Source organism: Melanostigma gelatinosum (assembly GCF_949748355.1).
Source record: "Melanostigma gelatinosum genome assembly, chromosome: 17".
Lineage (NCBI taxonomy): Eukaryota > Metazoa > Chordata > Actinopteri > Perciformes > Zoarcidae > Melanostigma > Melanostigma gelatinosum.
Window position 1 is genome coordinate 14,320,997 of NC_136650.1, and position 54,567 is coordinate 14,375,563.

Below are 54,567 nucleotides of genomic sequence, written 5' to 3' on the forward strand. Positions count from 1 at the left end.
GGGCTGATGCAGAGATGTACTGTGTGTCACAGGGAGCCAACCTGGTGTCAATCCACAGTCTGAAGGAAGATCATTTTGTCAAATCCCTGATCAAGAACTTTGACTCTGCTAAGGGAGTGACCTGGTTCGGACTGAGTGACATCCACAAAGAAGGAACATGGATGTGGTCTGATGGATCTGCTGTCAACTTTGTCTATTGGAGCAAGGGAATGCCAGACAACGACAACGGAAACGAACACTGTCTCCACACCAACTATCTTAGACCGCTGAAATGGAACGACGGCATATGTTCACGTACTTTTCCCTTTGTTTGTGCATCTCGCACAAACTGTCCTTCGTAACTGAGATGTTGCGTGTGTCTGATTGAACCTGGTCACTGCTCTCTTGTTGCTCTGCTGACATGCAGTTTGGCCTCTACAATAAAGACACAAATGTTCACTTACATGTGTGTTTGGGGAGACTTTGTTTCACAAACTTTCATTTTGATGTTGGATATTCACACATGTAACTCCTGTGGTGTTCCAATGAAACGTTAGGAGTCAAAATAAAAGGACTTGGTCCAAAGAGCGAACTTAATCTTTCTTTCGAGTTATTGCTTGTCTTCGTTTTTCTTGTTTTTATTTTAGATTCCTGATTCATTTTTTATCAAAACACTCCTCACACATCTTTCTCATTGGACTTTGTTATTGTTACAACAGATAATTTTACTGTAAATAATACAGACACATTCACTCTTCAGAGGTGAATGTTACATGATGACCCTGCAGCATATAGACTGTAGAGTTGTGATAAAGACTCAATTCTAAACAATAACCGTCTCATGAGCAGCTGTGTCCTCGTCTCTGCATTAAAACACTTAAACAGACTCTTATCTCTTGTCACCAATACTTCCCTGAATCTAAATGTAGCCAGTTTTAAGAACCCGGTTAAGGCAACCCATGCTGATAACTTACTTGGGCCATCTAAGTCATTTATATGAAATGAGTGTAAGTTCTGAAGACGACAGAAGTCACTTTATTGTACGGTAAATGTGTTTTGCAGCTATACATGTTGGTGTTGAGAGTTTTGCTTCTCAAGAGTTATTTTTGCTCACAGTATTAGACAAACCATCTCAGATTATAAGAGTAGTATTCATAAATTCTGTGTATTGTATTTTGAGGTGACACAACTTAATATGAGGTTCAACAATGTGTCAGTTCATTCTTGAGAAGACAAGTTTGTGGTTTGAAGCTGGAATGTAAAAGTACTTGTAGTTCTGTTTTGTGGCCACTTGAGAGCAGCAGAAGAGCAAGTGGGTGAGATTTATTTTTATTTTATTTATTTATTTATTTTTCAGGGACAATGCACACTAATCAACAGTTACACTGTAAGTGAGCCAGAGTTAGCCAGAGAGGCTAATTTCCATCTGCTGTCCCCGGCCAGATGTTTCAAGGCAGCCTAAAATAACAAAATCTCAAATTGAAACGGAGTTAAAATTCATAGAGAAACAGACAGCAACACATAGACAAAACCGAAACACAGCAAAAGAAAAGTGTACGACATTAAAGCAGAGCAGACATAACAGGTTTCAGCATGCGTCACGCAGAACAGACCCACCTTCAGGACAAGCACACATAACACTGAAGCACTGAACATACACATCAAAAAAATGGAAAGTAGCAACACTGATCAAGACAAATGCACATATAGGCAAAACAAGCAGGCAGGACAGACAGTACATCAATGCTGGCACACCTGATTGGCAACAAGCCATTTCTTGAAGTGATGCTTGAATGTTTGGTACGTGTTTTGTGTGCGTATGTGTGGTGGCACAGCATTCCACGAGTGAGCTGCCTTCACAGAGAATGGAGATTTACTGAACGAGCTTGACCTTTGTGGAATGATACAATCACCTCTTGAAGCAGATCTAGTGAGTCTGCTGCGTTGAGTGCTTTGTTTAATAAAATCACTAAGTGGAGGTGGGGCCATACCATGTAAAATTTAAAAAACCAGACACACATCAGTGAATTTAATGATGTTCTCCCAACTCAGGATATGATGTTTGGTGAGAATATTGCAGTGATGGTGACTTTTGTTTTTTTTTAGGGCTTGTTTATGGAGAATATGAATGGATTTTAATGTTGTGCTGCTGGCTTGTGCCCAGCTGGTTAAGCAGTTGGTCAGATGGGGGATAATCATTGCATTAAAATACAATTTTGCAGCTTGCATGGTTACAGTGTCTGATATATCTAAAATTCATGAGATTACATTTTAAGACATTTGTCACATGTTTTACCTGTTTTTTAAAAGAGAGATTAGAATCAATAAAAATTCCTAAATATTTAAAATCTGACACTACCTGTAGCCTCTCACCAGCAACATAAACATCTGGCTCATCTGGTTATTATTTATCAGTTGTAAATGAATAATTGGTCAGTCACAAAGCACTACGTGTCCCCTCGTGTCCCCTCAACCTTCTGACAGCTGAAGCCACATGTCTTTTCTAAAGCAGCGTTTTGCTATGTCAACATTTGACTGAAATTAATAAATGAAACAAAACAAAACAAAACAAAAAAATTAAATAAAACAACGGGCTCATATTTTCTTGATAATATTAATTAATCTAAGATATTGAAATTCTACTTGATGACACTCACTTTTTGAGTTATTTTGCAGAATATATCCACGAGATCCAACCGTATATTTTCTTTTTTCTTTTCTTTGAAGTTAAATATTTCAATAAGTACCAGACATGCTGATCCACACTCCATACCGGTTGGTGGCGGTAATGCAGCAATTCATTGTTTGCCAACCGCCAATAAACCTGAAAAAAGAAAGAAAGAAAGTGATTGTCTGCCCCGCCCCTGATTGAATCCTCCTGTGTCTAATCACCTGCACCTCCCTCGTGTATTTAAACCCCGTGTGTCCCTTGTGTCGGTGTCAGTTCCTCTGTTGTGTGACCTGCTCTGCTGAGGTATTTAATGGTTTGTTCCCTGTGTTTACATGTATGTATCCCTCTTGTTTGTCTTTTAATTATCTTATCATGTTTTATGTTTTGCCTGTTCCTTGGATTTTTTTTATTGTTAAACATTTTTGGACTCCTGCTCTGCAAGTTTTATTTTGGACAATTTTTGTGTTTTATTAAAGTCAGTCAAATATTATTCTAATCCCGTGTATCTCTGCGTTTGGGTCTGTCTCCTGATACTCTTCTTAACTAAACCCTGCCTGTTGGAGTGGGTCTTGAGGAAATTAAAAACAAAAACTTAGAGAAATGATTTAAATTAATTATAGCTTCAATGTGACATCTCCAGCTGAGCTTTTGGTCGTATTTTGGCTTATGTTCAGATAATGTGTGTTTGCTGAAAGTGTTCGAAGTTCAGCTGACCAATAATAATCTCGTGCCAACAGTGAAAACGCCCTCTCTGAAGCCTCTCTAAGAAAGCAGCCTGTCTCAATCAACTCCAACCAACACGACAACCCTCATCCTGCTCCTGTGACAGAGACACCAACATGCTGCTGTTCCTCTTCTTCTTTGGTCTGGCTCTGGGTGCTGCGTCTCCTTCTGATGACCATCAAGCGCCGCTACAGGATGGAAACTGTCCCGCGTTCTGGTACAGTTTCAGCAACCGCTGCTACAAGTACGTCGCCACAGACATGACCTGGGTTGATGCAGAGATCTACTGTGTGTCACAGGGAGCCAACCTGGTGTCAATCCACAGTCTGAAGGAACAGAATTTTGTCAAATTCCTGATCAAGAACTTTGACCTTGCTGAGGCGCAGACCTGGATCGGACTGAGTGATATCCACAAAGAAGGAGCATGGCTGTGGTCTGATGGGTCTGCAGCCAAATTTGTCTATTGGAGCAAAAGAATGCCAAACAACGGCAGAGGAAACGAACACTGTGTCCTGACCAACTATCCTAAAGGGCTGAAATGGAACGATGCAGAGTGTTCACGTACTTTTCCCTTTGTTTGTGGATCTCGTAACTGAGATGTTTCATATGTCGGCGTGAACCTGGTCACTGCTCTCTTGTTGCTCTGCTGACATGCATTTTGGCCTCTACAATAAAGACGCAAATGTTCACTCAAGTGTGTTTGGGTAGACTCTGTTACACTAACCTTAATTTTGCTGTTTGACAGTCACACATGTAACTCTGTGGTTGATCAAACAAGAATATTTCCACCTTTTTGATAATCTCCTAATTATAATAAAGCCACATATCAACTCTCTATGCATCACCAACCACTACAAGTTTTTAAAGTATTATTGTTAAGGTCCAGTCAGTTCTTACCTAACTGCCATCTAATGACGGCACCTCAGACTCATCTACGCTGCATTTCCTCACACGAATGTGTATTTCATTGGCTCCATGAAAAACCTAACTTACTGTAGTAATTTAGGGGTATTTCAATGAAACACTTGGTGCCAAAATAAAAGGACTTGGTAAAGAGTTATTTGAGTTATTGCTTGTCTTTTCAGTTTGGATTCCTGATGAATTTATCAAACTCCTCACACCTTTCGTTTGACTTTGTTTTTGTTACTAATAAATAATATAGACATTCACTCTCCAGAGGCGACTGTTACATGATGACCCTGCAGCATATAGACTGTAGAATTGTGATAAAGACCCAATTCTAAACAATAACCGTCTCATGAGCAGCTGTGTCCTCGATTCGGCATTAAAACACTTAAACAGACTTATCGCTTGTCACCAATACTTCCCTGAATTGAAATGTAGCCAGTCTTAACCCGGTTAAGGCAACCCATGCTGATAACTTACTTGAGCCATCTAAGTCATTTATATGAAATGAGTGTAAGTTCTGAAGACAAGTCACTTTATTGTACGGTAAATGTATTTTGCAGCTGTACATGTTAGTGTTGAGATCTTTGCTTCTCAAGAGTTATTTTTGTTCACAGTATTAGACAAACCATCCAATATTATAAGAGTAGTATTCATAAATTCTGTGTATTGTATTTTGAGGTGACACAACTTAATATGAGGTTCAACAAAGTGTCAGTTCATTCTTGAGAAGACAAGTTTGTGGTTTGAAGCTGGAATGTAAAAGTACTTGTAGTTCTGTTTTGTGGCCACTTGAGAGCAGCAGAAGAGCAAGTGGGTGAGATGACGCTCTTCTCTTTCCTCTGGAGTCAGATGCTGTAGGACAGGAAACCAACAGGAAGGTGTATTTAGTGTTTTATCGGCCGTAGTCATGACTGTGAAGTTACTTTTTTTTAAAAGCAATGTTGTTTAAAACCAGTTTGCAGGTTAATTAAAAAACAAACAAACACAAAATTCACAATGCAAGATAGAACACATTGAAGGCTTTGTACTATTGTAACATTGTTGATGTGTATATATATGCCCATGTTTGGTATGTTGTTATTAATTATCAGTTGCAAATGAAAAATTGGTCAGTCACAAAGCAATACGTGTCCCCTCGTGTCCCCTCAACCTTCTGACAGCTGAAGCCACATGTTTTTTCTAAAGCAGCGTATTACTATGTCAACATTTGACTGAAATTCATAAATGAAACGAAACAAAACAAAACAAAAAAATAAAATAAAACAATGGGCTCATATTTTCATATTCATTTATAATTAGTATTATCTCATATTTGGGATAATACTAATTATTCTAAGATATTGAAATAATACTTGATGACACTCACTTTTTGAGTTATTTTGCAGAATATATCCACGAGATCCAACCGTATATTTTCTTTTTTCTTTGAAGTTAAATATTTCAATAAGTACCAGACATGCTGATCCACACTCCATACCGGTTGGTGGCGGTAATGCAGCAATTCATTGTTTGCCAACCGCCAATAAACCTGAAAAAAGAAAGAAAGAAAGTGATTGTCTGCCCCGCCCCTGATTGAATCCTCCTGTGTCTAATCACCTGCACCTCCCTCGTGTATTTAAACCCCGTGTGTCCCTTGTGTCAGTGTCGGTTCCTCTGTTGTGTGACCTGCTCTGCTGAGGTATTTAATGGTTTGTTCCCTGGTTGGCTCTGCAATTGTTTTCATGTGTGTATCCCTCTCGTTTGTTTTTTCATTATCTTATCCTGTTATATGTTTTCCTTGGATTTTTTTTTTTTGTTGTTTAAACTTTTGGACTCCTGCTCTGCAAGTTTTATTTTGGACAATTTGTTGTATTAAATTCACAGTCAAATATTATTCTAATCCCGTGTCTCTCTGCGTTTGGGTCTGTCTCCTGCTACTCTTCTTAACTAAACCCTGACTGTTGGAGGCGGTCTTGAGGAAATTCAAAACAAAAACTTAGAGAAATGATTTATATTACTTATAGCTTCAATGTAACATCTCCAGCTGAGCTTTTGGTCGTATTTCGGCTTATGTTGAGATACTGTGTTTGCTGAAAGTGTTCGCCAAGTTCAGCGACTAATAATAATCTTGTGCCAACAGTGAAAACACCCTCTCTGAAGCCTCTATAAGAAAGCAGCCTGCCTCAATCAACTCCAAGTCAACATGACCACCCTCATCCTGCTCCTGTGACAGAGACACCAACATGCTGCTGTTCCTCTTCTTCTTTGGTCTGGCTCTGGGTGCTGTGCCTCTTTCTGATGACCATGAAATGACTCTACAGAGGGCCAACTGTCCCATGTTCTGGTACAGCTTCAATGGCCGCTGCTACAAGTACGTCGCCACAGAGTTGACCTGGGCTGATGCAGAGATGCACTGTGTCGGAGAGGGAGCCAACCTGGTGTCAATCCACAGTCAGGAGGAACAGAATTTAGTCAAATTTCTGATCAAGAACTTTGACCCTGCTGAGGGAGTGACCTGGATCGGACTGAGTGACATCCACAAAGAAGGGACATGGATGTGGTCTGATGGGTCTTCAGCCAACTTTTTCTTTTGGCATGAAGGAGAACCAAGCAACGTTGAAGGACGTGAGCACTGTGTTCACACAAACTTTGGCCCAAAATTGAGATGGCATGATATACCATGTTCTCATGAATTACATTTTGTTTGTGCATCTCGCACAATTAGTCCTTGGTAACTAAAAAGGTTCTGTCTGCTTGAACTCTGACTTTCCACCTGTTGTTGTGCATTAAGCCTGAACAATAAAGATACAAAAGTGTGCGCAGAAGTAATTTCATTAATCTTAATTTTCGTGAATGTTTGACACGAACACGGGTCAATTAAACTGTGGGTAAAAGGAAATATTTATAAACATTTTGAATACTTTTTTTCCTTATTTAGCCAAAGAAAATATATAGATTCAGCAAAATAAGAATCTTAACTAATAATATGGCTAGAAAAGTTCCTTATAGCTCCAATCATGAATAAAGGGATTGTTTGGTGGTATCAAGAGATCTTAGCGCTTTTCTCCGAAGTAAATCTCAGGGCTAAAATAAAAGAGCCAGACTGCTTCATGGATCTATGCTCACTCACTTGCCTGTTGAGCTAAGTGTCTGTGTCATGGCGGGATAGTCTATATAAAGTGTCTTATCTCCGGCCCATTGTTCAATCGGATAATCTTCATCAGCATTTGTTATCCCATAAATCTATATAAATACAAACTGCTCTCCTGAAGGTGCAGAGTTCAACAACTATTGAGTGACTGTTTATTGCTTGTCTTTTATTTCCTGTTTTTCATTTTAGAGTTCAGGTTCATATTTATCCAAACACCACTCATGCATTTCTCATTGGACTTTATTTTTGTTTGACTAGATGATGATTCTACATCATTCAACAAACATTTATAAAGTGCAAGGTCTGATCATTGCACTTGATGCTGAGAAGCTCTTTGATCAGTAGTACTGATGGTCTTGGGAGAGTTTTATTTGCTGGATTAAGCTGATATTTTATCAACCCAAGGCCAGCGTACTCGTTAATGGCATATGTGGACAGGTGTTAATTAGCATTTCGCTACAAACACTAAACACAGTGCATCTGGTCCTTGTGCATAAATGGATGTTACAATTCTAATGCCCCTGTGATGTCCAGATCAGAAAAATATGATCATCACAGTTCTTGTTGGGGAGATCAACCCGTCAGTGAGACGCTGGATCCCTTCTGCCCATTTCATGGATGGGTGGAAAAATGTATAAAATTGAATGTATTACCCAGACAGGTCTGTCCAACGTATGTGATATACATCTCAAAGAAAACATAAAGAAATAGTGGAAATAGTTCTGACAGTTCATATGATAAATAAATCCTCTTCTAAATGAGACAAGTTCATGCTTCATATCTCTTTCAAGGTCAGGCAGAATATGACTGACGTCACAGGGTACTTTGTCATATAACTCGATCAATGATTAGTAGGGATTGCTTGATGATAATAATGTTTAATGTGTTTTTGTTGGCTTATGTTCAGATCGTAAGTGAATTTGACCAATGGTATCACACCAACATTGCAGACACCCTCTCTGAAGCATATAAAAGAAAGTGGCCTTTCAACTGTCTCTGCAAGATTCTTGATAACGCGCAACAGTTCACATCACGTTATAGACGGAGACTCTGACACCAACATGCTGCTGTTCCTCTTCTTCTTTGGTCTGGCTCTGGGTGCTGTGTCTCCTTCTGATGACCATCAAGTGAAGCTACAGAGGGGCAACTGTCCAGCGTTCTGGTACAGCTTCAATGACCGCTGCTACAAGTACGTTGCCACCGACATGACCTGGGCTGATGCAGAGATCTACTGTGTGTCACAGGGAGCCAACCTGGTGTCAATCCACAGTCTGGAGGAAGAGAAGTTTGTCAAATCCCTGATCAAGAACTTTGACCCTGCTGAGGGATATACCTGGATCGGACTCAGTGACCTCCACAAAGAAGGAACATGGATGTGGTCTGATGGGTCTGCTGCCAACTTTGTCTATTGGAGCATTGGAATGCCAGACAACGGCAGGGGAGTCGAACACTGTGTCCACACCAACTTTCCTAAAGACCTGAAATGGAACGACATCCTATGTTCAAGTACTGTTCACTTTGTTTGTGCATCTCGCTACTGAGATGTTACATATGTCTGATTGAACCTGGTCACTGCTCTCTTGTTGCTCTGCTGACATGCATTTTGGCCTCTACAATAAAGACATAAATGTTCACTTATGTGTGTTTGTGTAGACTTTCTTTCACTGACCTTCATTTTGATAAATGTTGGACATTCACACATGTAACTCCTGTGGTTGATCAAACGGAATATTTCCACACCTTTCTGATAATCTCCTAATTATAATTAAAAAGCAAAGCCACATACAGTAAAAATGACATCTTAATCCACATATTTCAACTCTCTATGCATCACCAACCACGACAGTTTTGAAGTATTAATTGTTAAGGTCCAGTCAGTTCTGACCTAACTTCCATCTAATGACGGCACCTCAGACTCTCATGAATCTACGCTGCATTTCTTCACAAGAAAATGTGAATTATTTCACTGGATCCATGAAAAACTTAACTCACTGTAGTAATAAGAGTACTTTAAGGGTTTTCAAATGAAACGTGAGCTGCCAAAATAATAGGACTTGGTAAAGAGCAAACTTAATCTTTTGAGTTGTTGCTTGTCTTTTCATTTTGGATTCCTGAATCATTTTTTATCAAATCATTTCTCACACATCTTTCACATTTGACTTTGTTTTTCTTACAATAGATAATTTTACTGTAAGTAATCTAGACACATGCACTCTTCAGAGGTGAATGTTACATGATGACCCTGCAGCATATAGACTGTAGAGTTTCTACAGTACATGCCAAGCAAGCCCGCCAAGTACGGCCTAAAGATCTTCTGGGTTTGTGATGCACGCATCCCCGATGCAATAGATGGTATAGTTTACACGGGGAACCAGGGGAAGAAGTTCAGAAGAATCTGGGGGAAAACATTGTCCAGCAGTTGTGTAGTAGATTTAGAAACACAGGTCGCAACATCACCATGGATAACTTTTTCACCAGTGTGCCTCTTGCGCAGCATCTCCTGGAGAAGGATCTCACTATTGTGGGGACTCTACGTCAGAACAAGCCAGACATCCCTCCTCTGATGAAGCCTTCCAAGTCCAGGGAGGTTCACAGCACAGAGTTTGGATTCAACGACAGCCTTACCATGGTCAGCTATGTCAGAAAGAAAGGAAAAGCTGTCGACAAAGTAGTGGATGAAAATAGCAGAAAGAAAAAAACAGAAGTGATCACATTTTACAACAAGACGAAAGGAGGTGTAGACACCACTGACCAGATGGTTGGCACCTACACCTGCAAGCGACAAACACAGAGGTGCCCCATGGTGCTGTGGTACAACATAATTGACATCGCCACCCTGAATGCCGACACCTTTTTCACAGCTCAGCACCCAGAATTCAAGAGCTGCATCACCAATGCACGACGGCTCTTCCTCAAAGAGCTGTCAAAGGAGCTTGTCACACCACACATGAGGAGTCGATTGGAAGGCTGCCCCCGACTGCAAACCCCGATTATTGAAGCAATGGAAAGGTGTGGGGTGACAAAAGCCACAACCCAGCCACAGGAAAGAAGCAGACGGGTCCAACCAAAGAGAAAGAGGTGTCAGATCTGCCCAAGTAACAAAGATCGCAAAGTCAACAATAGGTGTGGGAAATGCAATGTACCTGTGTGCAATGATCACCCAGAAACAGGTAGTTTGTCTGAACTGCATACAGTGATGAGACAAGAAGGCAAAACAGGGAAAAGAGAGAGGAACTGTCAATGACTGGACAGTTACACACATACATACACACAAACAGACAGACAGACACACACACACACACACACACACACACACACAATGGATGTTCACATTTTTATATTGCTGTTCTGGGTAATTTTCTTTTTCAAAAATGTTAAAAAGTGAAAAATAAAGATATTTCAAACATGAAATCATTCTTGTGTGGTCCTAAATATAATACTAAATATTATACAAGTGATTATTCTTAACCAAAATAACAAAAATGGCATAAAAACACATTGATTCTAGTATGGGTCATTTTTGACCCACTTATGGAAGAGTGTAGGGTCGTCACTCGTGCATCTAAGGGTTAAAACCTGTTTCCTCCAGGTGAGCTTGTCATCTTATTTCGGCTTATCTTCAGAGAGTTGCTGAAAGTGTTCGGCAACTTCAGCTCAACAATAATATTGAGCCAACAGTGAGAACACCCTCTCTGAAGCCTCTATAAGAAAGCAGCCTGTCACCTGTCTCCATCTCATCCAACGGTGCAGATCAACTCCACCAACGCAACAACCCTCATCCTGCTCCTGTGACAGAGAGACGCCAACATGCTGCTGTTCCTCTTCTTCTTTGGTCTGGCTCTGGGTGCTGCGTCTCCTTCTGATGACCATCAAGTGAAGCTACAGAGGGGCAACTGTCCCGCGTTCTGGTACAGCTTCAACAACCGCTACAGTACAGCTCTAGTGTTTCATTAATTATGTTTGTTGCATCATAACAATGCTTATCAACAGTATCAAAACAAATAGGCCTGAGCTGTAACAGAGAGGCGGAAGAACAAATATTATACACTGTCCCTCGTTCACTATGTTATGATACAGGCAACTCCACTTCTGCTATGTATTAGAAAGAAATGCCGGGGACCTTCTGATACAATGCGCCCTTCTTCCTTTCACTAGATACTGAACATGAGACAAAAAAGACCACAAGCTCACCTGGAGATGTCGAAACATCCTCTGTCTTTTGGCAACTGTGAGGTTTATATCATTAATCTGGGTCGTTTCCTTTGTCATATGAAATTAGAGAAATATTTTCCAATATGTTTTACTGTCTTCTTTGAGATGTATATAACATATGCATTGGACCGAGTTCACAGGGTAATCCATTCATTTTGATAATTATATTTTTCAATCCATCCATGAATTGGGCAAACACATGTATCTTTCTTGACAACTTTAAATACTGTGTTCAACTGTTGCCTGATTAGGTTTATGTTTTTTTATATACTTAACGGAACAATGTGAAACAAAAACACAAAAAGTTGACACCAGCTCAACTTTAATTTGTAGTGTAAGTGTACACTGGCAATCGGTTTAATAATATGTAAACTCGTTAAATCATTCTAATAAAACCTTCCCTGTTACAATCAGTAATTGGTGGATAAAACACAGATACAGACTCAGAGTGTAGAGTAAATATTGCAGGGACAAAGTGCAATGAGGATAGTAAGCGGTTGAGGAGTTCAGTAACGACACACACAAACAGAGAGAGACCAACAGGGGACACGGCAGGAGAAGGACAGAGAAACACAAGGAAACCAAACTGAGGCACTCCCCAAGATCAGAATGATACTAAACAAGTACTCTATTTCATCAAAGAGCTTCTCAGCATCAAGCGCAATGATCAGACCTTGTGCTTTATAAGTTGAATGCCACCCAAGTTTCTCTGTGAGGGATCTGATCTGCTACACATGATCATAGACCAGACGTCAGGGCTAATTTAGGGACATTCAATTCTGTGGTAAGAATATAAAATACAGTGATCCCTAAACAAACCACTGATCTATGCTGCAGGACTCAATGAGACATTTCTTACTGAGAAATATATAGAATCATATTTACAGTACAATGTAGAATTATTATCAGCTAGTCGAACAAAAACTAAAGTCCAATTAGAAATGCATGAGTGGTGTTTGGATAAATATGAACCTGAACTCCAAAATGAAAAACAGGAAATAAAAGACAAGCAATAAACAGTCACTCAATAGTTGTTGAACTCTGCACCTTCAGGAGAGCAGTTTGTATTTATATAGATTTATGGGATCATAACAAAATGCTTATAAAGATTATCCTAGTATCAAACAATGGGCCGGAGCTAAAACAGAAACTTTATAGACTATCCCTCCATGACACCGGCACTCAGCTCAACGGGCAAGTGATTGATCATAGATCCATGAAGCAGTCGTCATTCCCTTTTATTTTAGCCCTGAGATTTACTTTGGGAAAAAGCTCGAAACTCTCTTGATACCACCAATACGTTCACCATCAAACAATCCCTTTATTCATGATTAGAGCTATAAGGAACTTTTCTATCCATATTGTTAACAGATTCTTATTTTGTTAAATCTTTCTTCAAATATTTCTTTGGCTAAATGAGGATAAAAAAAAAGTATTGAAAATGTTTATAAACATTTCCTTTGACTCAGCATTTAATTGACCTGTGTTAGTGTCTTAGTGTGTTAGTGGCTCCCTCTGACACACAGTGGATCTCTGCATCAGCCCAGGTCATACGTGTGGAAACGTACTTGTAATTATTGACTCTGTGCAATAGTTAATATTGGAAAAGCAGCTGTTGCAACACAAGAGCACTGCCTGTCCAGCATGAGGATATCTGATGATGTAGACACAACTGATCATTTACTTCAAACTCACGTAAAGAAATCACACGATTGTGAGTTTAAGCAGCATAAAGTTTATATTTAGTGTGTGTGTGTGTAACAGGCAGCAGGCAGGACTGGAGCAGTAAACACTCAAACACTCAAGCATTAAAATATTGTCCCACTGAGACACAGTAAATTGCAATAAAGTAATATTTGTCCCACAAGCATTCATCACCATTTCAACACTAAGCTAAGATCACACTGAATCAAATGAACGGGAGAACTGTGATTTTAGACCATCATTGATTCATTACAAGACAGAAGTCAAAGAGGATTTTGAGGATTTAAACCAAACCAAACTGTTATGAGCAGCTGAGTCCTTGTCTTTGTATTAAAAAGTATTTTTCAAAGACGGACTCTCATCACTTATCACCAACACGAAGAAACCTTCTTCTGGCTCGCTCTGGCAAAGCTTGGAGAAGGTTTTATTAAAACCCTTAATTTAGTCTGACTTTAAAAACACAGCTTTTTACCTCAGATGGTCTTCATCTGTGAGGAAATGAAAACAATAAAATTATGCTTTAGAATAAATTACGGGATTCCTGCATCATCTCTGTGTGAGCCGGTGGTCTTTGGAGCCGAATGTTTACTGTGTGATCGTTGACTGAAAGTGTTCGCCAAGTTCAGCTGACCAATAATATTGAGCCAACAGTGAGAACACCCTCTCTGAAGCCTCTATAAGAAAGCAGCCTGTCACCTGTCTCCATCTCATCCAACGGTGCAGATCAACTCCACCAACGCAACAACCCTCATCCTGCTCCTGTGACAGAGAGACGCCAACATGCTGCTGTTCCTCTTCTTCTTTGGTCTGGCTCTGGGTGCTGCGTCTCCTTCTGATGACCCTCAAGTGCCGCTACAGCAAGGCAGCAGTACCGCGTTGTGGTCCAAATTCAACGACCGCTTCCACAGGTACGTTGCCACACATATGACCTGGGCTGATGCAGAGATGTACTGTGTGTCACAGGGAGCCAACCTGGTGTCAATCCACAGTCTGGAGGAAGATAATCTTGTCAAATCCCTGATCAAGAACTTTGACCCTGCTGAGGGGCAGACCTGGATCGGACTCAGTGACATCCACAAAGAAGGAACATGGATGTGGTCTGATGGGTCGAGAGCCAACTTTGTCTTTTGGAGCAATGGACAGCCAGACAACAGCAACGGAGTCGAACACTGTGTCCAGACCAACTATCCTACAGACAAGAAATGGAACGACGACCCATGTTCACGTACTTTTCCCTTTGTTTGTGCATCTCGCTACTGAGATGTTGCATGTGTCTGATTGAACCTGGTCACTGCTCTCTTGTTGCTCTGCTGAAATGCATTTTGGCCTCTACAATAAAGACACAAATGTTCACTAATGTATGTTTGTGTAGACTTTGTTTCACAAACCTTCATTTTGATAAATGTTGGACATTCACACATGTAACTCCTGTGGTTGATCAAACGGAATATTTCCACACCTTTCTGATAATCTCCTAGTTATAATTAAAAAGCAAAGCCAGATACAGTAAAAATTACATCTTAATTCACATATTTCAACTCTCTATGCATCACCAACCACTACAATTTTAAAGCAATAATTAAGGTCCAGTCAGTTCTGACCTAACTTCCATCTAATGACGGCACCTCAGACTCTCATGAATCTACGCTGCATTTCTTTACAATAAAATGTGAATTATTTCACTGTATCCATGAACAACTCAACACACTGTAGTAATAAGAGTAATTTAAGGGTTTTCAAATGAAACGTGAGGTGCCAAAATAAGAGGACTTGGTAAAGAGTAAACTTAATCTTTTGAGTTGTTGCTTGTCTTTTCATTTTGGATTCCTGAATCATTTTTTATCAAATCATTTCTCACACATCTTTCACATTTGACTTTGTTAGATAATTTTACTGTAAGTAATCTAGACACATGCACTCTTCAGAGGCGAATCTTACATGAGTTGTGATGAAGACCAAATTTTAAACAATAACCATCTCATGAGCAGCTGTGTCCTCGTCTCTGCATTAAAACACTTAAACAGACTCTTATCTCTTGTCACCAATACTTCCCTGAATCTAAATGTAGCCAGTCTTAAGAACCCGGTTAAGGCAACCCATGCTGATAACGTACTTGAGCCAGCTAAGTCATTTATATGAAATGAGTGTAAGTTCTGAAGACTATAGAAGTCACTTTATTGTACGGTAAATGTGTTTTGCAGCTGTACATGTTAGTGTTGAGAGTTTTGCTTCTCAAGAGTTATTTTTGTTCACAGTATTAGACAAACCGTCCCAGATTATAAGAGTAGTATTCATAAATTCTGTGTATTGTATTTTGAGGTGACACAACTTAATATGAGGTTCAACAATGTGTCAGTTCATTCTTGAGAAGACAAGTTTGTGGTTTGAAGCTGGAATGTAAAAGTACTTGTAGTTCTGTTTTGTGGCCACTTGAGAGCAGCAGAAGAGCAAGTGGGTGAGATGACGCTCTTCTCTTTCCTCTGGAGTCAGATGCTGTAGGACAGGAAACCAACAGGAAGGTGTATTTAGTGTTTTAAAGCAATGTTGTTTAAAACCTGTTTGCAGGTTAAAACTAAAAACACAAAGTGCACAATGCAAGATAGGACACATTGAAGGCTTTGTACTATTGTAATATTGTTGATGTGTAAATATATGCCCATGTTTGGTATGTTATTATTTATCAGTTGTAAATGAATAATTGGTCAGTCACAAAGCAATACGTGTCCCCTCGTGTCCCCTCAACCTTCTGACAGCTGAAGCCACATGTCTTTTCTAAAGCAGCGTTTTACTATGTCAACATTTGACTGAAATTAATAAATGATAGGTTTTATGTGACATCTCTGGATGAGCTTGTTGTCTTTCTTTGGCGTATGTTCAGATACTGTGTAGATGTGTACAAGGGAAAGTGTTGACCAAGTGCATGTGACCACTGATATCACACCAACAGTGCAGACATCCTCTGAAGTTTATAAAATAAGGTTGCCTTCAACATACAAACATTCATAAAGCACATGGTCTCATCATATCACTTGATGCCAGTGGTGTATAAAGTACTCAAAAGCCATACTTGAGTAAAAGTAAAGATACCTTACTGGAAAACTACTCCAGTAAAAGTAAAAAGTCACCTATTAGAATACTACTTGAGTAAAAGTCTTAAAGTATCTGATATTTATTGTACTTAAGTACAAAAATGCAGCAATTCATTGTTTGCCAACCGCCAATAAACCTCAGAAAAGAAAGAAAGAAAGTGATTGTCTGCCCCGCCCCTGATTGAATCCTCCTGTGTCTAATCACCTGCACCTCCCTCGTGTATTTAAACCCCGTGTGTCCCTTGTGTCAGTGTCGGTTCCTCTGTTGTGTGACCTGCTCTGCTGAGGTATTTAATGGTTTGTTCCCTGTGTTTACATGTATGTATCCCTCTTGTTTGTTTTTTAATTATCTTATCCTGTTTTATGTTTTACCTGTTCCTTGTTTTCCTTGGATTTTTATTTTTATTTTTTATTGTTAAACATTTTTGGACTCTCCTGCTCTGCAAGTTTTTTTATTTTGGACAATTTTTGTTTTATTAAAATCAGTTAAATATTATTCTAATCCCGTGTCTCTCTGCGTTTGGGTTCATCCCCTGCTACTCTTCTTAACTAAACCCTGACTGTTGGAGTGGGTCTTGAGGAAATTAAAAACAACAACTTAGAGAAATGATTTATATTAATTATAGCTTCAATGTGACATCTCCAGGTGAGATTTTGGTCTTATTTCGGCTTATGCTCAGATAGTGTGTGTGTGTGCCAAGTTCAGCGACTAATAATAATCTCGTGCCAACAGTGAAAACGCCCTCTCTGAAGCCTCTCTAAGAAAGCAGCCTGTCTCAATCAACTCCAACCAACACGACCGCCCTCATCCTGCTCCTGTGACAGAGACGCCAACATGCTGCTGTTCCTCTTCTTCTTTGGTCTGGCTCTGGGTGCTGCGTCTCCTTCTGATGACCATCAAGCGCCGCTACAGGATGGCAACTGTCCCGCGTTCTGGTACAGTTTCAGCAACCGCTGCTACAAGTACGTCGCTACAGACATGACCTGGGCTGATGCAGAGATGTACTGTGTGTCACAGGGAGCCAACCTGGTGTCAATCCACAGTCTGGAGGAAGAGAAGTTTGTCAAATCCCTGATCAAGAACTTTGACCTTGCTGAGAGATATACCTGGATCGGACTCAGTGACCTCCACAAAGAAGAAACATGGATGTGGTCTGATGGGTCTGCTGCCAACTTTGTCTATTGGAGCAATGGACAGCCAGACAACCACAAAGGAGTCGAACACTGTGTCCACACCAACTTTCCTGGAGACAAGAAATGGAACGACATCCTATGTTCATTTACTGTTCCCTTTGTTTGTGCATCTCGCAACTGAGATGTTACACGTGTCTGCTTGAACCTGGTCACTGCTCACTTGTTGCTCTGCTGACATGCATTTTGGCCTCTACAATAAAGACGCAAATGTTCACGAATGTATGTTTGGGTAGACTGTGTTACACTAACCTTAATTTTGCTGTTTGACATTCACACATGTAACTCCTGTGGTTGATCAAACAGGATATTGCCACCTTTTTGATAATCTCCTAATTATAATAACAAAGCCACATATTTCAACTCTCTATGCACAAACCACTACAATTTTTAAAGTATTAATTGTTAAGGTCCAGTCAGTTCTTACCTTACTGTCATCTAATGATGGCACCTCAGACTCATAAATCTACGCTGCTTCACTTTATTATGCAAATAAAATGTTTTGAGAGCAAAGGTTTTTGAGTTGCTGCCGAAGATTCTAGTTTCATAAGTAAAACTCCCAAATAATTTATTCTCAGTTTATATATTTTTACTGTCAAACTTTTTGATTGCAATGTGAGAAATTAGCTCTCAAAATTTTGTTTCCGTAATGACACAAATATACCGTAAGTGTAATTTAGGGGTGTTCCAATGAAAAGCTAGGAGCCAAAATAAAAAGGACTTGGTCCAGAGAGCGATCTAAATCTTTCGAGTTATTGCTAGTCTTTGCTTCCATTTCAGATTCCAGATTTTTTTTCTCAACATTTCTCACACCTTTCTCGTTTGACTTTGTTTTTGTTTTTACAATAAATCATTTTACTGTAAATAATAGACATGCACGAACCATCTTCTGAGCAGCTGTGTCCTCGTCTCTGCATTAAAACACTTAAAACAGACTTATCTCTTGTCACCAATACTTCCCTGAATTTAAATTTTGCCAGTTAACCCGGTTAAGGCAACACATGCTGATAACTTACTTGAGCCATCTAAGTCATTTATATGAAATGAGTGTAAGTTCTGAAGACAAGTCACTTTATTGTACGGTAAATGTATTTTGCAGCTATACATGTTAGTGTTGAGATCTTTGCTTCTCAAGAGTTATTTTTGTTCACAGTATTAGACAAACCATCCAATATTATAAGAGTAGTATTCATAAATTCTGTGTATTGTATTTTGAGGTGACACAACTTAATATGAGGTTCAACAATGTGTCAGTTCATTCTTGAGAAGACAAGTTTGTGGTTTGAAGCTGGAATGTAAAAGTACTTGTTGTTCTGTTTTGTGGCCACTTGAGAGCAGCAGAAGAGCAAGTGGGTGAGATGACGCTCTTCTCTTTCCTCTGGAGTCAGATGCTGTAGGACAGGAAACCAACAGGAAGGTGTATTTAGTGTGTTAAAGCAATGTTGTTTAAAACCTGTTTGCAGGTTAAAACTAAAAACACAAAGTTCACAATGCAAGATAGAACACATTGAAGGCTTTGTACTATTGTAATATTGTTGATGTGTATATATATGCCAATGTTTGGTATGTTATTATTTATCAGTTGTAAATGAATAATTGGTCAGTCACAAAGCACTACGTGTCCCCTCGTGTCCCCTCAACCCTCTGACAGCTGAAGCCACATGTCTTTTCTAAAGCAGCGTTTTACTATGTCAACATTTGACTGAAATTAATAAATGATAGGTTTTATGTGACATCTCTGGATCCTTCTGATGACCATCAAGTGAAGCTACAGAGGGGCAACTGTCCCATGTTCTGGTACAGCTTCAACGGCCGCTGCTACAAGTACATCGCTACAGACAAGACCTGGGCTGATGCAGAGATGTACTGTGTGTCACAGGGAGCCAACCTGGTGTCAATCCACAGTCAGGGGGAACAGAAGTTTGTCAAATAGATCAAGAACTTTGACTCTGCTGAGGGAGTGACCTGGTTTGGTACTTTTCCCTTTGTCTGTGAATCTCGCACAAACTGTCCTTAGTAACTGAGATGTCACATATGTCTGATTAAACCTAACTGTTCACTTTAAAGACACAAATGTACACTTGTGCGTGTACAGAAGTCATTTTAATGACCTTTATTATCACGAGTGTTGGAAATTCACACATATAACTCCGGTGGTTGATCAAAGGGAATATTTTCACTACTTTTTAATACTCTCAAAATCAATAATATGATCATAAAATATACCAGATACCGAATTGTTTTTAATTGTTTTTGATGTTTTGCATGTTTGCTCCAGCTGTCCATCATCCACTGTGTGTGTGTGTGTGTGTGTGTGTGTGTTAAATCTGGGAACAACACAGGTTTAACGGTTCGACATAATTATAACTACTTCATCCATTTTATATGCACATCTCAAAAATGTATAAAAGAGTAATCAGTTCTGATAAACCTTAAATATCAACAGTATGAAAACTGAAGAGGAAATGCTTTAAAATATCTCTATTGTTACTTTCTGAACATACGGTATCACGGTCACATGGCACTGACTCAACTCATGTGAATGAGTGAATGAGTCTAAAAGTGGGAGCATGAAGCCTGGTTCCAGACCTCTTAATCCCTGCGCACATCACATCTCCGACTTGTTCAGCATTTCATGAAAGGTTAATGATTATTTGCTTTCGATGCAAGAGGGACCAAAATTACTTCCCCCAAAAGTATAACTAAAACACAAAGTTGAACACATTTTAAAAAAGGTGAACAACCACTTACGCCTTGACAGTTTTATTTCACTGAAGCGTTATTGGGAATTAACTCGATGGATGTAAAGTGCACATAATCTTTCCCTGTACTGTTGGCTCATGCAAACAGATCAAACGCAACAGTATTAAACGTTTAAATTGTATATCCCTGAAATGACCCAAAACAGGAGGATCGTTATAGTGGGAGAGGGACATAACAAGAGTCGAGCAGCGAGAGGAAATGAGAGAAGGAGGAAGAGATGGAGAGGAGACCATTTCAATTTGAAAGATTAATTGTGGACTTTAAGCTAAAGAGTTTATAGTTGCAGTGGAGGGAAAGGCAGAACAGTTTTGCAATGTGTAAACAGCTGCCTCTGTCTCATCTCTGCTGAATGCAGCTGGCATGAACTGTGATTAGAAGTGGTAAGCACTCCCTGCCATGTGCTGTGTGTGTGTGTGTGTGTGTGTGTGGAGGGGAGGTCTGGTTAGCGTTGGTTTGGACCCGGGGTGTAGCAATATGGTTTCCTGACGCTGCTAACCACTATTATTTTGCAGTCATCCTGATGTGTATTTTACCCAGCAGGCTTCTGACAACTAAACAACAGTCATGAAAGTAGTAATGAAGGAGGTGAGACAAACAGAATACATAGGCGGTGATGCAGGTGGTGTGTGATTGTCAATCTGGCAGAGTGCCCTTGGAAATTAAAACAATTGACAGTAAGTATTTGGGTCATAGCCAGGCTTTAAAAAAAGAACCAGGTCATCAAGGCTCCCTTCCCCTGGTTTCGGCTATATATTGTCTGTAGGCTATATTTTCATTTTTTGAATTGACGGTATGCTCTCAAAGCCCTCTGCATACTGCTAGGAGTACAATTGTGCTTGGAAAATATTGAGCCTAAAGTTTTTGGGCTAAAAGTTACAGCCAGCAGTCTTCTATCCTATCTTAGCTTAAAGACTGGGGAAACAGCTAGCCTGGCTCTGTCCAACGATGCCAGACAACTGGTGAAGACTCCTGTAGGTTACTGAGCCTGTCCAAATACAAAATATGGCACCCATGGTTCCAGGAAACTTGAGTCCATCAAAAACTAATGTTTTAACTTTCACCAGCAGAAAATCCTCTCAAAAGATGAGGCAATGCCTGAAAGTCAGTGTAGAAAAAATATTGAGATATTTTACAAAATAAATAGTGATAGGCCTATACAATGTGCAAATACGCCAATACAAGTAATTATACATACAAGTATGTTTCAGCAATGTATTTGAACTATCATAAGAAAAAATATGAATGAAGCAGCAGAATAACCATCAGTGTTTACTGTTATCTTATGTAATCGGCACTGTCAGGTCACCATGGGCTCTGACAAATTGTGATTTGCATTTTGTTTCTAATATTTTAACATACATAGACCACACTATTAGTTCATAAAATCATTGACAGATGAATTGACCATGAAACTAATTGCTAATTGCAGCTCGAACTAAATACTGGCTAAATCAACACAATTTCTTTTAGAAACTAATGTAAAATCTTTCCCTACAAAGTAACTTTAACTGTAAACTCTACATACATGCAATGGAGTAAAACAGATAATGTGTTTGCCTCTGAAATGGTGTAGATAATAACAGCATAAATGGAAATAAAGTACATAAAAGTACAAGTAGCCTACCTCAAAATTGATGGTGAAAATATACAGAGTGAGATTTCACCACTGCTAAAAGTCTGTTTATGTTTATTTTATGTGTCCTTTTAAGATACCAACAGACCAAACGGGGAAATTCACTGTAGTTTTCTATAATACACACACACACACACACACACACACACACACTCACTCACACACACACTCACTCACACGCACACACACTCACTCACACACACACACACACACACACACACACACACACACACACACGCACACACGCACACACACACACACACACACACACGCACGTTACTAGCCCTTTCTATGGTAGGGGCAGATTACCACGCCCATTAGCCTTTTTCGCGCGAACGGTGGACTGTACCATTGTCAATCTGGGGGGGGACTGTGAAGAGAGACTACTTCTAAACATGGGAAGAAACCTCTTAATTGACAAATGTAAGGTAGCCGAGGCTTTATATTATCGGTTAACTGTTGGTGGAGCCTCCAAATTACAAGTGTTGGACATAACTACTAGCTAATATATAAGCCCAACGACATCTAAACCCCTACTTTTGGAATGACCACTATTCTCCAGTGGTTCGTTTTTAAACCCACCGCTAAGCTTTCGTGCAGCGAGACAAAAGTTTCTGTTGAACGGAAATTTGCCGATAAACGGAGATAAAAATGACCCTCTTGTCGAAGGTAAGACAGCAGAGCAGTACGTTTAAATGTAGCTCTACTATGGTGGTTCTTGTGTTGGAAGAAAAGTCACAATGAATGCCATTCTGTCTACACTTCTCAGGTCTTTGTTTTGACCTGGTTTGCACAGCTAGCTTACACGTGAGCTGCTTCACATCAACGTTCAGGTGATCCATTACATTTTGGCCAGATGCCTGAACTGTAAAACTGATGCTCAATGTAAAAGAGTGCAATGTTCAGTGTTCTGTCAACGGGTCAGAGGTCAACACTCCTGGTTCTGCAGACATCAACAAATGGATCAGACACAGCATGACTCTGTTTCACCCAATAAAAACTACATATGTGCAAATATGTGTCAAAGACTCCAGGCTTAAAAAAAGCATAATAATATGTTAATACTTAACCCTGATGTTGTCCTGTGATGATTTTGAGCTGATGACATGCTCATGAAGCCTCCCAAAGAAAACATGTTCTGGTCCTTAGACCGCTGCTGTGATGGTGTGGACAGTATCTTAATTAGATATTTATATATTCATGCATTGCCCATATAATAGAAAACAGAAAATACTTCCGTATTTTGTGAAATAACTATGTGATGTGATTATATATTTCTGTATTTGATTACCTTCTTTTTAATGTGCCCCAAATAGTGGATGCGTTACCACTTTGAAACCCTTATACATATTTGGTTTTAATAAGGTCGGAATGAAAGAGGAAGAAAGTGACAAATGGTTTAATTATTTTTAATTATGTATTCATTACACACGCAGCATTGAGGTCTTTGGGAACCTAAACTTTGGAAGTAAAGCCAATGTCAACAAAGTACAAGGTTTAAGTGTATATTCAATGTTCCCACAGCATTCACTCAGTGAAGTCAATGGTGTGTCCACTGATGGGATGGTCCTCCCTCTGGTGTAAAGTGTGAAAATGGTTCATTATTGTCCTGTGGGGTTTTCTGGTTAAAGTCAGTGTTACTCACTGAAAATGCATTGTGTTATCCTTGAGCTCTAACACGTTGAGTGCTCTTCTTCCCCATTGAACTTTTGCTAAGCTGATTATATATATATTTTTAGCCAGTATTGTTTCCATCCGTGTTTTCTAGCTTGCGGTCTTCTCTCTTGTCTTTGCTGGTGAATTGCAGCATATATTGGCTTGTTTACCATGACCTGTTGATTAGTGGAATAGCTCGACACCAGCGGCAGGACTGTGTACCGTGTCAGCAGAGGGCATGTGCACGAGAAAAACTAAACGGGGACCCACTCGTAAAAAAAAAAAACCGAGTCAAAAATGCCCCGTCATGTATTCCACCAAACCTAGTTTAATATGATTGTTAATATGTCTGCCAACAGGCGCCGTGTTTCAAATCCAAGTTCATCACAGCTGAGCTGGCTCATCTGTTCAGCCAGTCGGACAGCGAGGAGGAGTTTGAAGGTTTCAGTGAGGATGAGGAAGAAGAGGACAAGCCATCTTTTAACAAACAGCAAAAGAAAAAGGTATGAAATGATTATTGTTGGTTGTATTACTTGATGAACATGTGTGCGACATACCGCAGCCGAATAAGTGCAATGTTCAGTGTTCTGTCAACGGGTCAGAGGTCAACACTACTGGTTCTGCAGACATCAACAAATGGATCAGACACAGCATGACTGTTTCACCCAATAAAAACTACAGTTTCACGTGCAAATATGTGTCACAGACTCCAGGCTTAAAAAATATGATAATATAATAATATGTTAATACTTAACCCTGATGTTGACCTGTGATGATTTTGAGCTGATGACATGCTCATGAAGCCTCCCAAAGAAAACATGTTCTGGTCCTTAGACCGCTGCTGTGATGGTGTGGACAGTATCTTAATTAGATATTTATATATTCATGCATTGCCCATATAATAGAAACCAGAAAATACTTCCGTATTTTGTGAAATAACTATGTGATGTGATTATATATTTCTGTATTTGATTACCTTCTTTTTAATGTGCCCCAAATAGTGGATGCGTTACCACTTTGAAACCCTTATACATATTTGGTTTTAATAAGGTCGGAATGAAAGAGGAAGAAAGTGACAAATGGTTTAATTATTTTTAATTATGTATTCATTACACACGCAGCATTGAGGTCTTTGGGAACCTAAACTATGTGGAAGTAAAGCCAATGTCAACAAAGTACAAGGTTTAAGTGTATATTCAATGTTCCCACAGCATTCACTCAGTGAAGTCAATGGTGTGTCCACTGATGAGATGGTGCTCCCTCTGGTGTAAAGTGTGAAAATGGTTCATTATTGTCCTGTGGGGTTTTCTGGTTAAAGTCAGTGTTACTCACTGAAAATGCATTGTGTTATCCTTGAGCTCTAACACGTTGAGTGCTCTTCTTCCCCATGGAACTTTTGCTAAGCTGATTATATATATATTTTTAGCCAGTATTGTTTCCATCCGTGTTTTCTAGCTTGCGGTCTTCTCTCTTGTCTTTGCTGGTGCATTGCAGCATATATTGGCTTGTTTACCATGACCTGTTGATTAGTGGAATAGCTCGACACCAGCGGCAGGACTGTGTACCGTGTCAGCAGAGGGCATGTGCACGAGAAAAACTAAACGGGGACCCACTCGTAAAAAAAAAACCGAGTCAAAAATGCCCCGTCATGTATTCCACCAAACCTAGTTTAATATGATTGTTAATATGTCTGCCAACAGGCGCCGTGTTTCAAATCCAAGTTCATCACAGCTGAGCTGGCTCGTCTGTTCAGCCAGTCGGACAGCGAGGAGGAGTTTGAAGGTTTCAGTGAGGATGAGGAAGAAGAGGACAAGCCATCTTTTAACAAACGGCAGAAGAAAAAGGTATGAAATGATTGTTGTTTGTTGTATTACTTGATGAACATGTGTGCGACATACCGCAGCCAAATAAGCTCCAGACTAAATGCTTTTAATTCTCTTTGGTTTTCTCCAGCTGGTGGCATCAGAGGAAGACAGCGACGTGGACACGGGCTTCTACTCGGATGGCGAGGATGCCCCCCCGCCAAAGAGGAAGAGTCTTTTAGTTGCCCTGAGGTCTGTGTGTGTGTGTGTGTGTGTGTGTGTGTGTGTGTGTGTGTGTGTGTGTGTGTGTGTGTGTGTGTGTGTGTGTGTCAATTGGTAAATAAGCAAGCGGATAGTTTTTTAGCGAAGAGATGATCGCCGTATCTCAGTATGTTGGAACACCTACATCCATGTGTCAAAGTCTGCTCTGTTTGTTTATGTATAATATCCTTAAATGCTGTTAGGATACACGAAGAATCTGATGTTATTGCACTACAAACATATACCTACACGATGTGTCTTTAACAGAAGGCAACCTCCGGTTCTGAAAAGTGAAGCCAATGCTACTGGCCACCTGTTATTTATGAGAAAATTATTCGACTTGGTCTTGAACAGGCAAAGTTGATGAGTGAGCGGAGCCTCTTATTGCGGGTCCCGCTGTAACTACTCATGAGGTTAATTATTCGTGTCACATTTGACGGCTCAAATCCGAATCAGGAAGAAAAGGTTAATTGGGCGCAGATTCCGTCTATTGCCCAGCCATACAAGGGACCTGGTCAGAAACACAGACCTGTTTTATGATAAATGTCTTCATTCTTATTTTAATCTTGTTCCTCAGGTTTCCCGTCAAAAGACTGTCTACCCCCAAACAGGAACTGAAAGGGAAAAATGTCAAAGAATCTCCTCCTTCACGGAGAGCCAGAGGAAGCCAAAGGATGAAGCAGCAGCAGCAGGATGAAGAAGAAGAGGAGGAGGAGGAGGAGGTCCTGTCTCAGAGCCTCCGGAAACGAGACAAGAACATTCAGGAAAACAAGGCCATGGTAATGAACCCTTACAACCTTTTTGTGTTTCCTCCTCATTCTGACAAACTGTGTGATCGGTGTTCTAAAATGATATCCCTCCTTCCTTTTTGTTACGCGTCCTTTACTCTTCTCTGCTGTTGTCTTCCAGCTGGCTAAGCTGTTTGCTGGTCTAAGCACCATGGGTGACCTGAATCTGCCCACCACCCCTCAAGTGAGTATACGCACGAGCACCACTTTCTCACAACCATAGACTTAGGCTAGACTGTGGCTGACTGTTTTGTCCAAAGCGATTTAGAGTAAGTTCATTCAAACTCCATTGCAACAAAAGTGAGATGTCTTCCAAAATTGTAAAACTATAATCTAATACTGCTGTTAATGTGTGTGTCGATGTTCACGAAAGACCACATGTTTACTTTGCTTTATTTTACGCAGAAGGAGAAGAAAGCGACCACACGGAAACGCAGGTTTGAACCCGAGGTGGGGTCCGAGAGGAGGAACCCGTCTCGTAAGGCTCGTCCTCCTGAGAACTTTGGAGTGGAGGAGAAGAGCGAGCCGCTCACCATCAGAAAACCCAGGACTGTCGACATCGGGAGACTGGTGGAGGTACGATGAGCAACGCACACTGCACACTTCACCGCGTGCCCACGGATCTCCCTAGAGGGGGAAATGATGTACATTTTAAAGTTAAATGCATCAATCTGGTGCAAAATGAAGGTAGCTAGATCTACGAAGAACGGTGTGCTTTTGGTAGTGGAATGTGCTTTACTCAAGTACAATTTTGAGGTACTTGTGCATTACTTGAGTATTTCCATTTTATGTAACTATATACTTCTAGTCTACTACATCTCAGAGGGAAATGTTTTTTTTACTGTGTTTATTTGACAATATTAGTTACAAGCTACATTGGAGATTCAGATTCTAAATCCAAAATATAAATCAACAAATATACTATGATGTATTATTAAGTAGTCTGTCATCAAGTATACAATGTTGTATTAGCTCCACCTTTACCAGCTTCAACATTAAAGTGATGAACACATTAATCCCACGTTAATCCCAGCAGGCATTCTACAAATACAAAAACAATTATACTTATAATTAAGTACATTATTCATCTGCAATCTGTCGGTTGTGATTGGGCAGGTGGACGAGAATGTTTGTGAGAAAAAGAAAAAGAGGAGGAGCCCCAGGAGGAGCCAGTCTGAGGTGAGGTCAGTTGACGACATCACCCAAGAAGAACTGGACAACGTAGCGTACTGCAGCAAAGACAAGATCTGGGACAAAGACAATGTGAGTCACATCAGGCTTTTACCCATTCCACGGTCTTGGTTCTGTATTGTACTGTCAGGTTTTCTGTCTTTCATTCATTCATTCATTCATTCATTCTTCCAGGGCAGCTCGTGTCACCAGTGCAGACAGAAGACTCTGGACACCAAGACGGTGTGTCGCAGCGGTTTCTGTGTGGGGGGAAAAGGCCAGTTCTGCGGCCCGTGCCTGAAGAACCGCTACGGAGAAGACGTATGCGATGTGCTGCTCGACCCGGTCAGTGCGACTACACACTTTGGACTGAACTTTTTTTTGCCTTGCTCTTCAGACTTTTTAAATAATGTGTTTTTACAGCGAGAATCTGAAAGGCTTTCAGATAAATACCTTTTCAGTTATGCCGATTGATATCTCGTTGTTGAAAACTTTTTATATATTTTTTTCAAACACCGTGTTTGTTTTGAGAAAAAGCCGAACGGAGTATTCAACAGAAGAGGTGTGAACCAACATGGCTGATCAAAGCAAAGAGCACCACCTACAGAAACGTCCAAGTCAGTGACCACGCATCATCCAATATCCTGTCGAAAGAACAATCTCAAACACACTGAATATTCATCAGTGTGTGGCTTATTGTGAATGCTTGCCTGTTTGTGCAAAGTTTAGTACGACAAAATCACAAGTGCATGTTAAGTATTCAGTCCCACAAGTAGCAAAAGCAGGTGATTTGAAAATGCTTAAGACTTGAGGGTTGAAGGAAATAAGAGTCGTTACTCCGTTTCAAAAGGGGCCAACTGAGGATGTTCGGGCATCTGATCACGATCCTCTTTAGAGGTTCTCCGTGCACGTGCAGCTGGTAAGAGCCTCTGGCCTGGGAAGGCCTCGGGGTTCCCCTTGCAGCGCTGGAAAACGTTGCTGGGGAGAGGGGCGTCTGCAATACCCTCCTACGCCTCCTGCCACGGTGACCTGGTCCCGGATAAACGGAAAGAAAATGGATCGGTGGAAGGGACATAAAACCTCAACAGGGATTCACTTGTGCAGTCGGGTAACAACACGGTTGTTAAATGTGGACATTTTCTCCGTAGACGTGGTCGTGCCCCATCTGCCGAGATATGTGTAACTGCAGCCTGTGTCGTAAGAAGGAAGGCCGCTGCGCTACCGGCATCCTGGTGGGATTGGCTCGCTACAGCGGCCACGACAACGTCCACAAGTATCTGGAGAGGTACGTCGCTGCATTCTCACGGCGACAGGCCTGTAAGGGATTCCCCTAAAACTGCCACGATGTGAACATTTTAGGAATTTAATCAAGAAAATATGCGCAGTCACTGTGAAATAACTGTTGGGAAATGTCTGTGCTACTGCATTGAGCATGGAATTAGGAAAATATAAACATACTAAATTAAGCCAATTCTCCATACGACTTTCGATATCTGTGTCAAGTGATGGATTGTTTTTTGAATGCACAGTTTCTAAAAAGGCCTCACGAGACGTTTGTTAAATATTGCAATATCTTTTGGGTTTTTGGAGCGTAAATATACAATTTGAAGACGTTACCTTGAGCTCTGAGAAATTATGTTTTTTTTTCTGATATTTAAGACAACAATGTTTAGTTGCAGCCACACACAGAACGATTGTGACTGCAGCTCATGTTTGCTTTTGTCTCCACTGCAGCATTCGGAGGGATCTGCATTAAAGTCCAGAGCGAAGACCAGGGAGGAGAACCTGCTCGTACGGCAAAAACCTGGAGCAGGCTCTCGTGCTGCACAGTACCGTAGAACTCATTCTAACGCACATTTGTAGGTTTAGATCAACCTTTCTATCTAACGAGAGATACGAAAGTTTGTTTAATCGTACCTTAACACAAGGCACATACACTGTTATGTTTTTTTATATCTTGGTTCAAGGGTTCATGATATACAGGGATGTTTTTGTTGTTTTTAAGTCAGTACCCAGATTTGAGTTGTATATTTTCCGTTGAATATTTCTTGATGTTAACTTGAACAAATGTAAGGTATGGATGCAAAATGAGCCCTTTTTATATACCAACTACCTTTCTTAAAGTGACTAACTTTACAGTATTGTTCTCAGTCCACTGTAAATTCTAATAAAGAATGGCATTGTGTAAATGATTTGCCATGCTGACATTATTGTACATTTAGGGGAGGTGCTTCTACCTTTTTAAGCTGCACCAAAGTTTTCTAAAAGGTTGCTGCTTGTGTGTGCACGGCTGCTGTGTACCTGTTTCTCCAGGTGAGAGGGGTCAGGTACAGGTGAACTGCTGTAATGAGCAGGTAGCGTTGCTGCAGGGCAGGGGTCAGAGGTCAACCTGAGGTCCCATGGAGGATCTTCATTGTGTGTGCACACTGTGGTGACACAGATCTGCAGACGGGTCCTGGAAAAGGTTTCGCGCCGGTGTAATCAAAACATCAAAACCTGTTACTAGTGAACCTTTTGAGAGGTCACTACAGTAAACGTCTTTTTTTTTACCTTCACAGATCCACAAAATGGCCTGAGGGTGCAGAGAGAGGTTGTAGATTTGGGTGTTTTTTTTTTGTTTTTTTTTAAGTGCTTCAAAGGAACGACGTGTCAAAGGTTTGCGTGAGCTGCCTACTACTTGAGTCTTTTTGTATACTTGTAGTCAAGAGTGACCTGCTGGTGAACTCCCAGAAGCCACTTTGATCGTAGCGGAGTTACACTCGGGGTGTTCTCGTTCGTGTTTTCTGAAGTAGATGGTTTATTGGCTCATTATCCGTCTACACAAACAAAAATGTACTCATCATAACTCAATTAGTTCAAAGCAGCTGTGTGTTCTTGAGTGGTCACAGGTTCGATTCTCACAGCCTCAATTTGGAGTCCATCAACGGCAGAAACAGTGATTGTTCCCAAACGTTATAGAGCGGCAGACGTTATAGAGACTGTGTGTGTGTGTTAAAGTCAGTGTACCATGTGTAGATATTGTGAGGGCTCCACCGTGTTTTCTATTGGTCACACAAATACCAGAGCATCAGCGTGGAATTTAAGACCGTTTCAATCACTTTATTGCCGAGTGTTATGCAGGCAAAGCATCTTTTCTGCTTGAAATTTTCCTTTTTTTTTTATTGACATAACACGTTTGTACAAACCAGTTTTAAAAATATCAATAAACTGGGGCCTTTGAGGCTAACCTGGCAAAAACCCATTATCAAATGTTATGGAGACGAACAAACATCTTTTTAGAAAAAGATTTACAAATGAGATGTCACTACAAAATATCAAAGAAAAGAAAAGTTGGTTGTCACACAATATTACCAAAAACATAAAAATTCGTTTGGTATCAACCTTTTCGACTTTAAAGAACAGTAACTTTTTTGCTTTCTTCTTTTGTTATTTATTTTCCTCCAAAAAACACGTTATGGCGCAAAGAGAAGAAGAAGAAATGAACAGCAATGGTCAGATGTAGAAAAAGCAAACAGAAGCACACAGATTAAAGGAGAGAAGCAGCGCTACGGCAAAAAACTCAAACATGCTGTACACAACCTCAGAACCAACGCACACGAACACGAGTCCAGCAAAAGGCAAACAGTACAACTCAAGGATAAATAATAAATTAGCCGTACACAGTGGGGTCCTGTGTGTCAACTTACTGTGAGGGATTCTATCAAATTAAAGTATCTTTTAATTTCAAAAGAATGTACGCACTGAACTAACACACAGAGCAACACCACCAGAAAACGTCTCATAATATCCACATAGCTAAGTAGCCCGACCCTCTCCCACCCACAGCTCTCGTCACTCTGTGGCTCTTTACCTCTCTGTGCTGTGCTCTCAGTGTCGCCTCCTCGTAATGCAGGACCGCTCCCCTCTTTCTCCGTCCCGCTAACTCCGAGGTTCCCTCCGTACGACAGCTTGTGTTAAGGCAATTGTGGCACATCGGTCACGTGGCGGGGTTGGAGGTGCAGAGGGGCCGTCGCCAGAGCACAGAGAGCCAAAAAAAGTGACGGTGCCGCTGTCCGACAAAACTGTCGTCTCATCTGCCAGGTACCATCTGATGGAAATCTAAATGTATAAAAAGTACAAACTGGCGTTGGATGGACTGCAGCCGCGATGTTAAAGCCACCCTGTGGTATCTGCAAAGCAACAGGATTTGTTCGGACGACAGCACTGCTTTCACATATTCTCACTATTCTGGCTTGTTTTAGCAACAGAGAAAACTTCCCCCGACAATGTAAACATGGTTTCACTAGGATTGTCATTAAAGTATTGCTTTCACTACACAAACAAGGTTGTAGAAAGCTAGATTGTTTTTCTCTATAGAAACAGTTTTGTCTAATGGCCACTGTGCCTCAATAGGAATGCATTATTTATAAATCTTTTTATATGTGCTTTTTTCTACTCTTTTTATTTTTAATTCCCCTCTCTTCTTCAATAACAGTTTATCCGTTGACTGGTCTCGGAGGAATCAACACCTGAATCTGATCTGAGGACTAAACCTGAACCATGAATAAAACTCAAATTAGGTAGATCCTCTTGGTGACAGCGTGGGAATTCAGACACACACACTCGTTCACACAGGTCAAACATGCACTCACACGCCGTCCCAGACTGCCCCCTGCTCTATCGCTGCTCTGCAACAGTCCTGTACCATGATTGACTCTCAGCGCAGTCCGACAGGTGTGAAACAGGAACACAACTTTGTGCATAGAGTTTTGATTCTGTTCCAATTCAGACAACGTCCCTCCATGTTGGATGGTTTTAGATTCAGCAGGCTAATCTTGTCCTAATCTAGACACGACTTACATTCCTTTCCCCACTGCGATTGGAATTGTTATAGATTCATTTTATAAATGCCAAACTAATCTTTCATATGTTTCGGCAAAACTTTTGTTATTATATGCGTTAGTTATTTTTAGATTGTGACGTTTATATTTTTCTTTTTCTGTTCATCGCATGATCCCGTCTCTTTTGAGTCCCTTTGTCACGAGAGAACAACATTTTTAAAATGTCAAATTAAAAGTTTAAAAAGAAAAGAAAAACTAGCCACCCCCTACAGTCCCTGCAAAGACTCCCAAAAAAACAGGAAGTCAGCCTTCAGCAAAGAAACGGGAGTCAGTTGCCTATTGAAACTCCCCCCCTTCCTCCTCCTCCTCCTCTTCCTCCTCCTCCTCTTCCTCCTCCTCTTCCTCCATGTGATTGGATGTGGTGGGTGTAGCGGGGTCAGAGTCACGTGAGAGGGTTGCCACAGCGACAATCTGAGGGGAGGCGTCCATGCCCTCGGGGGCGTCTTCCTCCATGTCATCGGTGGTGATGATAGCCACCGCAGCGCCGGCTTTCTTGTTCTGGTGGGTCTTGATGTGCTTGGAGAGGTGGTCGCTGCGCATGAAGCGCTTGGAGCATTCGGGGCACTCAAAACGCTTTTCTCCTAGAGGGCAGAGGACAAAGAATTAGATCAAAATAAACCAGGAAAGGACCCCCCCCGGCTTTGGTTGGTGCCTTCTCGGAGATGTTTTCTCTTATGTTTACAACTAAATACACGTGTAGCTGTTGGGCAAGAAGTAGAATCACATGGAAAAGTGGAATTGTATCGTTAATAAGGGAATTAGAGCTGAAGCAACTAGTCAGTCCACAGAAAAATACTTAGTTTCTATCACCCCCGAGGCCTTCCGACGGGACCAGGGTGAGCCACATCTCCAGCCTACATCCCTGTACGCGTTCGTCCTACCTGTGTGCGTTCTCCGGTGTCTCTGCAGCTCGTCGCTCCTGGTGAACCTCTTGCCACAGAAGATCCAGTTACAGACAAACGGCCTCTCGCCGGTGTGCCAGCGCAGGTGAGCCCTCAGGTGAGACGTCTTGCCGTAAACCTTCCCACAGCCCTCCATGTGGCAGATGTGCTGCTTCTTCTTTGTGGGGTCACCGCTATTCCTACAACACACACACACACATTCGAGTTAGGCGTGAGCTGCAGGTGGTGTGTGTGTGTGTGTGTTTCATAAAAGCTTTCAGGACTTGAAACAAATGGGAACACAGCTAGTCTAGAAGTCGCGGAAGTAATCTCCACAGCTAAAGCTAAGATTAAACTTCTCTGAGGGAATTAGTCAGACTTTTAACAAATGTATTCACTGATTATTCGAGCAGAGCTGAACACATTTGACCGGTCTCTGAATATTCTCGGTGTATTTCTGGGTGCATGCTCCTCATTGCAAAGTGCTGGGGGGTGAGAGGTCAGATCGCTCACTTCAGGATACAAGCTACACTGTGTTCGGACCATCTGTCAAACCATGACATGACGGTCATCACTCATTTTGGAATGGTCATAAAAGTGTGAACACGAGTTCAGGTAAACGTAGCTGTAGACGGTCAACCAGTCCTCTGTGGAGCTGCGTGTTTGTAATGTGTTCGTACCGTCCCTCTCCGTCCCTGCAGTTCGGACAAGAGCAGGCGACGCGACGAAGCCTCTTGCTGGGCTGTCCCTCCTGGTCCGAAGAACTTTGTACCGAGCCCAGCTGGTCTGGACTCATCGATGAGCCCGATGCCACGTTACCGACAGTGACCGTCACTGGAGACGACTGAACTTTGACCCCATCTTGACCCTGTGGTTGACCTGAAAGGTGATTTAAAAAAAAAAAAAGACAAAATGTGTAAACTTATTTATCAAAAATATGACAATAGAGAAAAGCTGAAAAAACAAGATCCAAAACGGACTTGAGTAAAGTGTCACACAATTTCAATGGGCGAGCAGGTTATCCTGAATGATTCATGTATGCCATAGTTCACCACAATACTGGAGATTAGAGTCATTAGAGCTTCATATTCCATCAATAACTGACCTCATTGCTAATACCACATTTTTGTTTCTACTAATGAATGGATCCGTGATGGATTCGTCACTTCACATTCACACAGTTACTCTTATTACGGTCTTACCCTGTAGACCAGTAATAGTGAGGGGAACCCCCTGCACCTGAACACCAGCGGTGCCCAGCCCCGCGATGCTGACCGTCTGTACTCCAGAGCCCGGGTTGATCTGGGCCGCGCTCAACGTCAGGGGAGCTCCACTCAGGGAGACCAGCCCTCCACCCCCCAACGTCGTCCCACCGGCCACGGGGGCCAGCGTCAGCTGCTGTGGCATGCCTGCCCCGAGGCCGCCCTGCAGGGAGACGCCACCGGGCAGCTGCAGTGTCTGCCAGGTGATCTGCCCAGATGGGGACAGGGTTGGAGTACGGATAAGGACGTGGGCTTGGTTCTGGAAGGCCTGGATGGGCTGCAGGGTTTGTCCTGGGGCCAGCTGGAGGGTCTGAATGTGCTGAGGTTGCCCCTGAAGCTGACTCTGAGGCTGTAGCTGGATCTGCTGCACCAACTGGTGCCCCATTTGGCCCACTATCACTTGCTGAATGGTTCCGGCTGTATCGATCTGGTTCTGTAGCCCATTGGCCTGGTTGTGGCTTTGAGAGTCGGCCTCGCTGCTCTGCACTTGGGTGTCAGCTGTTCCACCCTCTGATCCGACAGACACCACGTGCGTCACATCAGACACGCTTTCACCTTCGGCTACCACCATCGTTGCTGTGGCGGGAGCTGCCCCAGACAATGCTGTTGTCAGCAGCTGGTTGCCGTTGGCAACGGAGAATGTGCCATCTGCTGATTGGATAAGCTGCACGGCCCCGCCCCCGCCAATATTATTTATCACTGGCAAAGCCAGGGTCATGCCACCAATGTTTATGGGTACTGTGGTCATAACAGGAGTCTGGGAGCCCTGCAGAGTCTGCAGCTGCAGTGGGAACGACTGTGCAGGGCGGATCTGCAGCGGGACCGTCTGATTGGCTGTAGTTGTCAGGATGGTTTGCTGGTTGGCTGGCTGGAGGATAGCCTGTGTCTGGCCGGAGCTCTGGGTCTGGATGAGCTGGACCTGCTCCTGTACAGTGCCGATGGAGGCCGTCTGAGCTGGGCTGATGTGGATCTGCTGCCCATCTGCAGTCTGCAGGTGAGGGATGACCTGATACTGGATCCCGCCCCCGGCATTGGGCAGGTTCTGTACCTGGATGATCTGGAACTGCTGCTGATTGGCTGCGATGCTGTTGGTCCCACAAAATGACTTCACCTGCCCAACAGGAAAGGAGCAGTGAAACGGTTAAGATCACAAACGTTGGCAAACAAAAAAAAAAAAAAAATGTGCTCAAACCCACTGCTTCCCCCACTTCCGTCACCTTGCGCCCCGCCGGTGAGCTGTCATTAGCCATGGTGGTGGCCACTGTCACAGCAACAGGCTGATTGGTGTTGTCTTTGGCCATTGTAGGTGCTGCTGTAATTATCTGCCAGCCGTTCCCCGTGAACTGAGCTGGGACCAGTTCCAGCTGCTGGGGCACCAGGGTCTGCCCTCCAGCTGTGTCCAACAGTATCTGCCCCTGGAGCTGACCTGGCTGCAGCTGGAACTGACCAGCCTGGACCTGGAAGTGATGGGCCCCCACCTGGGCCTGGGCCCCCTCCTGCCCTCCAATCTTACTGCAGGTGGCCGCTAGCAGAGCCAACGGAGAGGGCTGCGAGGAATCCTGAAGGAGACGGAGTGGGGGGTGGGGGGGCAGAGAGCGGAACAGTTAAGACAGGAGTGACGAGGGAAGAAGGGGAAGTCAAACGTACACACACAGGAAAGTACACCATGTAAGTAAAAACAGCCAAAAGGAAAAGATGGGCAGGTATCATTATGCACTCACACAATGAACAATTAAATAAAGATGAGAGAGTAAAAGAGAGAGGGGAGGGGAAAACATGGTGCCAATAAGAAACAAAAAGCTGAGAGAAAAAGAGAGAGAGCTGTCAGTGGAAGTGGGCGGTATTACAGGAAGTGAGTGGGTGGGCGTGTGAGAACCACATTTCTCTTTTCTCAGAACACTGGAGGAAAATGCCGCCCTCTCTCTCTCTCTCTCTCTCTCTCTCTCTCTCTCTCTCTCTCTCTCTCTCTCTCTCTCTCTCTCTCTCTCTCTCTCTCTCTCTCTTTCAAAGGAACTAGGTCGCAGGCAATGTTCTTATGCTATACACCTCGGAAACGGCCTAGCTTCTGTAACAAGTACAACAGCGGGGAATAACAACAATGCTTGTCGTACACGCTCGACAACAGAAGATGCCCTTAAGAACAGAATATATTGAATATATACAACCTACAAAAAGCAGATAAAAAAGGAGGTTCCACAGTTGTAGAGCCACATACCAACGCTGCAGGTCTTTATAATAAATCCACACGCAGAATTAAATCATTTTGACCTTAATTCAAACGGACAATTCAAAAGTACTGTGGCTGAAGTGTGACAGCCGTATAAGCCTATTCAACAAGCTCTGGTCTGGCTCTGCACAGAAGCAGGAAGTGGAATTCACCAGAGAAACGCCCCCAGAGGTGTCTGGCTGGGAGGGAGGGAGTGCATTTTTGGCCTAACAGGCAAGGCAAAAGTAATGAAGTATGACAAACTCTTATTTCATTTTTCTTTCACCTGTGATCCAGAACTTTTCCCCTTCTTAGATGGTTTCCCTCCTTCAGTTCCAGATGATTCCTTCTTGGAGTCTGTCAAAAGAGAGCAGAAACAAAATATAATATATATAAGATCATATATAAGAATATCTCCAGTTGAAATGTGAGTAGTACAGAGTCCCAGGAGGAGACACACTCATGCAGACACTAAGTCGCCTAAAAAAACCCAAACCTGATAATATTACAGATAACAACAAAGGTGGTCAATAAAGGTAAAGGAGAAACCAGTAACCTCATCTTCAATATCAAAGGTACTGCGAGCCTCCTATCTGTCAGACGGAGAGAGAGAGAGAGAGAGAGAGGGGGGTGGAGACGGAGAGGGGGGAGGGTACCTACCACTCATAACGCATTAATATACCGAGAGGGAGAGGGTGTAGTTCACGGCAGAAGGCCGGCCGGGTACAGAGGCGGAGTACGGCCTCAATGTTCGGCGCTGGGCCGTGGCGGATCTGCCCGATTTGACGAAACCACCCACTGGCCAGGAAGGGCGGTGCCAAGCGCAGGCACAATCAAGCAGCCCCGAATAACGGAGATAACGGAGAACACCGTGCACGTCACCGGACCCCGTCGGCCCCCTCGCAGCCCCGTCGTATGTCTCTTTTACCGGACAGCCAGTCCATAAACGAGCAAATTGGCGCTTGTCAGAATAATATCCACAGAGAAGTTGTCAGTGTGTGACCGTAGAGGGCCACCCACTTCCATTTAAGCATCAGGACAACACCCTCTCCGCTGCTGCTGCCTGTCGCCGCCGTTTCTCTCGCCGCACGACGCGGGGACGCCTCGTCGCCGTCCGTCGTGCACCCTAAAACAAACCGTCACCAGTGTTTGTATTTTACGCCTATTCCCCTATTTTTTTCGTGCACAATTGATTTGTGTTTAAGGGGAAGACAGGGGAGATAGCTGTGGCTTTTGTGGGCGGACGCGCTCCTCCCACATATTCAGATTGGTCGACGGGGCTCGGCGTGCGAGGGTCGAGATGGGAGTTGTATTTTGGTGAGGCCTCGCCTTCTCCGGCTCTATTGGGCGGCGGAGACTACAGCTCCCGTGATGCTCCGGTGCGTCGGTGCTGGTAGTCACGTTGGTGTGAGAGAGCGAGCGAGAGGGAAGGGCGGAGACTTCTGTGTTGTGTGGGGGGGGCGAACGGGAAAGGGAGGCGTGTGTGCTGGTTTCCACTCTGCGCTGGTGTCACAAGATGACAGCTCGGGTAGGAAAGAAGATCAAGCTGTTTTTTATTAACTATGGAAATGTGAATAATGTCACAATGTTGCCTTTATTTATTTGCCACTAATACCACACTCACCCTGTCCCAGTTTTCCCCCCACATCTTTAGTATTTCAATCTGATAGGGAGAAAGCAGTACTTTACAGCCTAGTTTAGAGATGAAACAATTGGCCTACTAATTGTGATTAAGGACAAGAAATGACCAGGCGACCCCCCCTCTTACTGTCTTGTAGGCTTTCCTGGCCAACCTCAGCTGACCTGGAAGGGTTGTCGGCTGATTAGGCTCGCCCTTTGGCATTCATTGCTGATCGACCCACTCTATTTTTTTGGTTTTGTGTTGACCATCGTTCAATAAATTGCATAAAGTATACTCTTTAGTTGGACTTCCTCCTATTCATATTCCACAATCCAGTTATTTACCATGTGCACAAATGCCAAATGTTCCCAATCTCTCCAATGTGAGGATGTGCTGCTTTTTCTTACTTGTATGTCATTGTAAACTGAGTACATAAAAAGTATAAAAAGTCATATTTGACTTTAAAAATTACCGTTTAACAAATGCATTTGGAGACACTTGAATCATGGCTAATTAGCCGGAGAAGAAAAGCAGAGAACTTAACTGCTTTTATTTGTTTGCATGTAGCAATCACACAGAAGTGTCTTGTTTGTGTACCAGTATGGAACAAAAGTCATGGCCTCACTCACGCGCACAAACCTCTTTCAATCTCCCAAGGGGAAATATATATGTTAAATTCATCCCAGCAACCCAGGCCTATATGGTCCCATGGCAGGGGTTCCTCCTGCCCAGTTTGTCCTCTCCTTCACAGAAACCATCCGTGAGCGAGGAGTGACTTAAGCCAAGTGGAGTCAAAGCCCCGGTTCACCAAGCAGAAAACATCATTAGCGGGCAGCCAACTGAGGATATGCCCACGGCACACAAGGGAAATACTTAGGCTGATATGCTGTCAGCCTGAGCAATACTCTGCCACAGTGGCACTGCACCCAGTCATTAAAACAAGTCCGGATGATACTGGAAGCTGTTTATTGTTGCAGGTTTCAAAATACTTTTATGATCCCTCAAAATATGTGAAAAATGTGTGAGTTCAACCTTTTCGAGGCTCTTATCCAACATGGAATTTGATGCAAAAAGTACACCAACATGTATGGATTTGTTATGTGGTCTCACTTTGATGAGTGCCATCATGCTGCAACACAAACTTTTAAGAGTTTAAAATCTGACTTCCTCATCAGAGACCTGAAGAGAAATAACTATTCAACATGGCGGCTACTGCAGGCCCGACAACACTCAAGTCCTGTGGTTTCTTTTTCGTCATGAGACTGCTAGTGTTCTACGTGTGATTTCACAGCACACACACACACACACACACACACACACACACACCTGGAGTGGCCCAGAAACCCAGATACACACACACACACACACAACATGCACTGTAATTACTGCGGAAGCCAAGTGCGTTGGTCCCGCCCCCTGGGCCAGTCGACAGGGCGTTGCTAGGCAACGAGTTCTGGTCTGAACAAGGGTTGTTGCCTGTGTGGTGGTGATGATGATGGTGGTGAAGGCTATCATCTGCTGCAGATAACTATGCCACACACACAAAAAATGATCCAATCTGTAGTGCTAAAACGTTGTAAAAGTAGAAATGATTGACATTGTCATTAATCCTCAATAAAGATACATTTGACTTTTAGTGATCCTACTCATGTCCAAAGTCATTGGGGCCTCTACAAATATAAGATCAATTTAGGATCAGCAAAAGATAAAATATGAACGGATATTCCGTCAATGTGAAGAAAGTGAAAGTAATACTTGTTTACCAGCTGCTGCCACTAGATGGCGCCACATACCATATATGGGGGCTTTATAGTTACTAACATACGACAAGATAAAATACATTTATTGAGGGGAAATTCGGTTAAAATATAAATAACATGATGCATAAATACAAAGTGGTACAAAATAATTCAAATAAGAAAATATAAACATAGACTGTTTACTCTATATCTCATGATCATTACAGTTGTTCTCAATTGCTGAAACACTAAAACCCATTGGCTGAACAAAGTTCTCAGTTGCCTGAACTCATTTAGCTGATTGTGCAGTCTGTTGTCAATACCTTAAACTGTTTCACATGGTAAAACACAATTTGCAGATCTCACTTCGACTTTTCAGCAAAACTCTAAACACATTCTCAGTCTCAAAACACATTCTGCACTCTAATGCACATGTCATCCATACTGGTAAACACAAGTGGCAACAATCAAATACAAAGAGAGAACACATGTCATTGATGAAACACAATCACTCAAAATTTATTTCACTTGTATCAAATGATGTGACACAACCAATATTAGCCAGTTTAGAGAGCAAACAGGTGGTTGAAGGTGGGAAGGAGAAAGTCTGCTCAAAATCAAACACTGCTCTCAAATCATAAACAAAGTGATCAAAATAATACAATACACCAATAAATAGAAAACACATTGTTCAAAACATGTTTATGATTTGAGAGCAGTGTTTGATTTTGAGCACAGGTAAAGCTGTTTTGAGGCGAAAGTTTCATTTTGCAAGAGGATTCCGAGGTTTTGTAAATAGTGCTTGAAGATGAGGTTTTGTGTTTACAGTTTTGAGAGAACGGGGGACCGTTTCAAGAAATGTGTCTGAGCAATCGAGAAACACTGTAATAAGATGTAAGCGGGATGTTAATGTTGAAAGTAATTATTGTCGTGAAAATGTTTACATTTTTATGTTAGGTAGTTAAATCTATAACTTAAGTTGTAAAGCAACTAGTAACTATTGGTGTCAATATTTCCCATTGAAATGTGATGAAAAGTATGAAGGACATAAAATAGAAATACTCAACTAAAGTAGGAGTACTTTCTTGTAAAAAAAAAACACTGTAGTATTTGAGTTAATGTAGCCTACTTTCAGTTAAGTTCTCTGCTGGACTTTCATCTTTCAAGTATGAGTATGCAATAACTCTATTTCAGCATGATGAAGAACTAGGTTGCTTTCCTCTTCCTTCTGTATTCCAAGTTGAGGCATGCTTGGTTTTTAATAGGCCTAACATTGCAATGACTTTAGAATAGAAGACGTGAAGAAGAAGTACGTAGCCCCAACATGTTCATAAAAATACAAATAAACTCACGGTATATATGGCTTTAATACAGCTCGTTGTAGTCGGTTTTGGAATACATTAATGACAAAACTACTGAGCAAAAAATTAGCCAGAATTGAGCATTTTAGACATTTTGAGCCCACAAGAAACATTGTTTTTAGCAAACAGTAGGGTTTTCTTTCTATCTTTCAAATCCAGTCAAAAGTTGATTCATTCATGAACTGCTTGTGATCGCAAAGGTAAATGAAAAGGTAATTATCCAGACATGAACAGAGGCATCATTTCAAACTCTGATTTGGATTTGCATCCAGGAGGTAATTGCGCTCTCCACGTCACCTCCATATGTCTTGAGTGCAGATGAAACATGATTGCGTGCACAGCAATGTAAAGTTGAAATGGTGCACCTCTGCGCATAAGCAGGTTGGCATGTGTGAGTCAGTGCACGCTTGCGTGCAGTTATGGTGTTGTTTGTGCACTCGTAAGCGTAGGTGTGCGTTTGTCACACGGGTTCTCGGCGTCAGAATGTCTCCCTCTCCTAAAGGTTAAGTTGGGATGGACAGATTTATGACTTCCAGCGTGAGTACAGCTTTTGGCAGCTGCCTCTGTTGTTCATAAATTGTGTGTGTGTGTGTGTGTGTGCGCGTGTACACCTGGAGAACTTGGCAAGTGATAACAGACACGTTTCACATAACTTTCCTCTGACAAGCTACAAGCTGTTGTTATGGATGGATAGATAGTCATTCTGTACTCATCCTATTATGCCAGTAAATCTGAATGAGAACAGGTGATGTCGTTGTGTTTGCTATGGCTCATCACCACAACTTCCTACTGGTATTACACGACAGCATATGCACATACAGACACACACACACACACACACAATTTTGGATGATCGGGAAGCTGTAGCTGTAAATTGAATGTGTTGATGTTTGCACCTTGTGGAAGATGCATCCTGGTGTGATAGAATGTATTTTTTATTATTATTACTGGAAACATGACTCCGAACTGGAGTAGACTGGTATGAAGCTCGGTGAAAGTTGGCAACATCTCGCTGTGATGACAGTTGACTGGTTGATGCGTCGTCGTGTCTGGATCAAGTGGAAAACAACCGGTATGTCTCAGTGGGCATGATGCCAGTTCAGGGTGTGGGTGGGACATGTTTCGGATCCGCACCTTTGTAAAGGTGATGTTGTTTCTCTCTCTGGATGTTTTACATTTTTTTCAAGCACACATGCGACAGTATGATTCCACAGAATGTATCAGCTGTGTATGCACTTGAGAGCATATTCTATTTTTAACACTTATAGAGCTGCTTGTGCAAATGGTGTCGGGTGGAAATGAAGAAAGGTTATTGTTCTTTACACAATAAGTAATGAACTTGCGTGACATCTGACTATAGAAACATGTGTTGTCACGACAGACGCTGGTTGTCACACCCTCCCTAATTTTCCGTCTCTGTTGGAAATGTTACAGGACTCTGATTAGGCTGACGTCAGCGTGAGTGTCTCTAAAAGTAAATAACATTATTTTCTGTGAGTTTGTGTGTGTGTGTGTGTGTGTGCATGTGTGTGTCATCTGGATACAAATTTGACAGGTTCATTCAGCGCCCAAAACATTTGTCAAATAAGGTTTAATTGTCCGGAATAATAATCTTTTAATGCTTGAAAATGAATGTTTCTGGTCCAGAGAGAGAGCGAGAGAGAGACTGAAACTATTTAAAATTCATTTTTAATAACCTTATATGAATGAATATATATGAAAATGTCTTCATATGGATATTTTTAAATCATAAAAGCAAAGATACGCTGCTTGTAAATGGACTACATATGAGATAGATGGAGCTGGATTGTAAATAAAAACAGACTTGTGCTTTTCATTTCTGCATTTTAATTAAATTATAAAATATAACATTTGTACATTACATTGATTGATAAGACAACCTACTTTGAGCCAAGTTGATATGTTTACACGATAACAACATGGCTCTTCAATATTGTTTCGCTCTTTGCCATTTAAACTCAACTCTTACCTGCGAATATGTGCTGTACATTGTTCCTCAAAGCTGCAACCTGTTAAAGCCGAAACAAGTAATTGATAATCGATACTCAATGTCTTTGGGTTGAAACTATCTGTCACGCTAAACCATCAGAGCTCAGTAATGTGCATACTGTATCCCGTAATAACAGAATAAATATCAGGTTAAAAAACATCTGAAGGTACAATTATTTTGATTGTATCCCTCTTATTCCCTAACTTCTATCTTGTTGCATCAGTGTGCACTGTAGTGCACAGTCACATTGTAAACTGGGAGTAATTACACAGCACGTTGCAGTCATATTTGTCTGACATTTTATGGACCGTATAAATCAATCAAGACATTTTTTGGCTGCCATCCACACTGTAAATCAGTTGACGTTTGTTTTTGAATTCAAGGAACAATGTCACACCAAGACTCACATCTCTTAAGTACACAGTTAGTTACGAGGGACTGTGAAATGTTGACTATCAACCGATAATGTCTTGACAAACAGGTCCCTGACATGTTGAACTGCTGCGTGCAGACACGACTCGCGGGACTTCAAGGCCTGACGAACTGTTAACTGCTCTGCCTACAGCTTTGTTCGAACAACAACAGTGAGGCCGAGAGCTGAACCTAATTACAAGTCCTGCGATTCAGAAGACACCTTCAAAGACGGAGTCGGAACGACTATAATCTGCAGAATGTGTATGCTGGCGACAACTGCAGGTATTTACGACATGCATTCATCCGTGCCGCTGTGTGCATGTGCCTGTGCATTTTACACATCTGAGTGTTCATACAACAGGTCAGTTACCTTCCCTCTCGTCAAACCACACATGCACAGATGACGTTGGAGACATTACATGCGCACCAAGAGAGGGGGAAAGTCAACCCGCGGTATAAGCCTCCAGAGGTATCTGACCTCAGAGGTTCAAAAGTCAAGACAAAGAGCTCCGCCGGACAGGAGATGAGATGCTGTAAGATGTGGCATGATTACGGGAGAGATAGGAGCAAAACCTTGAACTGAGATTGAACTCTGAGTTGAACCATACGCCCCATAAACCACACTTTAAGTTGAGTTTTGAATGAAGTTGAAAAAGTGTATTGGTTCGGCTGTTGGTGTAACAGAGTTAATGATTCCACTTGCCATCACTGGCCATTGGTTGCTAGTATTACCATATTATTTAAGTTATGGCTAATCCTTATCATTTTCATATTATTTCCTTGTTTAAATATCATTTACAACGTATCATTAGTTCCCCATGGAGACAAGTGGGTTGTGTGTAACAGCGCCCTCTGCTGGCTGCTTGCAGACGCTAGTGGTGCGCCCAGCTTTCATGAACGAGTCTGAAGCTGTTTTCATGGTAGGTTGACCTGTGACAAGCTCCGTTGTGAAACATCTCATTCGATGTCTGATGTACATATATACATATAGAGAGAGAGAGATATATATGGAGATGTCTAGAAGTCCCTTTTTGTTCGTATAATTGTTTTAATTTATAATTTCTAGAGCAAATGGTTTTAACTGATTTAGCATTTAGCATGAGTAACATGCTAACAACAGTTAGCTTAAGTATTTGTCCCTTTTGATTTGACAGTGTTCCGGAGCTTGTGACCGCAACATTGTCTATGAGAGTCACTGAAGCTGTTCTGTCTTTTACCAGCTATATTCTGTCCGATGAATAAACGTCTGGTTGGAGCCATCAAAAGATATCGTGTCCTGAATAAAACACAACAGTGAGTACGCAACTGCTACATTGGCAAACAAGGCAGCAAAATGTGTATTAAGAATTTCAAATTATTCAAATTGGACGTTGTGAAAACTAATTTCCATCAGATAACTGTATTCTGCAAGAATAACAAGCTTCCTAGAGATGTATTGTACAGTTCAAGACACTGGAAACTTCTCTCTTTGTTCATGAGGGCCGGGTGTTTTGAGAAGGACATGTTCTCTCCATTATCTCAGCTGATTCTGTTACAACTTCACTCCCCAAACGCAGCTGAACTCAAAGACGCAGAATTAAGCTGAATTGAAACACTATTGAAGAGGACGGGACCCATGCTGTGCTTTCAGACAGTGAGCAAGCATGTGTTTAAACAGTCTCTTTGAAGCCAAATGTGAAATGATTAAGTCCGCTTAGAAGTCTGTGTGGCTCTTCGGTGTGTGTTTGTCTGTGTGTGCATGCATGGACGTCTTTGAAGATGGCTCTCTTGTGCGAGTTCAGGAAGACCTTTACAGCAGTGCTAAGTGAAGGGTGCAGCACACTATAAAGATCCTAGATAAGTGTGTAAATGTGTGTGTGTGTGTGTGTGTGTGTGTAGTTCAGTGCAGGACCTGACATGACTTGCGGGCCTAGTAGAGCTGACGCCAACCCCTTGTTACTTGCTGTCTGTGTATGTCCTGAATGACAGCCCAGAGGCAGTGCATGTGTGTGCAGTTAGGTGGGAAAATAAACGTTTCATCTTTGACGGGAACCATCAGTAAAACAGCAGCCATGAAATCACCTCAAAACCACCTGAACCTGGTCCGAGAGTGTGCGTTAGTGTGCGAGGGAGAACCTGAAGGACCTGCATTCTTTTCCTGCATTTTTCTAATCTGATTCACGCCTTTAAACACCCTATCCCAATTGATCACCACGTTAAGTATGATTTGTGTGTGCAGAGATGGTAAGAGTGAAAATAAAAGAGTTTGCTTTAAGCTTGTCCTATAGTGCACACATTTTCAGTTAAATCTGGGGGTGTTTTGCTCTTCTTTGTGGAATAAATTAACAATTTGTTGCACAGCAATTAGCATGAAAAAGCGAGCAGCTTTTTTCCAGTCAATTTAACATCAAGCCATCTCTCTGTGCTTTTCTTAACCCCCACTCTTCTTCTGCTCCCTCAGCCCCCGAATTTTATGGCTGGCATTGTGGCGAGGTGAAGCGCAATGAGTGGGAGGAGCGCTAGTTAACCAGGAACATAGCATGAATAGTGTGTGCATGTGTGTGTGTGTGTGTGTGTGTGTGTGTGTGTGTGTGTGTGTGTGTGTGTGTGCGCGTAGCTATCTGCATGCATATGTATGTGCACGGCTGGGTGCTTTGGTCTACATAGAATAAGTCATGGTAACCCTATTCACACACTACACATTAAAAAGTAAGTACACATCAAGGCGTCATTTTTTGAAGACGAAAGCCCACATAAACTGGATACATTTAAATCTTCTCAAATGTCTCAAGATTTGATTCTTTGTTTGAAATCGTGTAAACAGTTTAAAATCTTTAAAATTGTAATGTTTTGCTCATGTCATGTTCTAATAGATGAGACTAACTTTATTCATGCCATACAGGAAGTTTAAGGGTCAATTGAAGTGTAAGCACTGAAAGGGTGTTGAAGTGTTAGAGATGGAATTGTTGATATGCCAATTATAGGTTAATCAGTGACATTTCTGTTGAAGGAAAAGCGCTGAGAAAACTTGAACTGTTGTAGAAAACGCCTCTTGACTTGTAGGTGCTGAAAGCAGTTAAGTAGTGGAAGCGCTGGAGCTAATTTTGTGCACTTAAAGCAGCTGAAGTTTCAGTTTGCATGCAAGCATTGATGGCGGTTGATCTGTTCGTAGATGTGTAACAGCTTAAAAGTAGTTGAACTGTTGAAACAGCTACAGGGAATTCCAGGGGTCTCAGTTTACCTTTTGGGTCATTTTTATTTGGCACATCTTCAATGCTCTTGCAGGATGACACCTTCCCCAAATCTCTACAATAGAGGGGGGGTAAAATAGTGGATTTTCCCTTTTAAAAATCACACTTAAGACACACAAGTGCGCACTCGCATCCACACACAGTTGGCTATCATGGCTGGTTGTCCTCAGGGTAGCAAAGGGAGAAGAGACCCCACAAACAGGCCTTCTGGTGGGATGGGGGAGTCTACTCAATCACTACTAGCCTCAGACAGACAGATGGACTACTGGCCAATGAGAGACACACACACACGTACACACACACGCACACACGCACACACACACACACTTCGGAGATGACCTAGACCCCCCACGCTGAGGTAGCAGTGATCAGATGCATCAAGTCTATCCATCAACACTGGAAGTGAAAAATGACGTCTGGAAGTGTATGATTATGCTCCTGGGCTTCTACGCATCAATCAACGGACACACACACACACACATTCGACCACACATTAAACGCAGAGAAGACGCAGAACTTGAAAAATGAACACGAGTAAATTAATCTCCTTGTCTGAGGTGTGTGTGTGTGTGTGTGTGTGTGTGTGTGTGTGTGTGTGTGTGTGTGTGTGTGTGTGTGTGTGTGTGTGTGTGTGTGTGTGTGTGTGTGTGTGTGTGTGTGTGTGTGTGTGTGTGTGTGTGTGTGTGTTGGTGAAGAGGAGAAAGAGGGATGAACAGTGTTATTGGTGAAGAGAACAGAGCTCACGGTCAGAGCAGGATTTAATCAAGGAGAGAGTGAGAGCATGTTTGTGTATGTGAGTGAGGTGTGGTGATGTTTATCGGAGTCTTCACTGGTTGATGCTGAAGAACATTACCAGCTTCAGTTATAAGGGGAGAAAAATCACACCCAAGCTTTTAAAGAGATTAGAGGAATCAAAACATGTGTGACATGTGTAGCATCACCGGCCTTTCTGTTCTTATTTCTTCATCCCCCGCTCCTCATCTTCTCCCTTTTCTTCTCTCCCTCTCATCAGCCTTCCTCCCTGGTGCACAAAACACAGTGCTATTGGAGCTTGTGTAATTCATCAGTGGTTATCTGTGTGTGTGTGTGTGTGTGTGTGTGTGTGTGTGTGTGTGTGTGTGTGTGTGTTGGATGAGTCTCAATTTGTGTGTCAGTGCCAGCTGTGGCAAATAGACCATAATAACAGACTTTAAATGCCACATCCGCTCCTACTTATCATGTTAACCCCTACACACTCACCACTTGCTACATGCAAAAGTGCTCCTGGTCCCTCTGTTCGTCGATGTTGAACAGGACGAGAAAAGCCCCTTTTTCTTTTCAGTGTAAAACAAAGAACTGCAGCATTTCATGGTGGTGGCACGAAACAGGTTCAAATTACGCTCCAACACCAAGGAAACAATGTAATGTTCGGTTTAGGCAACAAAAGGAACGTTAGGTTTAGGAAAATCATCATGAATGTATTTTCACAATAACTCCGAGCAGTGGGAAACAAACACCGGTCCTTAATACCGGTCTCATAGTTTAAAGACTTGTTTGTTTGACTCATCAATCTCCCCTCCCTCCCGCCCTGTGTGTCTCTTTCACGATTTAATAACACATGGTTTAATAACACATTGTTTAATAACACATTGTTTAATAACACATTGTTTAATATTACGTCACTAGCCCTGACCTTTGCACATGGATGCATTTTAATTGTGAGTCACGATAAAGGATCCTAAATTACTTTCCAGAGGCATTGTCTTCATGTTGCTAACGTATTTCACGTATTTCTGCAGGTTGCACTGGAGAGTCAACTTCCAAAGTGGGATGTTCATTTTGACAGAGACAAACAAACATTAACTTGTTGTATAACCGTTCTGTGTTTATTAGTTATTGGTAAGTTAGTCCATGGCATTGTTGTTCTTCTCACCAATAACATTGGACAGCTACCTCCTGAAATACACCACAAAACTGATGTTTAAAGCCATAGTTTGTTGTGATTTGTTCGCTTTCTTGTCAATATTTAGATAAGAAGATTGATACCACTCTCATATATTTGTCTGTTAAGTGTAAAGCTAAAGCCAGCGGCCAGTTAGCTTAGCTTAGCATAAAGACTGGAAGCAGGGGGAAACAGATAGCCCCCAAATAGTATCATTAAAAAAAAGAAGTGTAAGAACAACAGCGGTGGTTTTCTGAGATATTATGTGCTGGAGTTGGATGTGTCGACCAGAGCAGATGTTAATGATGGCCGACTGACGGCAAAACACCAAGAACCCAAGTAAGGGATGGATACAAGCAGAGCAAGGTGAATTGAAGAAGGAGGAATGTGTGTGATCAGAAACAACCTAACCAGTCACTAGTCCTCCTGTGAAAACATAAATCATATCAGGTGACAGAACGGACGTCACAATGGCAGGAGGTTAGATAAACAGCAGTAAGACACACTTCAGCAGCGAGGTTCCCATATTTTAATGTCACAGGCTGATGAAGACGCGTTCACACCAGCCTTGTTTCGTCCGGTTGAACTGAACTCTGGAGAATTTCTTCCCTTTGGTGCGTTGCGTTTGAGTTGGTGTGACCACCCAATTGAAAATGGTTGTTTGTTTTGCAGACCAAAGGGGTGGTCTCGGACCGCTGTCAAGTGAACTCTGAAGCGGTTCATTTCTGGTGTTGAAACCATTCGAACCAATCACTGGAAGCGCACCATTTGTGTTACTTCATTGGTTTAATATACATTTGCTTCTCCTGTTTTGGTGACTGCTGACCTAGTGGCCTATTTGTGATTTTGCTACCGCTGAATTTGATGAATTTATTGTTTATCAGACTACAAATGAGACAATTTAGCTAGCTAGCACACCCCGTCACGCAAAATGAGTAAAAACGAATAACATAATGCTTCATTCACGTACTCTTTGTCACAGTGTAAGAAAGTACATCACAAGCGTTGAGGCAACTGAGTTGTACAACGAGCCAACTGTATGACCAACAATCGAGCGTCATTTCCACCAAATCATTTTTCTTTACAATTTCCGGACCTTTTGGGTTTGGCCTTTTTTGACGCAAACCTGACCAGTTGGAAAATTGAAACATTGTCTCATCCTTGAATTGGTTTGATCCAGGAAACGAACCTTTGGGTGCAAACCTGCCCTGAGATAATGTCACATTCACCACCTTATGCAAAGGCTTTTGTTATTGGATGTGATCAAGTTCAGAACTTTATTCCGAACTTTGAAAGAGTAAGATTTAAAGCCAGAGTCTTGATTTGTGTTCCCTCTATCTGCTAGCATCTATTTCATACAGTAAAGTAGAATCTTCCTGATTTCAGAAGGGACCTAAAGGCAGCTGCAGGTCTAGTAACAGAGGAGACACTGTCTAAGAGGCAGCTACAGTAAGTCAACGTGAGATAAAAGCTATTGATCTGCAATCAACACGCTCCGCCACCGAACAAATGTCAACAGCAGTTGAAGAAATCAATGAGGACTCCTCCTTCAGAAGCATCTCATTAATATGTTGGCGCGCAGAAAGGCTGCTCGGCATAAATCAGCAACTTTATTGTCAGTCGTTAACAGAGACAAGACGAAAGTTGATGGAAGAGCGGAGAAACTCAACGCAAGCAGCTTCGGCAAAGATACCGTTTTACTGCGTGTGTGTGTATCTGTGTGTGTGTGTGTGTGTGTGTGTGTGTTTGCTGTTCATCCACTCCAGTTACTAATCACAGTCTCATTCTCTCTCACCCTGCATAATTCTCCCCCTCGCCTTTATAAATCTCTCCACTCTTCCTCTCTTTCTGAGGGCAGAGACAGCAGATGTGTTGGCAGCTTAAATGACCTCTGTGATGTATGACTTAACAAACCCCAGGCATCCATCAACCCCAACCTAAGTGTGTGTGTGTGTGTGTGTGTGTGTGTGTGTGTGTGTGTGTGTGTGTGTGTGTGTGTGTGTGTGTGTGTGTGTGTGTGTGTGTGTGTGTGTGTGTGCGTGGAACAAAGAGAGATGCTCCTCATGAAGTACAATTTCAATTCACCTTCAGCCCAAACTTGTGCCTTACAAACAGAGGCCTCTCCTCTGCTCACCCATGAATCCATCCTCCCCCCCCCCTTCATTTCATGAATGAGCGTGTCTACTGGTGTATGTAGATGTGCTGTATACATGAATGTGAATGAAGTGCTTCAACAGTGTAATTACATTGGCCAGGATTCCCTCAGTTTGCTGCATAGATAGACTGATGAGAGATGCTCTTTCTGACCCCTGCATGTGCGTGCATGTGTGTGCGCAGAAAAGCTTATTTGATGTGAGAACGTGCAAGACAGTGTGCACAAGATGCATAGAGCAAAAGACAGTTCGAGAAGGAAAGTGAGTTTGTGCGTTTGCATGACATAACAGTAGGGTTTCAGTGCTTATTGATCCTTTATTGTAAGTGCAGCTGAAATGGGATCTTGTGAATCGCTTATGTGAAAGTTTTCATCACAGCAACCCGAACACGTTTTCCCTGTTCCGCTGCCACAGTCGTCCATCAGCCCCGCGCTGACAGACGGCGGACGTGCCCTCTCCACGCAGTAATTACAGGAAGCCGGGGAGGAGCTGCTCCAGGCACATCCTGGCACTCGGCTCACCTGGATGACTTTTTCCTCTCTCAATTTGTTATAGGGGTTGAGTTTAAAGAGCATCAAAAGATAAATATGGGTCAGTCAGTCTGAGATACTCCTCTGTGGCGAGACATGTAAATTAAAAATAGACACAAACATGTTTTCTTCTGGCACCTTCAATACTCAGCACATATTTTATGATTTCTGAAGTTTTATGTCCGTATTCAGAAGTAGGTTAACACTGTTATTACTGTTATTTGTCATGAATGTGTCCCTGGTAGTCCTAATAACAAATCACATACAACAGTCGATTCAGATTGCATGAAAACAGTGTCAATCTGCATATGAAGCACCGACATCATTGTCGCAAATGCACCACAGGACAGCTTCAAATCTCGCAACTATTTGCTTTTATTTCGCTTTGTTTTACACAAATTGATTGACTGACCCCCTGGCTGTAATGAATATTTTGTTTGTGTCGTGTTTCGCAGCTTGTCTTTTGACTCTGATTCTCCTGCTAATTGTCCCAGCAGGGCAGCTGACCAAGATGGCCGCCCTGCCCTCTACACCGCCAACAAAAGAGGAGTTGAGGAAAACACCAAGGAGAAATAAAATACTTCACCCATCCCTCTCCCCGAGAAGTGCCAGATCTTTATTTCACTCTTTTCTCTCCGCTTTTTCTGTCTCAGTGCCCATGAAGTGATTGGAAAGCACATGACAATCTTTTATTGTTGATGTCCGATGGCGCGTGATAATGTGGTCATTATCACCGCTAAAGGAACAGGTTGGGGCTCAGACAGGGTTTCATTGGGGGGTCTTTAAAGCACACACGCGCACTCACACACACACACACACACACACACACACACACACACACACACACACACACACACACACTTTCAGTGTGGGAAAAGAATGCATTTAAAAGAGGGACAGCTGTTTGGGTGGCTCGTGAGGACGGCAAGATGACCTACTGTAAACTCCACCTGTGCATGCGGCCATGCCTCAGGCTGTGGGGGCAAGCAAGGGCCAGCGTGGGAACCTGTGATTTTGTGCGGTCCATTGGGACGTGTGTATTAGTGTGCGTGGCCTACCAACAATGACACCAAAATATATTGATAGTAGGCCATCTTTTCATGTGATTTGTCCAAGAAATCACATGATTTCTCTCTACATTTGATTGCTGAAATCCCACCACTTACATGGCAGATAAAAAGGTTATAATATCTTCATTTTATACCTTTTTAGGCTGAACAGCAAAATGCAGAAACTGCACTTTGTAGTTGGATATCATTCACAGAATTCAAGGGGAAAATTCAGCATCTTCAAAACTAAATGATCTTCCGCTTGTTTTCATTGCTTATAGTCTATATTTTATAATCTGTGTCTATATCCCTCTACTGTTAAATTAATCCTGAAATAAATACAACTGATTCATTTACAGACTTAATACATTCGATCATGAAATTTGAAGGTAGCCACACTAAATCGGACGCGTTCCACTCTGGTTAAAAGCTGAGATTGCATCTATTGCTGAGATTTGTTAAAATAGTTAAAAGGTGTTTAGCTGCTGTTGTTTTTTCTCCATCATAGTTTGATTTAGCTAAAGCCTCATTCGGCTATGTGGAACAACAAACGGATATCTTTCATGCATAAATAATCTATTTAATCTGTGACTTTTAGCTTTAGCATAGTCATGGCTATCTGACAACAGAGCTCTCTTGTTTTAACTTTCTGCGGCCAACGTGCTGTAACAAAATCCAGTGAGTGCAAAAGCCGCTTTTAAAGCCCACAAACTAAGATGAACAAAATTTAAATAACCCTTTGACCAAATGACTACCTGCACAGAGATCTGTTTAAATGAGTGGAAAAATGAGTATGTGTATTTGTACATCAGACACTACAGGTACCTCCATGTGCCTTGACCTACTCTTACCCATCTTTATTCAAAAAATGATCCCCTAAAACGTTTTTAAAGAAAAGTGTTGAATGTAAGCTTGCTGATAGAGTGAACTATTTGTCTTTGCATAGCATCACCAAAATTAATCTTGCGCACTATCAATCACCCAGTGCACACGGGGTGTGTGTGTGTGTGTGTGTGCGTGCGCTGGGGGGTTGAGTGGATGAGGAATGTGATTAACTTTTCCGTCTATGTGTGTCCAGCTGACTTCATTCAGGATGATAGAACAAGCGAGATGAAGAACGGGCAAGGAAGCAGTTAATACCAAACAAATGAAGGAAATGGATTAAATCCTGCTGTTTTATGAAATTTGAAATTCAAATGAAATGCTCCATCTGTGGCTTTGCTCATATATACAGAGGCTGAAGAGCATTCTGGGAGTGCGTCATCATATTGGTCAATCACCCATGATTTAAGAATAGGAGTATATTGATAAAAGCTCTCCCTCACAGTGTATACAGAGTGTGAGCTGGGACGAGTATTTAAATGATCTATAGAATTGAGTAAATTGTGGAGGCAGTGGTGGTGTCCTCCCCTCCCTGCCCCAGGGCTGACTACATACGCCCCAGGGACAGGATGGGATGGACCGGGCCTGCCTCTCATTCATCAGCATTCATCTCTGTATGACTTCACAACGTCAGTTCAAAAAAAACATCAGGCTGTATAGCTGAAACAAAGGCTTCCTGTCTGAAACATGCAAGGTTAACCTAAATGCACTAAAACGTGTTCGTCTAAACTGTCCACAAAGTGCTC

General features: G+C 42.0%; 4 protein-coding genes across 5 annotated transcripts; 3 read left to right on the top strand and 1 right to left on the bottom strand.

Moving 5' to 3' along the window:
• Nucleotides 1–8,473: 8,473 nt before the first annotated feature.
• On the top strand, nucleotides 8,474–14,588 carry LOC306791151 (C-type lectin mannose-binding isoform-like; the record flags this gene model as incomplete). Its single annotated transcript, XM_079287778.1, has 2 exons — nucleotides 8,474–8,601; nucleotides 14,237–14,588. 2 exons carry the CDS (start codon nucleotides 8,474–8,476, stop codon nucleotides 14,586–14,588), a joined length of 480 nt encoding a protein of 159 aa, XP_079143904.1.
• Nucleotides 14,589–17,252: 2,664 nt separating this feature from the next.
• LOC306791152 (galactose-specific lectin nattectin-like) lies at nucleotides 17,253–17,732 on the top strand (the record flags this gene model as incomplete). Its single annotated transcript, XM_079287779.1, has 1 exon — nucleotides 17,253–17,732. One exon carries the CDS (start codon nucleotides 17,253–17,255, stop codon nucleotides 17,730–17,732), a length of 480 nt encoding a protein of 159 aa, XP_079143905.1.
• Nucleotides 17,733–22,572: 4,840 nt separating this feature from the next.
• cdca7b (cell division cycle associated 7b) lies at nucleotides 22,573–29,825 on the top strand. Of its 2 annotated transcripts, XM_079288397.1 has the most exons (11): nucleotides 22,589–22,673; nucleotides 24,020–24,163; nucleotides 25,361–25,504; nucleotides 25,614–25,714; nucleotides 26,301–26,502; nucleotides 26,633–26,695; nucleotides 26,917–27,087; nucleotides 27,628–27,774; nucleotides 27,877–28,026; nucleotides 28,830–28,966; nucleotides 29,416–29,825. In XM_079288397.1, the coding sequence occupies exons 1-11, from the start codon at nucleotides 22,656–22,658 to the stop codon at nucleotides 29,435–29,437; spliced, it is 1,299 nt and encodes a 432-aa protein (XP_079144523.1). In that variant the 5' UTR covers nucleotides 22,589–22,655; the 3' UTR covers nucleotides 29,438–29,825. The 2 variants fall into 2 exon arrangements, with proteins under 2 accessions (XP_079144524.1, XP_079144523.1); XM_079288398.1 differs by lacking the exon at nucleotides 24,020–24,163 and having other exon boundaries at nucleotides 22,573–22,673.
• Nucleotides 29,826–30,823: 998 nt separating this feature from the next.
• Nucleotides 30,824–38,108, bottom strand: sp4 (sp4 transcription factor). Its single transcript, XM_079287657.1, has 7 exons — nucleotides 37,571–38,108; nucleotides 37,197–37,267; nucleotides 35,922–36,263; nucleotides 34,645–35,815; nucleotides 34,123–34,321; nucleotides 33,443–33,642; nucleotides 30,824–33,142 (listed from the first exon to the last, which is right to left on the bottom strand). Exons 1-7 carry the CDS (start codon nucleotides 37,575–37,577, stop codon nucleotides 32,838–32,840), a joined length of 2,295 nt encoding a protein of 764 aa, XP_079143783.1. The 5' UTR covers nucleotides 37,578–38,108; the 3' UTR covers nucleotides 30,824–32,837.
• Between the last annotated feature and the right edge of the window lie 16,459 nt (nucleotides 38,109–54,567).

Excerpts from the sequence above, each read along its gene's own strand:
- sp4 (XM_079287657.1), bottom strand. Across the intron at positions 36,264-37,196 it reads GGAAAAGTTCTGGATCACAG|GATTCCTCGCAGCCCTCTCC; the intron begins GTGAAAGAAAAA and ends CGTCTCCTTCAG. Across the intron at positions 34,322-34,644 it reads CACTATTACTGGTCTACAGG|GTCAACCACAGGGTCAAGAT; the intron begins GTAAGACCGTAA and ends ATCACCTTTCAG.
- cdca7b (XM_079288397.1), top strand. Across the intron at positions 27,088-27,627 it reads ACATCGGGAGACTGGTGGAG|GTGGACGAGAATGTTTGTGA; the intron begins GTACGATGAGCA and ends GTGATTGGGCAG. Across the intron at positions 27,775-27,876 it reads AGATCTGGGACAAAGACAAT|GGCAGCTCGTGTCACCAGTG; the intron begins GTGAGTCACATC and ends TCATTCTTCCAG.